Here is a 72,089-nt window from a genome sequence, read left to right on the forward strand (position 1 = left end):
CAGTCACTACCCAGATGGGAGATGTCATAGTTCAGAGGGGAGATTCTGGAGATGACTTTAAGAGAGACTTCATGGTCTTGACTGTTTCATGCATGATGAGGGGATTTCAGAACCGCTACTGCAACAACAGAATCCTCAACTCCTTGATTAATGTTGACGAGATAAAGGAGTACAACTGGTGTGGCTACACCTACAACTCTCTGATCAAGTCCATTGAGCAGTACAGGAAGAAAAGTAATAGCTTCTTTACTGGACCAATGACATTCATATTGGTAAGCTCTAGCTCCACTTATGAATCTTATGATATTCAGATTGTAGATTATATGTGTTAGATTATGAATTTTCCTCTATGTGATTATGAATTTTTCTCTATGTGATTATGAACTTTCCTCTATGTCTCAGATTATGAATCTTCCTTTATCTGATTATGAATTTTCCTTTATGTGATTATGAGTTTTCCTATATGTGATTATGAATTTAGAGTATGTGCTTATGTATTTTATGCTATTCAGATTTTATGAGAATTATGTGTCAGATTATGAATTTTCCTTTGCCAGATTATGAACTTTCATTTACCAGTTTATGAACTTTCCTCTATGTGATTATGAATTTTCCTCTATGTCTCAGATTATGAATCTTCCTTTATCTGATTATGAATCTTCCTTTATGTGATTATGAATTTTCCTATATGTGATTATGAATTTAGAGTATGTGCTTATGTATTTTATGCTATTCAGATTTTATGAGAATTATGTGTCAGATTATGAATTTTCCTTTGCCAGTTTATGAACTTTCATTTACCAGTTTATGAACTTTCCTTTACCAGTTTATGAATTTCCTCTATGTGATTATGAATTTTCCTCTATGTCTCAGATTATGAATCTTCCTTTATCTGATTATGAATTTTCCTTTATGTGATTATGAATTTTCCTATATGTGATTATGAATTTAGAGTATGTACTTATGACTCTTATGCTGTTTAGATTTTATGAGAATTATATGTGTCATATTATGAATTTTCCTTTATGTGATTATGAATTTACAGTATGTACTTATGAATTTTATGCTATTTACATTTTGTGAGAATTGTATTTGTCAGGTTATGAATTTTCCTTTATTTGATTATGAATGTTCCTTTATGTAATTATGAATTTTCCTTGTTATCATTATGAATGTTCTTATAGTATTATGCAATAATGAATCTCATAATAGAAAGTTCATAATTGCATAACATAAAATCCATAATATGATAGTTGAATATAATGTTCATATGGATTATGAATTTTCTATTATGATATTATGAATTTTCTGTAGTGTAATTATGAATTCTGTGATTATAACTTTTTTATTTTACCTTTTTGTTCAACATTGTAGCTATTCTACTTTGATCGGGTCCAATTCAAAGGAATGAGCATTCAAAGAACATATCCAAGCATTACTGCATGGACAAGTAAACTTGCACGGCAAAGGGTTTCCGCTGAGAAAAGGTCGGGCGGATATGGTAAAGGGAAAGTTATCCCTCGTATTGCAAAGCCTACTGCTGATTGTATCGCTTCTACTTCCGCCCAACCAGTCCCAACCATCTCTGTGCCGCCGTCTAGTGTTGATAGGGTCACGCGGGTTCTACAACGCCTTGCTGCTGATGTCTTGGAATTCGGTGAGGCTATGGCTGAAGTTGGCAGACAAAACGCACCGGTGGATGTTATGAAGGCCGCATTTTCTGGAATTTCCACCATGATTGGCGTTGCAAGCACAATAGAAAGACCACCAACTCCAACCTCCTCTCAACTAGACGACATCTTCTTTGGCCAAGAGTCTTTCACAAAGGCTGTTGATGCCTTGGTTGAAGCCTTCCATAAGACCAATCGGCAAATGGAGATTGACCCTCCCTCATTTGATTTAGGGATCTCTTATACCCCGGCACCATTGGTTGATGAACCACGTGAGCAAAGTGCAATGGATGAAGATGAATTGGATGCCCTTGTTGAGAACATTGTGAAAGACACTCCCGGTGCTGCTGATGCTGCTACACTCTCTACTACTCCTACCGCTATCCCTGCTACAACCCCTACTGATACGCTTGGTGCTACGGCTGTTTCTTCCCCTGCTGCTTTCCCTGCTCCTACGCATGTTCCTACCACTGCTGCTACCCTACTGCTTCATCTTCTGAAGCATATGCTGCTACCCCTGCTACATCAAGTTCTGAAAGACGAGAAATAACTCCATTGATCAAGGTTCCATTCGCCAGAGATGTCCCTGATGCTGCTAATACTTCTACGCCTGCTACCCTCGACGATATTGATAGGTAAACTAATTAGAATATGAAATTGTGTTATGAACTTTCTGATATTATATTATGACTTTTCTTCTGAAATATTATTAATTTTCACATATGAGATTATGAGTTTTCTATTATGAGTATTAAATTACATTTTTGATATTATTAACTTTCTGATATGCAGTTATGTATTTTCTGTTCTGTATTTATGAATTTTATGTACTGCAGTTATGAACTTTCTAACCTGAAATTGTGCAACTATGATGATATTAACTATCTTCGTGTGTTTACAGTGCATTTCTGGACAGTGAATCTGATGTCGAGGATGTCACCAGGCGAAAGAGACCAGTCCGGAAATACAAAAACATCCCGTTAAACTTGAGATCACCTTTTTGGACAAAGAATGTGCCATTTGTCCATAATGCCAGTGTGACCGAGAGGGCCGTATCAAACTACGCCTTCATGGATGTTTCTACAGATCATCCAGTGGAGTATGTTTGACTCTAACCATTTAGAAAACTTTTTATTTTCATTTATATTTCACATTTACAACCATATATTAATTTATTTACCTATTTATCAAAATTTTTTGTTCATGTAGTGAAACTCTGTTTATCTTTGATGATTTCTCAATGACAAGAGGAGATTTCCACACCCTCCGAAGCGGTGAAATTTTTAACACATTCATAGATGTATGGGCGTTGAGGCTTACACTCCTCAACACAAAACGGGCGTTGGGGAAGCCAAAGTGCATCTATTTTAGCACGTTGGTACATGTAAGTTAATAACAACAATTTTTACTCTGCTCACTTCTGAATCTCCTGTTAAACCATTCTGTATTTTATGTCATGTAAATATGTATTTTATATTTGTGATTATGAATTTTCTATTGTGAGTTTATAAAGATACATTTTTGATATTATGAACTTTCTGATGTGAGATTATGTATTTTCTGTGTGAAATTATGAATTTTCCCATATGGCATTATGAATTTTCTATTTGTGAGTTATGAAATTACAACTTTGATATTATGAATTTTCAGTTCTGTGGTTATGTATTTTCTTTGTAATATTATGGATTTTAAGTATTTTCTGTGTGTGATTATGAATTTTCTCATATCATATTATGAATTTTCTATTGTGAGTTTATGAAGTTACATTTTTGATATTATGAACTTTCTAATGTGAGATTATGAATTTTCCCATATGGCATTATGAATTTTCTATTGTGAGTTATGAAATTACAACTTTGATATTATGAATTTTCTGTTTTGTTGTTATGTATTTTCTTTGTAATATTATGGATTTTATGTTATGATATCATGAATTACGTATGACTGCCATTACATATTGCACAACTTATCATTGATACGTATTTTTTTCCCCTTAGCTTCAACTCGACCCATCTGAACAGTGGATGAAGAATCTTCCGCTTCAAAAGCGGAAGGATAATTTCAATGAGCGATTACAGTATGAGATTTCAAAATTTGAAAATCTTGATGTCAATGATGCTGATTTGGTAATTTATAATTACCCACCTTCAACATTTATTCATTAATTACATATTTCTTCTCTATTCTAACTACTTCTTTTGATGTTAGCTATTTTTCCCCGTGCTTCGACACGAACACTACTTTGTTGTCTGCATCAACACCATCTCAAAAAGTGTTGAAATCATTGACAACAAGATGTTGCCGAAAGGTGTTACTGAAGCTGACAAGTATGAAGATTGCCCAAATCTACTGGTAACTTAACCTTAAACTTGACCTTTCAAACGTTTGTTATACATTTCATGTGAATCATAATCACACTAGTTTCATTTTTGTCCAGATGAATGCTTTGAAAGAGTACTTGACTGGAGAAAAATCCCCCCTACTCCGTAAGATACAAAACCTTCCTGTATCATACTTGGCCATTCCTTGGAAGGAGCTTGACAATGTCATTGATTGTGCCATATATGTCATGCGACACATGGAGTCCTACAACGGGAATGTTCAAGATTGGGACAGTGGATTCAAGATAGGCACCCATGTAAACGTAAGAGTATAAGATATATTAATTTCAACTTAGATTTGCTTTTTTTTTTTTTTTTTTTTTTTTTTAGTTTTTTAACATCTTTTTATTTTTTTTTTTTGAAGGCTGACTTCATTTGGGAGCTTAGAGCTAAATACGCATCAAACATTATCACATGGGGTAGGAACACTGAAAGATTGCGAGTTATGAAGGCAGCCAAGGATCTCTCAAAGAAGAAGTGAAACTATACCGCTTTTTGGTGTTTGAATATGTTGTGAACATGAAGCAAATCTTGACTGTTGATATTTTGTAATGTGCACAGATATTTTGCACCTATGAATACACAATCTATTGCTGGTAAATGAAAGTTCATAAACTGGCAAAAGGAAAATTCATAATCTGACACATAATTCTCATAAAATCTGAATAGCATAAAATACATAAGCACATACTCTAAATTCATAATCAAATATAGGAAAATTCATAATCACATAAAGGAAGATTCATAATCAGATAAAGGAAGATTCATAATCTGAGACATAGAGGAAAATTCATAATCACATAGAGGAAAATTCATAAACTGGTAAGGGAAAGTTCATAAACTGGTAAATGAAAGTTCATAAACTGGCAACGGAAAATTCATAATCTGGCACATAATTCTCATAAAATCTGAATAGCATAAAATACATAAGCACATACTCTAAATTCATAATCACATATAGGAAAATTCATAATCACATAAAGGAAAATTCATAATCAGATAAAGGAAGATTCATAATCTGAGACAGAGGAAAATTTATAATCACATAGAGGAAAATTCATAAACTGGTAAAGGAAAGTTCATAAACTGGTAAATGAAAGTTCATAAACTGGCAAAGGAAAATTCATAATCTGACACATAATTCTCAACCTATATCTAAAAATCATAAAATTCATAAGTACATACTGTTAACATGATCTCAGTCTATAGCTACATCGTGGTCTACATTCTTATTAAAATGAACAAATTGTGAACCCCCGGTGCTTGGATGTACAAGATATCCATCACGAGCAATCTCTGAAATATTTTCCAAGACCAATGATTGGACAGAGCCCTTTGTAATTGAAGCAAGCTTGTTTGCAGCGCTCTTTCTTCCCCTTGCTGCATTGTACTTCTTCTCAATAACACTACTACTCCTTTTATTTCTCACACCTTTACCCCTCCGGCTTGAGGGGTCTTGGACAATACCACTTGACGAAGACACAGCACCCTCCTCAGTGTTCACATCCCCAATCTCAGCTTCAATGTTTTTCCTTGCATTCTCAACGGCTTCATCACATAATTGTCTAGCAACACTGTTATCTTGGCTAGAAACAATAAGCCTTTGAAATTTCCTACTAATCTCAACAGCCCAAATTGAAGAAGGGACACCACCATTATAAAACACAGATGCAATGTCCACGTTTGTACGCTCAACAGCCTTTTTAGTCCATCTTTTTAGAATGTATTTATCGGGAATACTGGAAACACAGTGCACATGAAGTATACGTAAGCAGTGGCAGCAAAGTATTCCCAATTCTGAAAACAACTTGCAACTACAACATATATCCAAATTGATTGCCTTAAAGGTTACTTCATGCCTTATGATATCTATGTCTGGTCGCCACACATGATACTTGCACATACAACCATCGTTCAACACCATTTCTTGATAACAAGAGCTACCTTTCATAAATTGTTCCTCGAACAAAAAATATATCTCAATTGTATAAACCTCTCTAGCATGTGAAAGGAGTTTCACATGATCCAACATCATGGCGGGTACTCCTTGAGAACACCGGAAATCCTCGCCATTTTCCTTACTTCTCCATTCAGATATAACACTCACAAATGATGAATAAAAATCACATAAACCAGCAGTCTTGGACAGCCTCCTAGAAATTGCATGATTTGTGCTTTCACTCCTTTGCGAAGATAAAATACCCCCGGAGAAATAATCCTTGTTGAACGCTGGACACCACTTCTCCCTACAGTCATAAAGCTTCTCTAGCCATGTATTCTTATGACAATTATATTTTGTAACCATCCTGAAAAGGTTAAAACACATGTTTATTACTCATATTCTGAAAATTCATAATCTCATATTACAAAGTTCATAATCATGTAACAGAAAATACATAATGACATAACAGAAAATACATAATTGAATACTGTGAATTCATAATCTCATATTACAAAGTTCATAAATCATATAACAGAAAATACATAATGACATAACAGAAAATACATAATGACATAACAGGAAATCCAGAATTGTATAACTGTGAATTCATAATCTCATATTAGAAAATTCATAAATCATATAACAGAAAATACATAATGACATAACAGAAAATCCATAATGACATGACAGAAAATTCAGAATTATATAATGTAAATTCATAATAACATACCTTGTCCAGTAAACCTCAAATTCAGCTTCAGTCTCGGTGTATTTCAACACACAATTAAACATATCCAGAAAATCCTTATGATTCCTCAATGCCTTAATATGCTTCTTCGAATTCTCACCAATATGCCATATGCAAAGACGGTGGCGTGATGTAGGAAACACCATGGAAATGCCAGCAGCCATAGCTGAACATTGATCCGTCATGATAGTCTGTGGACACTTGCCATCCATGGATCTTAAAAACGCTCTAAACAACCACGCAAATGACTCTATCCTCTCATTCATCAAAAAACCACAACCAAACATTACATTCATGCAATGATGGTTCATCCCTACAAAAGGACCACAAATCATATCATATTTGTTAGTGCGGTATGTTGTATCATGCACTAACAGATCACCAAACACCTCATAATCCCTTCTCATTTGACCATCCCTCCAAAAAAAACTACACAATCTTCCATCCAAATCAACTTCGAAATCAAAAAAGAAATCAGCCTCATTAGATTGCCTCCTCCTGAATATCTCAACCAAAGAATTTGAATCCGATCCATCCAAACACTTCAAACTCACAGAAACCATCGAATTGTAAGCATCGCGGTTGGTAAAGCCAACCAATGGAGAGCCCCCTGACTGATGTTTCAAAAACCTCATACCATCCGCCAATGCAACACCACTACTCTTCATGTCTTTTAAATATTCAAGCTGATTGTTTCCCACTCTTCTATGCGACCGAAGCAGATGACTCTTGCCAAATGAACATAACTCGTGATTGTGCTCTTTCAAGTGTTTTGTAACTGTCCACATCCCATCACCCCCCACATCAAACTGAACAAATGCACCACATCCAGTCCTCATATCAATCTTTGAGTAAAGCTTAACACCACTGTTTGGTTTCTGCTTATACCCAGCCTTAGCACAGAAGAACCTCTTCATCTGAATTGACTTAGTAGATGCCTTATAACGTTGTTGGCCTTTCCTCACACTAAAACCAACTCTGTATGCATATCCATTATATAACTCAAAAGCTTCGTCAACATTTCTTACTACAACACCCACCAAGTCTTCATCAACTGCAATTGCAACAAAAATATAACCACACCTATACCAACTACTAAACTATGAATGTGGATTTCACCTATAATGAATGTAATATGCTACACTATAGAATTCATAATCTCATGTGAGAACATTCATAATCACAAAGAATAAAATTCATAACATCATATAAGAAAGTTCATAACAAAAACCGGATATCAATAACATTTGTGACATTATGAGCATTCAAAGTTGCATAGATACTCATGGCATTAAATGCATAACCTCATAACATAAAATTCATAACCTCATATGGAAAATTCATAATAACATAACGGAAAATTCATAACCTCAAACTGTAAATTCATAACGTGAACAGATTATTAATACCAATCACAACATTCAATTTGCATATAATCACCATGAATCAGTACCTACACCTACAAGAAACAACATTCATGATACACCAACTAATAAAAAGAACCTGGACTTGAAGACGAGCCATCAATGTCAATGTTTAACTCTGCTTGATCATTGCTTATTGAATCACCAACACAATCTTCATTCACTGAGTATATGCAAGCAGTGTAACACACCAGTTAATATGTTATGGACATATTACTATTACATTATGAATATTCATATCACATGCATGAACAGAGTATCAAAATTCATAACTCTGTAACAGAAAATACATAATTGCATTTTGTAAAATTCATAACAGAAACATGGAACTAATACACATTTACGGCCATTATGAACATTCAAACTGCATAGATACTGAACAAATATCAATAAAAATAACTAAATCTTCAACAATCCATGATCTCATAAATCAAACGAAATCAAACGCATAAAATCAAACGCAACCTGGAATCGCAGAAATCATATCGGTTGAATCTTCTCCTCGAACCATCGTCTCCTCCATCACGAATAGGAAAGAATCGCGAATGTCGGATCACAATTGCCTTCAGCGATTTGCGAATAGGAAATAATCAAACGCAAAGAGTTGTCTGATCATAACTGCCTTCCTAACGCCGTTAATAGAACAGTGTTTTTTTTTTTTTTTTTTTAAACGACGCCAAAAACGACGTCGTTTGGAAGCGTGTTCACCAAGCATGGTGAGCACGTTTCCACGGCATAATTTGCGCCAGCATGCTTGCTGGACACGGGTAACAGTGCTGCACTGTTATCTCTTTCTTTTTTTTTTTTTTTTTTTTTTTTTTTAATTTCAGACCGCTTCGTTATAGGAGTATATGTTCATAATTTTATTACTATATTATTAATAATTGTACATTCATAACTCCATAACTGTACGTTTATAACTCTGTAACTGTACATTCATAACTCCATAACTGTACATTCATAACTGCATAACTGTACATTCATAACTCTATAATTGTACATTCATAATTTTCGAAGCTCTATGTTCACAATTTTATAGCTCTATGTTCATAATTTTATCACTATATGTTCATAATTGTAAGTTCATAATGTTAGAGCTCTTTGTTCATAATTTCATAATTGCATAACTGTACATTCATAACGACATAACTGTACATTCATAATCTAAAAAAAACAACGCTGTTAACGCCGTTAACGGCAAAACGCGCGCGATTTTTTTTTTTTTTTTTTAACTAAATAACGCGTTTTTTTTTTTTTTTTTTTTTGAAAAACGACGTCGTTTTGGGCCCGTGTCCACAATTCATTGTGGACACGGGTCCAGGGCATAATATGCCAGGATTTAATCAAGATTATGTTTCTTCTATTGAGTCAATTCAATTTTATTTTATTTTTATCATTTATAGATGTGATTTTACTTTTAGGCAATGTTTTTATAACGGTCTTTTTTAATCATAATATTATTGTGACATGATCATTTTTTTTATCTTTTACCAATAAATTTATTTAAATGACATTAAATACAATAGCATTTTAGCCAATTAAGTCCTAAGTGAATTCATTTTTTATCGTAGATTTATAAGTGTGATTCCACCGTTGCAGAGTCTCAGATTGTGGAAGCACTGCTAGAGACACGGATTGCAATTGAAAAAGACAGGGGACTCTAACCGTAAATTAATAATTTTTTCAAAAATAAAAATATGTCAGGTCAACCCACTATGTATAAAATGAGCGAAATACCTTCATATTTAACGTCACTTGAATTATTTGTTAATGGAAGATAAAAATGAGCATGCTACAATAATATTATAATCAACAAAAAATATTCTAAAAGAAAAAAAAAATTAAGGGTCTGTTTGGTTCGCACATGGGAACCAGAATTGAAATGGGAATCAAATACTTGGTAATGGTAATGAATTTTAGTAAAAGTATTTTGCATGTTTAGTAGTAGGGTGGAATTGGAATGATTACCAATATTGATGTTTGGTTGTGTATGAGCCTATAATGAGAATAATTGTTTTAAAAATATATTTAAAAAAATCAAGACAATTGATTATAATATAATGACATTCAAAGTATCAATATGAACAAAAAAAAAAAAAAAAACAAAACAAAACAAAAATCTAAAAATACTTACCTATAAGATGAAATTATACCCTTTTTAATTGAGAAATGAGATTTTTAATTAAAGGGGTAATCAAATCTCATAGTTGTGTTTTAAAAAGTTGTCAATCAAATAATAACTATGATTTTAATTCACATTCTTAGCGTATAGATTCATGAACCAAATGCGACCCTAAAAAGTAAAATGATATATATAAATATATAAAAGATAAAAATAAAATTAATGCATTTCTATTTATATTGGAAGTTAGGAACCGACACACCGCAGCATTAATTATTGGTAGAGATATAGTACGAGCACTTCACCAAAATCACAAATTACTCGCTTTATCTTAAACCAAACTTATAGTAAATGTATTCTCAATTTATTTCCTATTTTATATTTTTATTCGATTATTGGTATTAAGATTTTTGTTTCGTCTTTTTTTTTTTTTTTTTTTTTTTGACTTTTTGTTCAATCAGGGAAGGGTACATTATTTCCACCTTGCACGCTTCCCAAGTGTACGTACTATATGTCCATGCATCTAATATTTGAGAGGTTCAAATTTAACGAATTTCTTTTTATTATATTATTATCTTTAAGCTTAAATTAGGCCAAATTAATTCTAAACGTACCATTGAAGCTTCTGTCTAAAAATCACTAGATAAGGTAAATGGTGATTCATGAGTTGTCTTGTCAATTTGTACACTCTGCACACCAGAGTCTTCATCTTCTATGATTGATCAAAATCTCTCAAAGACTCCTCAAATTCTCAATGGGTTCAAACATTCACACTAGCTAGCTCCATAAGACAATTTTAGCCAATTTTTGTATGATGTGTTACATTTAAATTATGTATTTATTCAAGCACAACCATATATTAATAATATGTGATTAAACCAAGTATACTATACATGACTGTGTGTTGTGCTATTAGTATTCTGCAGACCAATACTATTGAAAAAAAAAATGTTATATGTACTCTCATTTTCTAATTTTAATTTGTGCTCTCATACACAAAATCATATAGATACACTTGTATTGGGACCCACACGAAAAAATAGATTATTTTGAGCCCACCAAATCAGGAAATAAAATTGAAATAGTAAGGGTTCATTTACTAACAGAAAACTGTTTTCTGTTTTATGTTTTCTAATTTTCAGTTTTCGTTCTCTGTTTTCCATTTTCTATTTTCTGTTTAGAAAACTTGTTTACTAATAAAAAACTGTTCTCTGTTTTCTGTTTTTAATTTTTCGGTTTTCACCTAAAATTTAGTTGAGATAATATTAATATTTTTGATCTAATATTTAAAATATTTTTTTTGGATGTATTCATTTGAATGACATGTATATGGATATATAACTTTTACTTTGAATTCTAATATATGTGAGATTTCAATATTCGATATCTAGACCGAACTTGTATTATAATGTAACATAATTAAAAATATTCAAACTAATAATCTACGGAGTTCAATCAAAATCTAAAACATTATATAGAGTTTAATTTTTAATTTCGATAATGTAAATAATGTCTAACTTTAAAATGTAAGCAAATAAATTAAGTTTAAATAAATAAAGTAAGTAGAAAAGATAAAAGATAGCGATAAGTAAAATAAGATGATAATGAAGGTAATCATTGTAATATGGTTATAGTGACATATAACTAAATAGATGATATATGATTCTGTTTTTCATTTCGAAAACAGTTTTTAAGAGTCTTTCAATTTTTCAGAAATTTCCAGAAATATTTTCAATTTTCAATTTTGAAAACTGTGTTAGTAAACATGTTTTCTGTTGAAAACTGTGTTAGTATCCGTTCAAAATAAATTTTACATATTTATTCTAAACTTAACATTATGAAAAATTAAGACGGTTAAAATGGGACAGAGTGAATAATGATTAACACTGTTAAAATGGAGCGTAAAGCTAAGCTTGGGGTTTAGACATTAGAAGTAGATTTTAGGCACTAAATTAACAATCAAAGACCGAGTGGTTACACCGAACACCGAAACCCACCAACTAACCAGTAACCACACAACCGGTTCAGTAACAATAACTGCTAGCAGTACAATGGTGGGTACGGTTCACTACATCCACCAGCCACGTACACAAAACAAAGAACAGACAACACACGAACGACGTTAAACTAAACTACTAAATTAAAATTAACGTTAAATCAAGGGCATTTGGGGCCTCCCTCCTTGGTCTTCCAGTTGTTATAGCAAGGGCAGACAGCCTTGTTGCCGTAGTAGCCAGGGGGAACGCACAGGCATTTCCGGCAACACTTCTGACAGAAGAACATGCATGGTTTGTGGTATTGGGTCTTCCCACACCTCCGGCTGCACTGTGATGGGCATTCTGCACACACACACTTATTATCACTTTTTTCTTTTTCACCTTTTTGACCATTAAGTCAAACTACTTAAAAAGAGGTAAATTATGAGTAAGGAGACAGTATCGAGTCCTGTCATAAGTTACGCCAATAGGCTACTTGTCAAGACTATATGCACTGGTCATTTCATCTATTGAGTCACACTAATTTACACTATATTATCCTTGTCAGGCCGTATTTTGGGGCTCATCATGAAGTATACACACATCAATTAACTCAAATTATCTGAACAGATAGCTCAGTCTTGTCGTAAGTTTCACTAGTTAACTACTTGTTGGTCGGTCATAGACTCATGACACTGATCCTCCTACCTAACCAGTCACTGAGTTACTATCATTTACTCTACACTATCTTGTCAGGCAGCATTGTGGGGCTCACGAAATTTCGCCTTTGTGAGCAAGGAATTAAGTCAAACTAATGACCATAGTAATAACTGTATTACCAAGATTAACTGAAATATTAAAATGGTGACAACTTACGGGAGCTCTTCAGGCTGCCAGGACCATAGTGGCCGTTGGGTTTCTGAAATTTGAAACAACAAACCAAAAACAAAACACTTATGTACTCTGGGTCTTAGGTAGAAACAAGATTACACAATGCACTGATGCAGATAATGTAGTATATATATATATATATATATATATATATAAAAGAGCGCTCATATGCGGTGGGGTTTTACGGTGCGGGGGTGCGGTCAAATTTCAGAATTCACCAACAGTGTTAACAATATGCACCAACAGTGTAATAAAAACACACCCCAATGAAATGTAATAAAACATCACAAAATACAGTGTATGGTGTTTTTACTCACACCTAATGGTGTGTGTTTGGTGATGCAGGACTCTGTTTACTCTGTTTTGTGTGGTGTATTTCCTAAGGTGCATATTTGATGAACTAATGGTGTTGCCGCACCGTAAGACACTGCCGCACCTAAACCCGCCTCTATATATATATATATATATATATATATATATATATGTATGTATGTACCTGGTTATTAGAGTGATGATGCCCTCCTTGAGAAGCATGCAGGAGCTGCAGGAGAAAAATGGAGTGAGCAGGGTTAGGCACAGACGCAAAACTACAAGAAATGTTGTGAAGATATCAGACAAAGGAAGAAGAGGCCGGAGAAAAGAAACTCACAGTGGGTTGGAGCATAATGGAGATGGCAAGGAGTGTGAAGAAAACGAAGAGAGCAAAGAATTTGGCCATGGCGGTCTGAGCTGAAGCTCTTTCTCAGATCTGCCGGGGATGGAGGAATCAGTAAAGTGGAGAGAAGATGAAATGGTTGATGGGTATTTATTGATGGTGGGGCACTGAGGAAACCTACCTTATTGAGTTCTTTTTTGTCATGTGGGTGGCCCCAAGACATTACTTTTTGGTCTAGTCAAATGGTCAAAATGCATGTCACGTCCTATAATAGAACTTGTAATTAACGAGAGTAATATTACATCTACTTTTTTTTTTTTTTTTCTTTTTTTTTTTTTGGCAGAAGTGTCAAATAAACTCATCTATTATTTGGAAATGTTCAATTCCTCCCACCATCTAAAATATATGCTAATTAGACACATCTACTTTCTAAATTTGTTCGATTAGATTTTTTCGCAGGTTACCACCGGGTTGCCTATCTAACTGGTTGACGTGGAAACTATATTTAAATGACATGTAATTACTTAGCAAACCCCAAAATACTAAAATAAATTTAATAATGCAAAGGCATATCATCCCAGCCTCCACCACCGCCTTCATCATCAACCGCATATCACCCCAATCAACCTCCACCACCGCCTTCATCATCAACACACCCACCAGAGCCAGAATCGTCGCACATCACCGCATCGCCTATTGGAATGCAAATCAAGCACTATAAGCTGCTGCAAAGTCACCGGCTAAAGTTTCTGAGCTACTTAAGCCCAGTGAGAGTGGAGAACCTCAAGTCACTGGCTAAGTCGAGGCGGTCGAGGGCACTGCCGTAGAATATGTCGGTGCACGAGGAGAGATCGGAGAGAAGGGTGAGGTTCCATGAGCCCAAGATTTTCCCCAATGGATTCAATTTTATCCCTTTCCTGAACTCCTAGAGTGAACGAACTTCCTCCTCGGCGGCAAATGCGTAGCAGAGACAGCAAAAGATGAGAAGAGAAACAGTAAGAGAATGCGGCATTGGCCAAACAGTAAGCTATAAATCTATAATCACGAATCCTACCACCGGCCCCATCCAGAACATCGGGCTTCTCCAACGAGCAGGTCGTCAATATCGTACGCTTCTCCATCGGGCATGTCGTATTGTCGTCCGCTTTTCCACTGTCGTCAATGGTGTCGAGGGCTAGGGTTTTCCGCATTTGGGAATAAATTTTAGGAAAAATCAGGTGTTAAATTCTTTATTCAGATTTCGCTCAAATGACATATGCGGATGCGGAGTTGCAGAATTGCAGAAGAAAGTGGGTTGCGATAGACGAGTTGCAGAAGAAATTGAAGATGTAGGATGAGGATGCAGAGGTATCGAGGATGATCGCTGCAGAAAAGCCTGCGAATTTAAGTTGGGTTGTGATTAACGGAGGCGCCGAAGAAATTGAACCTGTCGCCCAATTGTTTCTTATTTTTATTATTTTAAATGCCATGTAATCTCCTTTAAAAAAAAATGTCATGTAATCAATGACATGTAATGGTAACCGGGCCACATCATAAAAAAGGGGTGGTAACCTGCAAAAAAGCCTAATCAAATAAATTCAGAAAGTAGATGGGTCTGATTAGCATATATTTTAGATGGTGGAGAGAATTGAACACTTCGAAATAGTAGATGGGCCTATTTGACACTTCTACCTTCTTTTTTTTTTTTTTTTTTTTTTTTGACAATAACGGGGTGTTTCGTTGGAATGAATGAATTAGGGTGAAAATGAATTGTAATTCGGTGGAAAAGAATAACGTGGAAATAAAGTAGCAATTCAAATTACAGTGTTTGGTATGCAAGTGAGAATAAAGTAATAATTCAAATTACAGTGTTTGGTATGCAGGAATAAGGCAGTGAATTGAAAGGGAATAAATGATACAATGACTGAAATGTCCTTATGTAATAATAATAATAATAATAATAATAATAATAATAATAATAATAATAATAATAATAATCTTAACTATAATAAAGCTATATGGTTTGGGAAGTAATTAATGTTACAATTAAACCCACAACATCCTTTATTAAAAAATAATAAAATAAAAAAAAGCACAACATTTGAAAAATAAAATAACTAGATATTATATAATCATATAAAAAATGTACTTTTGAAAAATAAAATAGCTATATATTATATAATCATATAAAAAATGTGTTCAATTAGAGTTTAAATTTACTCATACAAAATTTGAAATTTGCTTTCCAAATGTAATTATCTTAGTTATTATTCGTATTGTGAAAATTATAATATAGATGAAATACAATTAAGAATAAATCAATGTAATTATGTAAATTCTCTCAATAAGTTTATTTGAATATGCACATAATTAGAGATTATATTAACCATACAAAATTTTAATTTTAATTTTAATTTTAATTTTAATTGTAATTGTAATTGTGTATTCTATAAAAATAATAAATACTTGACCAATGGAAGTTCAAAATATTATTATATTAAACAATTTAAAATATTTTAATTTTTCTATTTTTATTTATATTTGTAATAACAAAATTTTTTCCTGTGCATCGCGCGGGTGAATTACTAATAATAATAATAATAATAATAATAATAATAATAATAATAATAATAATAATAATAATAATAATAATAATACGTAGAAAGGTAACAGGACGAAATAAGAAAAAAGAATGGGGAAGAAACAAGGACAGGCCGAAAGAAGAAAAAGAAGAAGTGTAAGAAGACAGATGGTAAAATGGTCATTAAACTATCTTTTCTTTTCCCTTCAATTCGTCGAATTGTAATTCATATGGGGTGGGGGTGGGGGTGGGGGTGGGGGTGGGTGGGGGTCTGAATTAGAATTCAACATTTTGAGGGAATTGTAATTCCCTACAACCAAACGACGTAATTGGACATTCCACAGAATTGTAATTCAATTACACCCAAATTACATCGAATCAAACACCCCCTAAGGGAGGAAGTCAGATAACGGCCCAAAGAGATCTCACCTTGTCACATTGATCTAACGATAGTTGGAAATTCTAAGAAAGTCCTCTTCGAACGTGCTTTGGACATCAGAAGGAGGGCATCGAATAACATGTAAGGAGAGTAATATTAGATCTACTTTGGCGTTTTGTAAGTAAAAATATTTTCAAACACAATATATCGTAATTCACTAATTATACAATTAAAGAATTGTCATATTTCACGATGAACTAGCCCCTATACATTTGAGTTAAAAGAATATTTTTAATTGGAACAATTCTAATCGAGTTAATGTAACAATTGATTTGATAATCACAATATTTCAAGTTTAACTCTCTCTAAATTGGTTTATTTTCGAGTGATCTTTTATCGACTAAGATCACAAAACCAAATGACAACCAAAATTGATGTATCTTATGTCATCTAGGGTCATAAAGCAAATTTCATATAAACACATACTCCAAGTTTGGCTGACACGCTCTCTACCCAATAAAGTAACATTTATTTTTTATGTAATTGTTCAATATAATTATGAGAATTATAAAGCAGCATTGTACTCCATAGAATTTTTTGAATGGCATACGTTTAGTAAAATTATATTTATTAATGATATATATAAATGAAAGAAATTATTTTTAATTACTCCGTATCAAATTAGTCCCTTAAAATGATTGAAAATGCAGCAAATTAATAAGGTATTTTTTGATTAGTTTATGGGATATGTCATTTTCTTCGTCAAATCGTGAATAAAGCGGATCATCTTTTTCACATATATCAAGAGTGTCTTATCCAAAAGAAAGACCACCAAGAATCGAGAACAACGTTACGGGGGACCGTGAGTAATGACAAGGGAATGTGAGGGACATATTAAACTAAGGTTACAACATTGAGAAAAGGATATATGCCTCAAAATGGTGGAATGAATAAAGCATACTTTTTATTATTATAAATTTATGATTTTTTTTTATTATTCGTAACGGATTGAACCTATTATGTATGATCTTATATTTTTTCTAAGAGCATCCCTACTAAGAGATAATATCGGGAAAATGTCAGATAAAATAATTCAGGAATGGTTCAGGTGCCGACATAGTTTCGCGTGCGGTTGTACTGTTAACTCAAAAAGATTCACCTTAAGCATTAAATGGTACACCTTAAGTACCCAAATTATACAGCTCAAGCAAACAAACAAAATACCTTAAGAACACAAATCACGCACCTAAAGTTTTAAAATGGTGCACATTAAATACACAAACTACGCACATTAAGCACACAAATAAAGGACATTAAGAACACAAATCACACACCTAAAGTTTTAAACTGGGCACACCTTAAGCATACAAATCATGCACCTTAACCATACAAATCATGCACCTTAAGAAGGAAAACCACGCACCTAAAGCTTTAGGCCGACGCACCTTAACTTTCAACAACTAATTCACCTTAAGCGCGCGCGCACACACACACACACACACACACACACACACACACACACACACACACACACACACATATATATATATATATATATATATATATATATACATATAATTAAGTTCCAGTGCGGTTAAGTGTCTCCCGTGCGGTTGTGCGTGAGTTTTGTACTTAAATGCGTGAGTCTTGTATTTAAGGTGCGTGAGTTTTGTGCTTAAGGTGTGTGAGTGTGTACTTAATGTGAGTAGTTAAAACTTAAGGTGCATGAGTTTGTGCTTAAGTTACGTGAGTTTTGTACTTAAGGTGCGTGAGTCTTGTGCTTAAAGTGCGTGAGTCTTGTGCTTCAGGTGTGTGAGTTTTGTGCTTAATGTGAGTAGTGGTTGAAACTTAAGGTGCGTGAGTTTGTGCTTAAGGTGCGTGAGTTTTGTGCTTAAGGTGCGTGAGTTTGTGCTTAAGGTGCGTGGGTTTGTGTTCATAAGATGTTTTATTTGTGTGATTAATGTGCGTGTGTTGTGTACTTAAAGTGCGTCAGTTTAATGCTTAATGTGCGTCCACCGCACAACTGCACGGGAAGTCCTCCATGCACCTAATCCCTTCCCTCTATATATATATATATATATATATATATATATATATATATATATATATATATAAAAGAGCTCATATGTGGTCATGTCATTAGGTATGACGGTGTGGTCGTATCTGTGTCGTTGAATCAATTTAATCTAATGGCAGTGACTAATTATGAGGATTTTAGCGCGTTTTGGTAAGTGAGGGTGTTATGGTAATTACAGTGGCCATTTATAGCGGCCGGATTCCAGAAATACACCAACAGTGTTGACAACATGCACCAATAGTGTAATAAAATACACCACAGTGAAACACACCAATAGTGTACTCCCGAACACTGTACGGTGTATTTATTCATATCTATTGGCGCGTTTTTGGTGATGCGTACCTAATTTGTGTATGTTTTTTGCTGTGCATTTCATAATATGGATGGTGTATATTTGTATAACAATTAGTGCGGTCGCACTGATCACACGGGAAGGCGTTGTCGCACCTGAACTTGGCACCAATGAGAATCTACAAATACACCAGAGTAAGGCTAATAATGCACCAATTACACAAATAAAACACACAACAATGTGATTTTCCCTATTCCGATGCCATATGACGAGTTTACCCTCGCAGTTCACTGAGTAGGAGAACGTGCGCGAAAATACTGGAAGAATCTTGATTAATGTGATTCATTGAATTTATCTAATCTAATGATCTATAATTGACCATATGACCAAATCTAATAACATGGCTGCACTTGATCTCTCCTGTGAATTGATTACTCAGTTCTTTGACTCTTCTTGTAGCCATTTTTTTACATTTTAATTGTTTTCTACTGGCGCTTTTCATCTAATCTTCATGAACCCCTCACTAAATAAATAGAAAACTTATTAAAGCTAAAATTATACAATTAAACTTGTAATAATTTCTCATGTCCTAATTCTATTTTTCTCCCTAAAATCAATTAGATATCTTTTTTCTCAAGCATAAGTAAGTTTTTAATTGTCTTAAATTAATTGAAAAAGTTTAATTGCAATATCAAAGCAGACAAAAATCAAACAAATATTCGAACTCAATATAGGAGTAATTGACCTTCTTTACCAGGCTATTGGTGATATGACCACATCACATTTTTGTTCATACCAACTTTTTGTGAGAAAATATGAATATTTACCATTTAGGGTGCATTTACTAACTACAAAAACTTTTCATTTTTCATAAGAAATGAAAAATTAGATAAATGGAAAAAGAAAACGTGTCTAGTTATGCATTCTAAAACATAAATCAGATAATAATAAAAATTGAAGAAAAAATAGAGAACTAAAATAAGCACAATCATTTTTTTTTTTTTTTAAAGTTCTACTGACTCTGTTCCGCCTCCACTGAGGCTCGAATCCACAACTTTCATATAGAAGAGCAACTTGGTGCTACTAGACCACAAAGTTCTTAGAAAATAAACACCGTCTTAATATTTCAAATTTTATAATTTGCAATTTACCGGGTTTAAATGTTAAAATTATTCTGGGCCGCTACTAATAACTTCTCCACTTCTGCAGCCCAATAGATTAGGTTAAAGTCAGCAGAAGACAGGAATTGAGCAATCGTTATATCCTACACCACGGCGCACATAGCACTGTGCGCCGCACGCCTCCCAAAACGACGTCGTTTTGGGGTAGTGTTGGGAGGCGCGGTAGGAAGTTGCTGAGATTATGTGTATTTGTTCACAACGTTATGTGTATTTGTTCACAACGTTATGTGTATTGGTTCATACAGTTATGTGTATTTTTTATACAATTATGTACATTCTTTTTATACAATTATGTACATTCGAATCAGAAAATTTGTGTGTATTATGTTAAGAGTTGATGTGTATTATGTTAAAAGTTTATGTTTATTATGTATTATGTTAGATTATGTGTATTATCTTTTAAAAAGAGTATGTATATTTTGTTATATAATTATGTACATTCATGTATAACATTATGTGTATTCTAGTATAACATTATGTATATTCTTGAACAGCGGGTTTTTTTTTTAAAGAAAAAACTACTGCCATTCACTGGGACGGGAAATTTCAAAAAAAAAAATAATTAAAACGACGTCGTTTTGCATCTAGGCGCATAGTGCAACGCGCGCCGTGGTGTAGGATATAAATTGCCGGAATTGAGGTACATACAATGAAAATGGGTTGGGTTGAGCCCAAATTTCTGACTTATTTATTGTGGCCCAAAAGTTTAATTTGAAAACGAAAATAAAAATAAAAACAAGTACAAAAAAAAAAAAAAGTGAAGTGATTTTAAGCAAAAGAAATTAATAACAATAATAATAATAATAATAATAATAATATTATTATTATTATTATTATTATTATTATTATTTTGGATGACGAGCGAAACCATATCCATCGCAGGAGTGTTGGTGTAAACTAGATAAACCTTGTTTTTGTATAATACTCCGTTGAATCCCGCTCTTGTACAATAGCCTACAACCCACACAAAAGAGGTAACATCTCGACTGAGGGAGTATTAATAAGAATTAAACTTATGACATTATAGTACGAGAATAATGTTTTACTCATTTAATCACCCATTGTGGGTATAATAATAATAATAATAATAATAATAATAATAATAATAATAATTAACAAGAAGGATTGGAGTGAGATTGTGATGGGTAATTTGAATGATTAGAGGTAGATGAGCTTTCCACATTGCACCATTGATGGAAGACCTTAATTCCACTACTTATCACCTTTTTAATCATTGATATGCTGCCAAACTTACTGTTAATCTGTTCGCCAAACTATTATTTTATTAATTAAACCCACCCTAAACTCGACTGTCATTCGACTCATTCCCACAATTATTTGGTAATAACATTCGCTAAATTTGTCAAACAATTATCTTGGTAATTACAAGTTAAATTTCAAATTTAAAGAATTATCTTTTAACTGTATCAATTTGAGCCAGTTAGTCCATAATAATTTATCACATTGTAATCTTTTAATAATTAAGGTCATAATATGAATTTCGCTTATCTATAGAGTCGCAACACGAACTTCACCTACCCAGAACGCGCAAGGCTTTGGATCAAATTCTCTCCACTGTGTGTATTTTATTTTTTCAAGTACCATAAAGTTGTTGTTGTTGTTGTTTTTTTTTTTTTTTTTTTTGAATATTTAATTAAAAATATAGTGTCATGATTTTCAGAAATTTAATTAAAAGAGGGAGTAGTTGGGAGTGAAGGGTTATCTCAGTTTTTGGATTCTAATACCTACTGGTATGGCCCTAAGGCCCTACTATTCCGCAATCTCCAACCCATATATACACTTATATAATACTGCCTTTATTCTTTCTCTTCCTTCTTTAAATTATATTTTTTCCTGGATAAGAAAAACAGCTAAAAACGTTACTGATGGAACAATATATACGGAATAGCTCAAATAAATTACCACAACTACTTTAGACCTAAAGATAATGAAATTTGTCCAAAAATATGTTCGAATAAGTGAATTAACTGATAGCTGTTAGATAATTGAATTAGTGGATTTGACTAGTTGATAACGTTAAATAATTATAAAAAAATATTTAATAAATTGATTGAATAAAGTTATTTTTAAAATTGGGCAGGACAGGGCAGTAGCACATCCTTCGAAAATAAAAGCTGAGCTTAAGTAACTTCCATGATTGGTCTGCTGCTGATCTCACCAAATCATCTTCTTGATTTTGCTTTGCCTTAAGCTTGGCGATTGGCGAACCCTATCTAACACCTAAACCGCGACTTTGACCTGCCGGACTGCTTTTGCATTGTATATGCACTCTATTCAGTGCATCTCTAACCTCTTTTAGCTCACCCATGTTCAACCTTCAAATTTTGTCTCAACATAGATTCACCATATCCTAGTACATGCACACTTTACTTACCAATATATATAACTATATATATAGATATATGGTATGCTCGGGACATAGCTCGTTAGTGAAAGTCTGAGTGTGACTGTGCTGGTCAGCAAATGTCCGGCTTTGAATCCTACAAATAGGTAAGATCTTGAAAATAAGTAATCGAGTCGTTAAAATATATCTCGTGTTTTACTTTAATTAGGTTAATGAGTGAAAAAGGTCGAATCTATATTGGTTGGATTTATATTTATTTAGAGGTTTAAGATAGATTTATTAGAAATCTTGACGGTACAAACATACACCAACTACCTCCACGTGTCACCTCTAACCACGATTTAAGTACACGTGGCAGGGATGATCACGTTTTAAGCGGGATTAATGATGCTTATTTGGTGGCTAAAGACTCGGGTTTTCTGCACAAAACCGTACGCTCTTCTTACGTTAACTCATCGTCCTGCCCGTGCTGTCTTGTCCGGTCCACTCATACTACGGTGAAATTTGAAACGGAAAAAGCGGTGACCCTAAACGGCGTCGTATCCGTCAGTCAGAGACTCAGAGTCTCTGCAAGATTTTTTTTTTTTTTTTGCTTTGTATTCAGAGATAATGCAGGAAAAGACGACTTTGCTAGTGGTGTTTGACCCATCGTTGTGGCGTGGGCGAGGGTAGATTTGGGTTTTCCACCATTTGACAGTTTGTTAATTAAGGGAAAGTTAGCGGGTACCAAAGCAAAAAGAAAAAAAAAGTTATGAACCTTGCAGAGGTTGCAGTACTCTGGGGGGCGGGGGGAGGGGGGGGGGGGGGGTGGGGAATGGTGGTGCCACTTTAAGAAGACAAGATGAATATGGATTATTAACATGATGAAGATTCAAATGATAAAAGAGTGATATTCACAAAATTTACACAAAACTCAATAAACCTGATTTATAACATCAACTAACTAAATCTCTATAACAATATTTGTTTTTGTGAGTGTTATTATTATATACACATAGATTCAAACTTTTTTTTTTTCAATAGTATTGACTCTGTTACAATATTGTATATGTCCATACATACTTTCTCAATTTATTGAAATATGAAAAGTCAATACCCTATTGAGGTTGAAATTCAAACATTTTTATTGCATAATAAAATTATAATATGCTAAATAAAAGTATAAAGTGTGAGCAAATACCCCACAAATTGGATCCATGGGAGGGTGGGATTGGATGCAAACTAATTAGTTTGTTAGGAAACATAAGGGATTCGATAGTCAAATTCCCCTTCATCCCCTAAGTCTTCATGGGGTCATGTGACAGCTGAGACTATTACAAATATTGTCTACACTATTAATTCTTGACCTCAAATCCTTGAGATTAACTTATTCCACATTTAATTCACAAAATAGGTATGTAATACAATTATAGATTGTGAGAAAGAACAGATAATTGAGCCTTCACATCGGTAATATAAATATTTCATCCAATATGATGTGTTTCTAGTAAACACCAGCCATTTATTCTCTTACTTAATGAATCAGAAGCGACATCGTGATTTAACATTCGTCTTTTATGGGTAAGATTTATATTTTTGGGAATAAAGTGAAACAATAATTTGCAATATTAATTGTGAATAAAACAAAATATTAACATTACCAATACTTATACTAAATTATTATGTGTAATAAAAATTGACATTTATTACACACATGGTACAAGCACTACACAGGCTAAGTGAGTGGGCCACCACCGCAGTAGCTGCGTATGGGATAACCATAGGATTAAATTAGGAATTGGACCAACCAAGGTCAAAAAAATTACAAATTAATTAAAGGAGAGAGAGAGAGAGTTTTAATTAAGAAGGACGACCACAAAAAACCAAGATTTTTATTATCTCAGATCCTCTCTATTCATCTCTACCCATCCATCATCTTCATCAGCAACCTTTCCCCCAGAGCCATAATATTCCAACACAAAATTCATTTCTCCTTAACTTCAAAAGCTCTCATCTTTACTGTCTTTAATGGAGAAAGATGGGTGTTTCTGGGCGTGAAAGGTTAACCCTAATCTAAGGTTACAGGAGAGTAGAGTGAGAAGAAGGAAGAGGGAAGTTTAGAGGGCCACTACTGCTTGATGTTTAGAGCATGGATTTAGGCAGTAATCCTCCGGCAGCCACCAACGCGAGCTCCGCCGCGGCCGCGGCGGTTAAAGGCGGTGATGTTCAGGAGAGTGAGACGCCGGCGGCGAGGATCTCGGCGGTGAAGCCGTTGTCTTTTAGCAGTAACGGGGTGCTGAAGCGCCACAATTCGCTCCACCACCACCACCACCACCACCACGCGGTGGTGGTTGTTTACAAGGAGTGCCTGAAGAACCACGCCGCCAGTATCGGCGGCCACGCCGTGGACGGTTGCGGGGAGTTCATGCCGTCGCCAACGGCGAATCCTGCGGACCCAACCTCGCTGAAATGTGCCGCGTGTGGGTGTCACCGGAATTTCCACCGCCGTGAGCCGGAGGAGCCGCTTGGGCTGCCAAGCGCGGCGCCAGCTCTAGAGTACCAGCCCCACCACCGCCACCACCCGCCTCCACCGCCGCCGCCGCCGCCTCACGACCACAGCAGCCCGAATTCCCCATCTCCGCCGCCGATCTCTTCCTCGTACTACCCCTCAGCGCCGCAAATGCTCCTCGCGCTTAGCACCGGCTTATCCGGTCACCCGGCGGCGGACATCACCACCCCAATTTCCGCCGCCGCAAACCCCTCATCCATCCACCCATCACCACACATGAAAGGGAGAAAGCGGTTCCGAACAAAATTCACCCAAGATCAGAAAGGTAAAATGCTGGATTTCGCGGAGAGGATCGGGTGGAAGATTCAGAAGAGAGACGAAGAACTGATCAACGATTTCTGCCGTGAAATTGGAGTCGAGAGAGGAGTTTTAAAGGTCTGGATGCATAACAACAAGAACACTGTCGGCAAGAGAGATAACATCACCACCACCCCCGCAGCCGCCGCCGCCGCCGATAACGGAAATGCTCACAGTCTCGGTTTCGACATCGGCCGCGTAAACTCCGCCCCACTCACCTCCGACTTCAACCTCCGTCCAGAAAGCAACAACAACGGCAGCCATAGCCAAAACCACTACGCCCTCCACAGCGGCGACGTTCTCGCCGCCAATGGGTCGTCGTCTTCTTCCTGATCCGGCACGTGGAAGGGGAGAATAAAAAAGATTTTAGAATCTGCGGCAAAATTTGCAGGAAACACAACCAACTATGGTGAGGCCAGTACTGTTCTATCTTAGCTACTGCTTATTCACAAAGAGCCTATTTTAGATCTTCTGTTTCGACTGTTCTTAATGATTAGTGCTCTGATCTGAGGAAAAATCTGCAGAACATCGTTCTGATGAGCAATTTAATTTGTTTATTTTTCATTCTCATCATCCTGACCTGTAAATTATAACCTTAATTAGGATCTCCAAAAAAAAAATTGAGTCTTTTCCCATTTTCCTTTGTTTCTTGAATCTTGAATCCTCCCTCCCCTTCCACCATTCTTTCTCCATTGATGGGTTTCCCAGATCACTTCAGTCTAGCTTTGGTTGGTTTTCTTGATTCTGAATTCTCTAATACTGTGCATTCTTGGCTAATCTAATCAATCTTGAAAAACACATATTTACTTGGGTTTAAAGGCTAAATTAATGGAGCAGTGATGTTGTTCAGATGACACACTTTTCACTTTTCAGTTCTCAGTTTTCCCAGTAAGTATTGCACTACAGACTAGCATAGTATAATAATCATTCTTTATCTGCCACTATGGCCTATTCCAAATGGATAATGATAAAGAGGGTTGATTAAGGTTTGTTTTTGTTCACCTTTTCTGGTTTTAATAATCGTGTTAATTGTCATTATTAAGGTAGGTTAAGGATGCTTCCCCATTCCGTAAAGTGTAAACACTGCCAAATATAGAAAGCTTACTACCAAGATTTGTTAATTAATAAAATACTATGTTAATCATAGGTTTGCCTAAAGTTAGACCAGATTGATGGTGTACTGAAATCAGAAATTACCCTTTTTTAAATCATTCTAAGGTTGTGTGGGGAATGTTGTTTTGGTGGGTGGGCTCTGATTAAGTAAATTATTAGCAATAATATGTTGTCTTGATTACTAGAGTACTATTACTTTTCTCCTAAACATTTGGAGTCCAGTCACTAATTCACCTTGAGTTAACACTTTTTTTTTGGTTGGATTGTGTAGTGTTTTGCAAATGGGTGTTAGCTGATTGGGTTAATGAGTTTGACTAGTTGATAACATTAGCGAGTGTTTGGTAAATTAGATTGGGTTAGTGAGTTTGACTAGTTGATAACATTAGCTGATTGTAGAAAAGTGTTTGGTAAATTAGCGGTTAGTTGTTAGCTAATTACATACAAAATGACTTTCTCAAAAGATTTATTGAAAAAGTTACTTTGAATAACTTTTTGAATTTTAGCAAGCTAGTTAATCAAACATTCATATTAATCGTGAATAACTTTTTGAATTTTAGCAAGCTAGTTAATCAAACATTCATATTAATCGTGAATAACTTTTTGAATTTTAGCAAGCTAGTTAATCAAACATTCATATTAATCGTGTTTACTCTGAGAGGTTGCTCATACAGAGCCGCTATGAGCTGTTGGTGAGACTCAATCTCAGGTCATTATTCTCAAATTTCACCCATGTGACCAACTGAACTACTGCGAACCTCAAATTAGATTTATACTCCTGGAACAAATGGGTATTACGTACTATTCGAGACCATACATATATACTCACGAATGGGATTTGTCAGGAAAAACGTGTAGTATTATTCAATGGATCATATGTGCATTCACAAATGGGATTTGTCTCACTAATTATAAAATGTTCACTTTTACTATCCAGATAAAACGTGAGTTCTCAAACTAGATTTATACTGCTAGAAAAATGGCTATTATTGTTCGATGGACCATACATATACTCTCAAATCTAAGAAAATGTATATTAGTATTATTCCATGAATCATAAGAGTATTCTCAAACGAAATTTGTCCCCTATCAAAAAGAAAATGTGTAATACTATCCAATGGACCATATGGATCTATAGGTTGAATCATTGGGATTGAGCATGCATTGCGTCGGTAGAAAAATAGGGGGAAATTAAAAAAAAATTCTAATATTGCTATGAAAGGCAATTAGGAGAGGGTAGTGTATTGCAGTATGACTTTCCTTTTAAGGGAAGTAGCCCTATAAACTTTCATAATAATTATTTGAAGGTGACGATAATAGAGCACATGTCTTGTCCATCGCTGGCTAACTAAGGTGTGGGTTTGGTTTCTGGTCCGCTCACTTTGTGAAGTCATTAGTACTCTTATATATAAGTTATAATGTTCTGTTAGAGGGATGCAACCTCACTTGTGCCCTAAAGCTTAGTCTTGCGAGAGATGCAACTAACAACCCAATCATTTGTCTGGAACGCGTCATATCAAATAAAATTTCGTGTTCAGAAAATACTCGTAAAGTTACGTTATTCTGACTATATCATATTGTTTTTCCCTGATCCTGAGAGTTTGCTTTCTCCGTCTGGCGTTTCATTTTGAAAAGATCGTGTCTTAATAGACTGTTTGGTTGGATGTAGTTGTAATTCTTGTCGTTGTTCGTTTTAAAAGAATTGCACCGTACTCAAACTGTTGAATGATGGGAATGAAGTGTATGTCACGATCTTGGAACATTTCTGGTGTTTGAGCCACTTTACTCAACATTATTATTTAGGTTTGCAATCTTATCATTGTCAAAAGTTTGATTACAGATGAACAGTTGTTTCTTTTACCTACCTCTGTTCATAATTCATTATGAACTCCATTAAAAAAAAAAAAAAAAAAAAAAAGAGCCTCAAATTGGACTGTCAATCCAAGATCAGAATGGAATGAAGTAGGTGATATTGGGCCTCTGTGTATTACTGCAGCTACCCAGGGCTTTAATTTGTTCAGATGCATGCAGCCATTAATTTGAAATTTTGAATAGGGTTTCACAATATGGGGATAGATTGGGAGTGAAGAGCATTCAATGAGGCTTTATTAGAGGTGTCAAAGGAATTGATTATGGAATGCTACATTTTCTCTTCTCCCTAAACCTTGAATCCCCAATTCCAAGTGTCTCCACACTCCGATCCGACACAGAACATTTGGGACGAGGATGTAAATCACTGTTACTCAATGACTCAGCAGATAGTACTAAATGCTGATGCGTACAAGGGATCTGCCCACTATATTTTGAAAATATCATGCCATTGCACCATAAATTCATAGACAATGATCGAAAAGAATTCTATGGTGGGTTCAAAAGCAAAAATCCCCCTCCCCACTCCCCTTCTCCTCGATCTTCCTCTCTTCCAAAGCACTTTCAATCGTTGTCTTGCTCATGCCGTGTTGTCTCTCTTAACTCTCCAACCATTGACTATGATAATTGTGTTTTAAAGTCATATATATTATAGATCATTTTAAGAACACAAATCCTGTTCAACGGTCGTACTTTGATTAGTTATCTATTAAATTATAATTCTAGTCATGTAATTAATAAGCATCCACGTTACAAATTACAAATTGAATCGCAAATAACATTTTGGTTACGCAACTAATTGTTGTTATATTCCACAATGATTTACATCTTTTAATTTCATCCACAATTTGACCTAAAAATGGTTTTCTAGGAGATTAGGGTAGCTATATATGGGCCCTTGGGAAAATAGAAAGTTGAGGCTGGACCACCCAATCTTTATGAGGTATGAAGCATTTAAAAAGCATATTACACTTTGTTGCGCTTTCATGGTGGTCCAACGTAACATTTATTTTTTGTTTTTTCAAAAATTTAAATTCCTTCTGACAATATAATTAAATGTATTTTACGAAATTATTGACTTTGTTAATATAGTTTGTTGTTTAGGTTTTCACTAGAAACATCTTTCAGTTAATTGTCATTATTTTAGCATCTGTTTGCTTGGCGAAAGATTCCTCACGATTAAATGGTATCTAATCCGTTTAAAGTTTAACCGAGTAGGTGTACGTAACATCTATAGGCCAAAAAATGTTACATGAAAAAGCCAGTTTGGAGGTGATGAGTGATGAATTCCTGCACGTTGATAACGAGGTGTGTTTGAAGTTTAAGGAAAGTGGGGATGTGTTAGATGTAAAGATGAGAGACTAAAACACGTTTGCTTACACAAATTAGGAAACTAGGAGGCAGATAAGACTTTACGTCTTTATCCCATTTTTATTTTGATGTCCATAAGGTTGCGATGTATAATTTGTAGTGAAACGTATTGATGTTTGCTGGGGTAGCTTAGTTGGTTAGAGCATGTGGCCCTTAACCACAAGATAGGTCGAAGGTTCAAGCCTTTCTTTTAGCGAAATCTTATAAGAATAATAAGACTTTATGTCTTTATCCCATTTTTATTTTGACCTTAATAAGGTTGTGATGTATAATTTGTAGTGAAACATTTTGATGCTTGTTGGAGTAGCTCAGACATTTTGATATTTGTTGGGGTACTTCAGTTGGTTAGAGCATGTGACTATTAACCACAAATTCAAGGGTCAAATCCTTCTTTTAGCAAAATGTTATATACGAAGATCACAAACCCATAATATATAGTATGGAATGAAGCCAGAAATTAGCGCTTATTTTTGGTCAATCGTTATACCCTACACCACGGCGCGCGTAGCACTGTACGCCGCGCGCCTCCCAAAACGACGTCGTTTTGGGTGGCGCGGTAGGAAGTTGCTGTGATTATGTATATTTGTTCACACAATTATGTATATTTGTTCATACAATTATGTATATTTGTTCATATAGTTATGTACATTTTTTATACAATTATGTACATTCTTTTTATACAATTATGTACATCTGAATCAGAAAATTTGTGTGTATTATGTTAAGAGTTGATGTGTATTATGTTAAAAGTTTATGTTTATTATGTATTATGTTAGATTATGTGTATTATATTTTAAAAAGAGTATGTATATTTTGTTATATAATTATGTACATTCATGTATACAATTATGTGTATTCTAGTATAACATTATGTACATTTTTGAACAGGGGTTTTTTTTTAAAGAAAAATTAACTGCCATACACTGGGGCGGAAAATTTCAAAAAAAAAAAATTAAAACGTAGTTGTTTTGCATCTGGGCGCACAGTGCAACGCACGCCGTGGTGTAGGATATAAGTTGCCATTTTTGGTTGGGGAAGTAGTGTATACAGACCCAGTTTTTGAATTCCCTACGTCCAGTTTATACAATGCTACAAGTCCATGAAAGTGTGGAATGATCCAAAAATAAGAAATTTGAGCCTATTTTGGTTTCTGTAGAAGTGTATTCAGGCCCAATTTTTAAATTTCGGCAATTTATACCATGGACCAGGGTCCATATAACATTATGGATTTTGGATTGAAACGACGAGGTACATAATTCGTACTCGGAAGATACATAATTTTATGACACAAGACACAAAAATCACAACACAAGACACATACACATGTTATATATTTAATTATTTTTTAATCTAATTTAGGTACATAATTTGTATTCATAGGTACAGAATTTCATAACACAAGACACATAAATTCATAACATAAGACACAATTACTAATTTGTTTCAAGTACATAATTTATATTCTTAAAATACAAAATTTTATAACACAAAACACAAAATGCACAATATAAGACACATATGCACCAGGGTCCACATTGCACTTTGAACCCTAGTCAATGGTAAAAGGATTGTTAAATTTCCTACCTCCCAAGTTATATATCGAGTTTGTTGGATATCCGTTGGTGAAAAACAAATAATAATCAAATAAATAAGATTATTATTTTTCTGAAAAAAATAAGGGAAGGAAAGATGGAGAATTTGGCTAGTGTTTGATGCTGGATTTTTGCAAGAGTCAAGCGACCACCACTCTTTCCTTAAAACCTTATTTGCCAACTCCCAAAAGTGCTAGGAGCTTCGTAGCCTAGGCTTCTCAGGATAAAACTTGCTTGTGATTCAATGTTTGAGCACCCAAACAAGAAATCCAGCGAACAAGGCAAGATTGTGACCACAGTAGGCAAAGAAAGAGTAGAAGCAGAGAGTTTTGAGGCTGGAAATTATACTTTCTTCTTGTCTAAAATTTCTGCTGCCCAACTCTTTCTTATATAGGGGTTGAGGAGTTGAATAGCTTTTAATATAGGCATTTAAGGGCACCCCTACAACTCTTGTAACAGCAACCATTAACATGGATTTTAATTCAAAATTCAAAGAATTAATCCCGTAACAGCTGAAATAAATCCCAACAGTCACATTAGGAGCTTCAGATCGTGCGTGCTTCTGGGTAGCCAACCATAGCCGAGAGTTTCAGGTCATGATAGGCCGAAACACTAAGTTTCGGCCATGGCTACCAAGCCAAAACATTCCAGTTTCGGCCATGGTGGCCGAGACCTCTCGGCCTAAGCACTACCTTCACCTCCTCAGGCCGAAACTTCCAGTGACTGGATTGGAAAATGATACCGAAGTCTGGCATAACTTAGCCTGAAAGGCCTGTCAATTTCCGGACGACATTCGTGTGCGCAGGTGTCGGTGCACACGGTGTCGGGCTTGAATCAAGCTTTCTGATCTCGTTTTTAGCTGGAATTTGATTTGGGAAAGAGCACATATAAAACTTCAAACTACTTTCATTTTTCTTTAGTGAAGGTAGTAGTGTTAGTTTCTTGGGTATAAGGTAAATAATGCTAATTAATAATCATTATAAAGTTTTTAAATTATTATTATTATTATTATTTTTGTGGTCCACTTTAGTGTTGGTGGTAGACCGAGTATTTCTAGTTCGTTCGAGAAGAAATACTACTCCGTATTAAACACTGCTAGACTAGCATTGGGTCGAACCCTTTTTATGATTCAAAAATCATATTAGGTAATGTAATTTTTTATAATCATTTATCATAATATTAAAATGTGTTGTTTAAGGAATACTTTAGGAGTATTCACAATAAACGTATAGGTACTTATAATTACTACCTTTGACCTTAATGGATTTGGGTGATCAAGAAGTAACAATATCTTGAATCTATGATATAGGTAATACGTCTAATTGTCATTAAAGTTTGGGTCACATTCTAAGCCAAAAAAAAAAAAAAATTGGGTCACATTTTATCTATTGGACAAGAAACCCAATATTTCCAATAACTATTATAAAAAAAATGCATTCAATAACATATTATCATTTATTTATAATAATAGAGTTGTAGTCACAAGCCCACATGAACAGCTTAAATTGGTTTTATAGGTGAAAGTGCAGGAGCCACCCTCCTCAAACTGTCAGACCAGAGTGTGAAGGCGTTTGGAGTGGGTGATTCCACCTTTAATTTTTGTCACAAGAATTGTAGTCACCAAAAAAAAAAACTAAAAAACTCATAATTGCTATTTAAATGTGGTTCCTGGAAGACAACCTTGTAACCTTAGTTGAAAATAGATTAATCTCCTTACGTGTGTGCGAGCATATTACTTTTGAAGGAGGTCAAGCAACAGGTAGGTCATAGTTTTTTTTTTTTTTTTTTTTTATTTGATGACTCAAAAAATTAGCTTAGATCCGATATTAAATTAAAGTATGTGTTTTATCTCAATTAAAATTAGATTACAAATTTATGTTTATGCATGGATTTAGTAATATGCCATGGATATGAACGTGGAATGGACCAAAAGGGAAGCTTCAGCGTCGGCTTTCTTGTGTGTTTTGGGAGCTGCCGTCGGCAAAATTCCAGACCCAAAAATCTCACCAACTTCAATAATACATTATACAGTACATGGGACTCACTCTCTGTGTCGATGGTACCAGAAATGGTCGGTTACATGTAACTATCTTTCCTTAACTCTCCACAACTCTGCAGTCTGGTCGGATTTCAACATCCTCCATCACCCACACACCACCACGCACCTCCGTTTTTGGTTTGCAGTTCTTCTGTCTATTCCCATCTTTTGACTTTTCACATATCCAAATTAATTTCCCTGAACCCCTCTGCCTCTGATCTGTTGTTTTTCCCCGCGTCTCTCTTCTCTGAATCCATGGCTGATTGAATCCATGGCGCCCCATTTTGAGCTCTCCAACCATGGCCTATGTTTCTCGCTTTACGTTTCTCCTGGGGACTTTCTCGCTCTCTGTTTTCTCCTACTTGCTCCCACTCTTCTGTCACTTCACCTCATTCCTCTTCAGGTATCACCCCATTCTATTTTATTGTTTCTTGAATGTTAACTAAGATCTGTCTGAGATTTTTATTTGGTTTTGCAGATTAAGAAAGGGCGATGGTTCTTTGGAGAAAAGTTTTGATTTTTCGGAGGTTGATGGTGCAGAAAGCAAGAGAGAATCAGGTAAAGCAGAGAACAAATCCCACAAGGATTTCGGTTTCTCCGAAGAAAAAGAGAGGTTGGTTACAGATTCTGATTCTGCGTCAACTGGTTTTGAGCATATGAGCAGATTAGGAGATTCCTTGAGCGATGGATTCTTGTCAGATGAAGATTTCGAGATCGATTCCTTTAAGGATTTGGACGTGGTTATATTCCACCACCCAGAAATCCCAGACGATTATTCTGGGCAGTTTGCTGGCAGTGAAGAAAGTGATGTAATAATGGAAGAAGAGCTCAGGGAGCTGGAACAAGATCATCTCTGCAGATTTTTATCAGAGAGTGATTTTCATGAAGATTTGGATTCTGGGGATAATGCAAACAGACGATGGGAACATCAAGAGTTGATCCAACAATTGCAGTCAGAACTTAGAAAGGTTAGAACCAATAGCCTGCCCACAATTCTTGAAGAATCTGATGAGTCTCCAGAAATAATAATGGAAGAAGACTACTTGGAAGAAGACTACTGGAAGCCATGGAAGAATGTTGACCAAAGCTTCCAGCCTCAAAATTTCATGGCTGATGAGCTCCACCAATTCTACCATGCTTACAGAGAGAGGATGAGAAGATTTGACATATTGACCTATCAGAACATGTATGCTATAGGTATGTATGTAAGTTTTTTCATTTATGACTTTTTCATAAACACCACATTCCACATTTTCATGCATGCATGCATTAATTTTCTAATGTTGTTTATTCTACACAGATAAAAATCAAGAAAATATAACTAGTATCTATATGGTAAATGCACAATCCAACTATCAGCTTAGACTTTTAAGTGGGATTGAGCACATGCTATAATTTGGTTTCAGAGTCATGCAAAAAAATGAGACTACGGTCCACGTGTAAAAAGTAATCGGCCTTCACAAGAAAACATCTGTGTTTTTCTCCATTTATAATGCAAAATATATATTTACAGGTTTTCTGCAGAAAGAACCTCTAAAAGATCCACTGCAACTACTCTCAACCCAGAAATCTTCATCATCACTCAAGTCCCTACTTTCACAAAACATTTGGCTATTCAAACACAAAAACCGTGGGGTTGATCCACTGACAAGCTTCATCAAAGAAGTGCGCAGAGATCTGGAAGCTGTATATGTTGGGCAGATGTGTCTCTCCTGGGAATTTCTGCACTGGCAATACGTAAAAGCCTTGGATCTCCGGGGCTCTGATCCGCGCCGGATCCATCGATACGATGAAGTCTCTGAGGAGTTTCAGCAGTTTATGGCGCTCATGCTGAGATTCATGGATGATGAACCATTTCAAGGGACAAGAGTTCAGCATTACATCAAGTGCAGATGTGATTTTCCCAGTCTTCTACAAGTTCCTCTGATAAAGGGTAAGAATGAAGTGAAAAAAAAGGTTTTCTGTCAAAGAAGAGGATATTAAGATACTGAAATTAGCTAGGGTTTTGCATGAGCAGAGGATAGCTGGATGGAGAAGACGAAGGCCAACCCAATTACAAGTGACATGCTTGTGGAGATCCTGGAAGAATGCATAAGAACATTCTGGCGGTTTGTCAAAGCTGATAAGGAATCCTCTGCAGGCGCGGTGGGGAAGGGGCAGAAGAGAGTGCATCCAGAAGTTCGAAATGCAGAAGATATTGGGCTGTTAAGGGAGGTCACAAAAAGTCTTCACAAGGTATGTATATACGGACTACGGAGTATATATATAGGCTAATGATCCTATGATAACATAAAAAGAAAAATAAGAATCAATTTCAGTTTTACATTTGTAAAAATTTGAGGAATATGATAATTTTTTTTTTTTTTTAAAAAGACATTTTCGTAATTATCATCACTTCACTATGCAAATTTGAACACTTAAATATGCAAACCTAGTAAAATTTATAAAATCAATGAACCACTAAATCAAATAAGACCAAAAATACAGTCATAAACTCTAAAATAAAAATCCTAAGGGTAAGATATTGGTGTGCATGTTTTCATAGTAAAATTGGTGATAATTATAAAAATACCACGATATTTAAAAAAAAAAAAAAAAACCCAACAACTGCAAATAGCAACATTTGGGTTTGACATTTTAGGTAAAGAAAGGTGTAAAGGTCTTTTCCCAAAATGCCTTTCTTAATAATTTATTTATTTATATTTTAAAAAAAATTCAATTATATTTTAGCTCAAGTCTCCTCAATAATATTGAGAAGACTTGAGGCTAGTTTCTTCTTCCCATTCGATGTGGGACAACATCAAACAGGAAGAATAAATTAAGGGGCCTTGAGGCTCCTCTCAAGGCCCCTTAGTGTTATCCCACGAATGTGGGATCCCACTGAAATACAAAGGGGAGCCAAAATGTATTGTATTTTTTTTTTTTCAACAACAAAACTAAAACTAATAATTGAAGCAAGTTTCGCTTACGAGTGGCGTTGAGATTCGAACCCAACTTAAGCTGATAGTTGGATACACAATAATGGATATATGCTCACACGTCCCCTCACGTGTACGATTGTGGTAAACCGTAGTCACTTATGAGTGGCGTTGAGATTCGAACCCATGACCTTTAGTCTGGCTCTAATACCAAATTGAAGCATGTGCTCCATCTCAACTAAAAACCTAAGCTTATAGTTGGATTGCACGTTAATGGCTATATGCTCACAATAATAATTATAACAATAATAATAATAATAATATATTATAATTATAATTATAATTATAATTTCGTATTATTATTATAGTTTTTGTAGCAATGTCTTTATATGATTTTTTACACCTCAATCACTAATCTAAACAGCTAATTTTACCAAATATTTTTTTACAAACCATTGGTCAAACCCGCTATCTAACACAATTCGCTGATAACCAAACAAACCCTATAATCTGAAAATTATTATGTAGATTAACAAACTTTGGATGTATGTAGACATTTTTTTTGAACTCATGTAATGAAAATAATATATCATTGTTTGCCACGTCAGATAATAAAAGTGAAGCAGTAAAATTTGAGAGTACATGTAGTAGAACTCATATAGTCTGCATATCATGTCTAGTTGTACAAGTGCAACAGACCTAATGAGAATTGTCAATTCTTGTTTTCACAATATTTAGTGCAATAATTAACTTTTAGTGGGAATAAACAATTGACCTTCTTGGTCTGAACATGTCAGTTATGGACAATTTAGATTGGTTAATTTATTTCACAACAATATTTGCCGGCTAGAATTGCAAGGCAGTTGGTGTCTTTTGTCGATTAGGCCGGGTCATAATGTACACCTTTGATAGTAATGATTGTGAATTTTATAGTCATTTAAAATTCGTCAAAAATAAATATATCATATTTAATTTTATCTAGTGCAATTAATTATATGGCTGATTGAGGTTTTCAAAAAAAAAAAAAAAAAAAGTCAATTGTACTCGACACAGTTGCTTACCCTATTCCTTATTTATTGCAGAAGGAGAGGAAGCTGAAAGACATATTGAGAAGTGAAAACAGCACGTTGAGGGGTTTCAGTAGGTGGAAGGAAGAGGATACAGATCATCATCATCATCATCATCATCATCATGTTCTTTACTTCTTTTCTCAAGTGGATATGAAGTTGGTTTCAAGGGTGCTTAACATGTCTGCAATAACAAGAGACCAACTGCAATGGTGCCATAACAAATTAAGCACCATTAGCTTCCAACAAACAAAAATTCAAGTACAACCTTCTTTTTTGCTCTTCCCATCTTCATATTGAAGTTAATACTTGTGTTTATATATACATAAAATTATATAAAAATCAAAACAATGAATTTTTCCGGCTGTAATAACCTAGGCTAGTTTAACTTCTTGCGGCCTTTTATCCACTAAAATTACAAGATAAACTTCATTTAGAGCGTACTTTCGTATAGCATTGCAAGCTTTCGTGTAACGCTATCTCGTAAATCAAAGCAATAAACTTTTCCAATTGCTTCAATTATGTAATTGATGCAGCCTTCTCTGGTCAACACTTTGATTGAATAGTATATAGAATTGATCATATTTTGATTTCAATTTAATTAATCAATCTGATAAAAATAACTCGAGTAATCCGTCGTCGATGATTAAATTAATTAGAAATTTAGAATTCACTAAAATATAAGCCTTACTAATACTATATACAAACTCGTTTCATTTTACACAAAGTTCATTAATTCATTATTTTTATGAAAAAGTTTTAAGGTATCAATTTTTATTAATGTCGTGTTATATATATTTGGTACAAATAGTGTAGCAAATTGCACTTATATCCGATATCATTCACATTGAATACTATTATTATCACTGCCAATAGTTCACAATATAACCCACTCCACATGCGATGCACAATACAATACCCGTGCAAAAACTCGCCTTATGATTCTATTATATTCTCTATCAGTCTTAGTGAATTGGCGTTATTTTATAATTTCTCAAACATTGGGGGACCTATTTTGTAATATATTCTATAATAGGGTTTCGAAAGGCTATTTTGTGGATATTTTTTATAGTCAACTTTTAGGTTTACCGTCAGCGACGAGTAGAAGATACAGTGAGCACTGAAAGAGAAGAAGTGAAGAAGATGGTTCAGAGATTGACGTATCGGAAGCGGCATAGCTATGCCACCAAATCAAACCAACACAGGGTCATCAAAACTCCCGGTAATGATCATCAAGAACCGTTTTGCCTAAAAAGTTTCTAACTTTTTAACTTATTAATGTATTTTTGTCTTCTTTATCGTTGATCTCTGCTATACATTGGCTCAATCTTCGGTTTTTGATCGTATAATGTGATTGATTATGCTCTGGGTTCTGTTATTAGAAGTAATGAAGTGGTAAAGAGACGGATTAACTTGATAATTTTGGGAAAACTAGGTGGAAAGCTGATTTACCAGAGTACCAAGAAGAGAGCTAGTGGTCCTAAATGTCCTGTTTCTGGGAAAAGAATTCAAGGGGTATGTGAGTCTGTCTCTTGATTACTTTACATTCTTGTGTTTCAAATGTGATATTCATATTCTGCAACTCTGATCTTCTATTGGAACTATGCAATGCTTCATTTCTGGTTATCCATGGTGACTTTGAAGTGATGAATGCTCACCATCTGAGCAAACCCCCATATTTGTATTCATCTTGTTTCGTAGCCTATAGGATTTATTCGAAACCATGACCCTTTGCTTTTCATATCTTTCTGTTTGGAATATGAGCCTTGGTTGATGAGTTGTTCAAATGGTGTGATGTTTGTGAGTTGATCTTTGTTTTTTCCGGGTCACCAAAAACATCATGGCATGTACGAATGAATACCTAGGTTAATTAGAGGTACCAGGATGTTAGAAGGTAGCTATTTTCGTTTCGTGATACATATTCTTCATTCTTGCACTTCTGAATATCATTTTGTGGAAGTTGGAAGCATATTTGTATACCGTTTCTTTAGTGCTTAAAAGTAAGTGGTGAAGTTTCTTAATGCTGTGTAGATCCCGCACCTAAGGCCTGCTGAATACAAGAGATCCAGATTGCCTAGGAAGAGGAGGACTGTGAATCGTCCCTACGGTGGTGTCCTTTCTGGCAGTGCCGTTAGGGAGAGGTATGTGTCCTCTCCCCCGCCTTTCCATTTTCGTTACACCATTAGCTATGAGTGCATTAATCCAATTATTACTCTTTTGTGTAGAATCATCCGCGCTTTCTTGGTTGAAGAACAAAAAATTGTGAAGAAGGTTTTGAAGATTCAGAAAGCTAAGGAAAAGCAAGCCTCGAAGAACTGAAAATCATAAGGGATTAATAAAAGTGTCATGAAGCATGATGTTTAGTGTGTTCAGAATTCGGTGTGAACATTTAGTTGAACGTTTACTTTCTAGACTCGACCTTCGAGTATGATTACCACTCATAATCCGAAAGTATTCCCGTGAAAAACAACCTTATTTCATACAGTCATTCTTGTTATAACAATTTTTCGTTTTATAGCATTGGCTTTGTCGATATTAGCTGAAATCAGGCTGGCCAGTGGAAGTCAGACAGCGGTGCCACATTCTGCTGTTTGGATCGACATGCCTCGAGGCAGCAATCACTTCTGGAATCGGCAGGTAAATGTAATGCGTGTTGCATATGCCCACCGTTATTCCACTGAATCCCGCAAATGCACCATGCACCTGCATATATATAACACGAAAAATCTCATCTTTAACCATCTTGAAACCGCAATCTAGTAGAGTAATGAGTGGCTGCGAGAGTTATCTTACAGCGTTTTGTCCTAGAACAGTGCACATTATTGCATCTGAGGCGCTTGCCCGACAGCCCCGGAGAATGTATGTAGGGTCAATGTACTTGACATCCACTAGTTGCTCGATCTTCTTGAAGTGCTTCTTGATCTGATGCTGGATATGGACACCAACATCTGAAAGAATTGGATTCCCAGATGCATCTTTTAAGTTCGACTTTTCCATCAAATCCTGTACGTATTCATGTTTATATATTATATGCTCGGCCTGCATTGAACAACGCGGTGTAGTTTATAAAGATTCACAAGATTACTTACTTGTCCAGCTCCTTCAGCTACACATACCACAGCTGATCCTTTGGTCTCTATAAGGTGTTCTAAATGCTTTAGCACTCCATTTTCTCCATCCAGCTTGAAAGGCACCTGAACCAGACAAAAAACAAAAAACAAAAAAAAAAAAAACAAAAAAAAAAAAAAAAAGAAGCTGAAAGCTCTCCCAAATGAAGGAATTTGACAGACAAGATTGAAAACAGATTGCATCCTAATTTCGAGGGCCACCCGCTCTGGTGGGAGAGGTAATCCATGAGATGTGCTTTCATTTGAGCCGATCAGCTATGGGCAACCTAGACTAGTTACCTCCTTGTGGTCCTTGGTTAGGATCATAAGGCGAGGTTTACTTAATGCACGCCCTTAGAGTAGCTACAAGTTTTCTTCATCACCAAAAAAAAAGTTGAAAGCTCTTTCCTAATTAAAGGAATTTGAAAGGCAGATTAAGAAATAAATTGTGCCCCAATCTCGAGAGCCCATTGCCCTTGGAGCTCTGGTGGGAGAGGTAAACCATGAGATGTGCTATGAACTAGACAAAAAAAAACTTATTTTGAGCTGATCAGCTATGGGCAACTTTGGCTGGTTACCTCCTTGTGGTCCTTAGTTAGTTAGGATTATAAGGCGGGGTTTACTTAATGTACACCCTCAGAGAGTCAAAGTAGCTACAGGTTTTCTTCGTCACCAATAAAAAAAAGTTGAAAGCTCTTTCCCAATTGAAGGAATTTGACATGTCCCAATCTCGAGAACCCATTGCCTCTGGAGCTCTGGTGGGAGAGGTAAACTGTGAGATGTGTTTGGAAAACGCGAAGTACCTCGGGGATGAGGCAGACATCAATTTGTCCACTTGCTAGAGATGCATGCATTGCTATGAATCCACTGCTTCTTCCCATCAACTTGACCACTCCAATGCCATGATATGCACTGTGAGCCTAAAGATTAAGGACACAATAATGTTTCACCACAGCAAACTCAGTAGTGTTGGCAAACAGACAATGCTATATATATATCCTACTAACCTCAATGTATGCTGAGTTAACAACTCTGAGAGCCTCTTCAACAGCAGTATCAAACCCAAAGGTCTTATCTATGAGCAGTATATCATTGTCTATTGTCTTTGGTACACACACAACAGACACCTTCATCTTCCTCCTACGACACTGCACCACACAACAAACAATTTAAGGTTCCAAGAAACCACAAAAATGGGATTTCAGTACTGTTTCTGTAACATATGCTAAGCTAAGCTAAGCAAAGCAAAGCAAAGAAAAAGATAGATAATACTTCTTCATGTATGGCATTTGCTCCTGCATGAGTGCCGTTACCGCCAAGCACAAACACCATGTTAATTCCACTTGCCTGCAGATTCAATTCTTAGCCACTTACAGTACAAGGAAGAACAAAAACCTAAACCAAAACATATACAAGTAACCTTAATTAATCAACCTGTATGCTGTCTACAATCCTATTGTTCTGAGCCCCTCCACGAGAAACTCCCAGCAAACTCCCTCCAGAAAGGTTTATATTCTGGACTACCTTTCGGGAAAGCTGCAAAATTGGAAGAGGAATCATCATCTCCTAAAAGAAGACTAAAGTGCAATGCTGCTTGGTAGCCACAAGGTTTCAAATTCGACTTGCAGCGTTTTGAGCCGGTTAACAACATAGGCTAATCTATTTCTTTATGATTCTTTACTAGTTAGGGTCACAAATTCTCACCTGTACTTCAGGAATACCATCTTGGAAGAACCCTCTATAGCCGTATTGTATCCCAACAATTTTCTTGGCTCCATAGGTCTCAAGAGTGAAAACAATCTGAAACAAAACTGGGAATCTTAGTGAACACATGCATGCATGCAGAAGGAAACAAAATTTTCCTGCAAATGTAAAAGCTAATTAATTAATTAAACCTGTCTGATAACATCATTGAGACCAGGGCAGAGACCCCCACAAGAAACAATTGCAGCTTTCACTTCATCAGGTTCAAAGTATATGTGCCTACGCGGCCCCGCACGAGGCACCCTGAGACATTCAGGACAAAACTGAACGATCTGTTTCGTCTCAACTATATATATATATATATATATATATATATATATATATATATTATTTTGAAGGAGAAATATATTATATATACCATAGCTCCAACCAACTACAGTTTGGATCAACCCCTTCAGCCCCAGCAGAAGTGGGGGAAGCATACTTAATCACCTTCAACAGCGCTCTATCTGCATCATCCACGTAACTATGCTTCTGTTCATCAAACACATCGATGCCATTTCGGGTGGGATGAACACCTCTATCCGACAGAAAACATGGGATTTCATTTAATTTTGAGAAACAAACTAAAACACCAAGAATATGGGGATGATTATTATCGTATCGGACCCAGATGAGAGGCACCTGTTGCTTAAGGAGAATGTGGTAGGCCTTGGCTTTGCATCAAACGTGTCTTTCAAATGCGGCAAACTGAATCTGGCTTCAAACTCCTCCTGGTACTTCTTCTTCCATTCCGGGTCGTTGAAATCTACTCCTTTCTTTTCACATGAAACTCTGCAATAATTAAATTTGGGTTTCACGACGCACCTTCCTCCTCGTCCATACCCGTTCCTGGTCGGCGAGTGGGTGAGAAAACAAGAACTGAAGGAAGAAGAAACAATAATGGCGGCCATTAATATTATATTATATTTCTCCGATCCACTGGTACGGTACGGTGATGAGTGATCAATGGAATGAGAGATAGATTATTTAGATCCCATCATTTGTTTGTTGTTATTGGTTTTCTGTTAGGGAGTAAGCATTATATTGTTGAAGATGAATTGAAGAAAATTGTAACAGCATCCGAGGTGAGAACTTGCATGTATGTAGGCTGCGCCATAGCCGCCCAATTCGGTTTTGTTGTTTTCCTGTCGTGGCTGCTTTCCATTTGAATGTTTCTTCCACAGCCGTATGGGCCAAGTCAGATTCTTACTTTGGGCTAATTGCTTCAATTTGGTCACTTCCTACCAAACATTTTGCCCCAATACAATGGGCTTAAACTACTACACCTAAATCCGCAAATTATGCCATGGAATCGTGTTCACCGAGAATGGTGAACACAAGGCAAAACGACGTCGTTTTTAGGCAAAAAAAAAAAAAAATTCGCGGATGTGGAGTTAACGGCGCGCGTTTGATCAAATTATGAATTTTCTGTTATGAAATTATGAATTTTATGAAAATTCATAATCTCATAACAGAAAATTCATAATCGCATAACAGAAAATTCATAATCTCACAACTGAAAATTCATAATCTCATAACAGAAAATTCATAATCTTATAACAGAAAATTCATAATCTCATGGTTCCAAAGTGAATGTGTAGGCATGGTTCCAAAGTGAATGTGCAGGCATGGATTCATAATTTATGAATGTCCGTGATTTCGGACGGGAATATGTAGGCATGGTTTCAAAGTGAATGTGCAGGCATGAATTCATAATTTATGAATGTCCGAAATTATGAATGTAATGAAAATTCATAATCTCATAACAGAAAATTCATAATCGCATAACAGAAAATTCATAATCTCATAACTGAAAATTCATAATCTCATAACAGAAAATTCATAATCTTATAACAGAAAATTCATAATCTCATGGTTCCAAAGTGAATGTGTAGGCATGGTTCCAAAGTGAATGTGCAGGCATGGATTCATAATTTATGAATGTCTGTGATTTCGGACGGGAATGTGTAGGCATGGTTCCAAAGTGAATGTGCAGGCATGAATTCATAATTTATGAATGTCCGAAATTTTTGTTCACCTCAAATTAAAGTGAAACCGCAAAATATGAAAATAAAGAAGAAAAGTCACGCAATTAATTAAAAAAAAAAAAAAAAAGATAACGGTGTACTAACACCGTTGGAACCGTGTTCACCATGAATGGTGAACACGGTTCCATGGCATAACGTCCCACCTAAATCCCTACCAAACTAATATCATTTTACTTCACTTTTTTTTTTTTTTAACAAACTTATTGTTTCAAGACGTTAAAATTTTAAAAACTGTTCAAAATAATTTTTTCCATAAACTTTTTGAGAAAATAAATTATACCTTTAAAGGTCATTTTGAATGTAATCATAAGCTGACAACTTTACCAAACATCTTTCTATAACCAGCTAATTGTCACGAACGATGTCTCGTGCGGTCTTAGCTATTTTTTCCCTCGCAATAGCTAAGTCAATTTCGCTCAACCGTTGGAAGTAGTGCTAAGTAAATGATGTGAAGGCTAAGAAAATGAGTAAGACACGAATCTCAAAGAAACCTAAGAAAGCACTCGGAAGCTTCGTAAGGAACTTGAATTGCTTAAAGTCTTAATGTTACAAATGAGGTTATTGAGTGGTATTTATACCCATTCCACCTTTTCAATGATGGTGCAAATCTACTTAATCCTACGACTAGGATTTGCTCTATAGAAATCTCTCAAAATCTCTATACAAGCTTGATGATTCCTCTAAGCTAAGGTTCTAGAATGTTCTAAGCATCTCTACAAGCTCTAGTTGCTATGTACATGCCTCTAAACTATTCTACAAACTATGAAATGCAATGTACAATAATGCTATCAACTAGTCAAACCCGCTAATAGCTATTTGCCAAACACCATCTTTACAAGAGTTAAACATATGACTTTATAATTGCATTAGTAGTTCGTTTACCAACTGTAACAAGTTGCTAAAGTTAATTTTTGAAGCAGCTTATGAAGCATTAGAGCATCTCTATTATCAATAAACTTTTGATGAATTTTGAAAAGATTATGAGACGATTTTTAACTAATAGAGATAGTGATTTTTTGTTGATTTTTATTCATACAAAAATAAGATTTTTTGTAGGTTAAAAAAAACGCGTTGTGAAACGCACAATTGCGTCTAATGGTGTAACCCAGCGGCACGCGCCTATATGGACGATTGAGAGTGGCCGCTAGCTAGCAACCGCTCTCAATCTTCTTCTTTTTATTGTAATTTTGTTTTCATGCGTAGTATGTATTACAAAATCTTTGTTTGTTTTGTCTTATTATTTTCACAAAATTCAAATTTGTAATACATTTTTTAATTAAATTTTGAATGATTTAATTATAATTAAAATAAATAGAGTAACAACGAAAATAATTTAAATGTTTGTAATTATCATTTTAATTGGACGTATGTATGTTTATTTTAATTAATTTTCATTACAATTATAAATTTATAATTAAAATAAATAAATAAATAATAGTATAGTAAATTGGTGGATTCACAACAAATTGAGAAAAATTTAAAACTAATGGGGAGATATGTTTTTGTGATTGAATGAGATACTAGATGATGTGGATGCTAAGAGCATCTCCAACGGACTGCAATTTTCATCCCCAAAACGCCATCGCATCAAATTTCTCTCTCCAAGGTGGGATGCCATCGCGCTAAAACGCCAAAGAGAATGGCGTTAAAGAAAGCGCAACGCTATATTTGGCGCTGCACTGTTAATCCGCGCTATAATGCCAAAATACCCTTTTGCCCTTGCTATTTTTTATAATTCTAAATATATCCTTTAATTGTTTTATATGTAATTTTTTATTTTGTTAAATACTTATATTTAAACTTTGTATTATTAAATAAAAATTATACCATTTTAAAGATCTCATTGAGACGATCGAAACAAGACTAATATTGAATATATATTAATTAAAATTCCAAATACATTAAACATAACTTGAACATAATAAAAGTTAAAATACATACCGACATACATCAAACATTACTAGAACATAATAAAAATTAAAATACATACGACATAATAATAATATTTGAAAATACAACACAATTTTGAACAAATATAATAAAATTAATAATTTCCTAGTCCACCCCCACTTCCTCCCAAATTATCAAAGAATTGATCAAATTCACGATTTGATTCAACTCCTCCACCATGCTCTTGATTTCTCTCTGCAACAATTTGTAGTTGTTGGCGTCTAATCGACACACGCACAGCTGGATCTTCTATCAAATTTAAATTCATCCTTAAGATTTTGTTATCTTCTTTTCGTTTTGCTAATGCCATTTTTTTCTTTTCCCAATTGATGTAGCAAAAATAAGATGTGAGCTCGGGTGTGTAATGTCGTCCTCAGGGGATTGGGGGTTATGACACGCAATATGCAATCACAATAAACTAGGCACTAGTATAAGGAAATCAACAAGAAGCTAAGCAAACTACAAGTTTAAGGAAATGGTAAGACTAACACATATACACAAAGATAAATACAAAATAAAGAAATATGACTCAAGCTAGGGAGCATTATCATCTAGATGCTTTAACAACCTAAGGGATTAGGGAGAACAAGTAACCAAGGAATCAAGCGGGAACGCACGTAGGTATCCTAGTTTACGAACCATTCTCATGATTAATAAACAAGGATTAGAACAAGGAATTACCCCACTTTCGTGGTGAATCAATTCCAAGTCCATCAAGCACACAAAGCATCTAAAGCCCCCAATTCCTCCAATTTTCATAGGAAGAAATCGGGTCTATGCAAGGGGTGGCTTGGATTCATCACCCAACTCTCGTTGAGGCAAGGAATCCTCCAAAAACAAGCTAATGAATGTGTACATCAAACATTAACAAGATATAAAAACAAAACCTTCACAAACACATGAACCCTAGGTTGGAGTTCTTCCCCTTTTTTGCAATAATCACAAATCAAGCATCAAGATAGATAATACAACCCTAACTCAAGTCCATAAACTAACTACTCATAATTAAATAGGATAAAGAACATAAAAGCATAAGTAATAAACATAAATCTTGCAAAAGAAAGAGATAAAAGGAATGAAAGCTTCTCTATTGAAAATGGATGGTGGAATCTTGAAATGTTGGAATCCAAGCTTCAAATCCAAGATTACAAGCTTCAAAAGTGTTAAGAAACATAAATCTAAGCCAATTCTAACCTAAAAATATGAAAGGAAGTGAAAGGAAATGTCTTGGGTTCTAACAAGAGTCAAAACCGTGGAAATAGAGCTCAATTCGAGCTTAAAAAGGGGCAGAGCAGGTAGGGACGCCCTCAAGGACGGGCGTACGCTAGGGGGTACGCCACCTGCTTCATTCTTGAGCTGATGGATGGGCTGATGGATGGGCGTACGCAAGGCAGTACGAGGCTCCTGGAAACAGAATTCTGTGCACTTGTCTTGACTTCTAGGCTATTTTCCTCCTCTAAAACCATTTTATTGGCACTTATGGTCTTCAACAAAGTTGTATCTCTTTAAGTTGGATTTAGAATGGTGCAAGAATCACCCCATTTGGACATTCCTAGGCCTAGATATGGTCAAAACACCGAACAGTGTCCGAAATGAGCGAAAATTACAATGTATTGATCTTTTGCTCCTCTTTTGTTTTGGTTTGCCCAAATGACTAAGACCATTGAATACACCACTCCTAGGCTCCCTTGGAAGTATTTTTTCCATCCTCTTAACTTCTCATTGGCTCCCATGGACTCCTAATGCATCCATAATGCGGCGCCACATCCATAATGCTCCACTTGACTCCAATATCCACCAAAATGCATGATATTACTCATCTTTGCTTCCAATGCTTTCCAAACCAAACTCCTTGCAAAATAACACAATTTAGTCCCAATCTCATGAAATTTGGAATGATCTATATGCAAAATGTCTTAGAGAAAGGGGGGAAAATATAGACAAATAAGCACTTATCACCAATGTTATTTTGTTCGCTACATTTTGAGCTGTAAGCAAATCAAGCTCATATTGTTTTTGGAGTAGCTTATGATTGTTTTCGAACATTCCTTTGAATTGTGCAGTTTGTTGTTCTATTGCGGCAATAAATTGATTGCGCTCATCCGAGAGTTTATGCTTCATCTTTTCTTTCTTCCTTCCCGTAGGACGTTCACCTACATTGTTCATTTCATTACAATGTTCATCAGTTTCAAAATCATCATTCAATTCAACAGCAAATGAGGAAGAGCCTATTGATTTCTCGGTTCCGAAAGATTGTGATTGTGATCCTTCGGAAGTTCTTTTTCGACCTCCAACATTTAGCAAGCTCCCAGTTCTGCAAAATTTTTGCATGCCTTTGACAATCGACCATACATGATCAAACTTAAATCCGCCTTTGAATTTGGGATCTTGCTTTACTAACTCCTTTGCTCTATCAAGCTGTTATAAATAAAATATAATTCTAATTAAACAACGCAATTAAAACAAAAAATAAGAGAAAACTAAATAACACAAATTTACAAGATACTCACAATATCTTGTTCAGATGCACCACTTGGGTTCATGTTCTCTATTTGTTGAATGCACCCTCTTAGGTTGCTAACCGCTGTTGATATATTTGCCCAACGACTATGCAACGATCTTGAAGTTCGATCGGTACAAATGTGTGCCGGTAGCATTTGTTTATATTTTTGTGCAATGTGTTCCCATAAATCTGGTGCAGAGCGATCATTGCCCTTTTCAGGATCTTGGGCAATATCCATGAATATAGTACAAAGGAGTTTATCTTCTTCATTAGAGTATGAGGAAGTTCGGATTGAACGTGAGGGTTTTGACATATTTCAATGACTGTTAAACTAGAAAGAGATATTGATATTCAAAAGATAGGTGGTATTACTTCTAAAATTGAATTGTAGTATTTATAGAGATACAAGCATACCAATAACAGATGTGATCTTCGCGATTAATCTAACGGTTCTAAACAATTCAGATAAAAGTTGATTCTTCAAAGATGCATGTGATATCTTTTATTGGAGTATGTGTGGAAAAAGGACAAGCATACCAATGAACGAATGTGATCTTCACGATCTAATCTAACGGTTCTAAACAATTCAGATAAAAGCTGATTCAAAGATGCATGCGATATCTTTTATTGGAGTATGTGCGGAAAAGGACAAGCATACCAATGAACAGATGTGATCTTCACGATCTAATCTAACGGTTCTAAACAATTCAGATAAAAGCTGATTCTTCAAAGATGCATGTGATATCTTTTATTGGAGTATGTGTGGAAAAGGACAAACATACCAATGAACGGATGTGATCTGTTTTATATACTCTCCTGTATCTCTGTTCGGTTGAAACTGAATAACAATCGTTTCTCTAATCATCTTCACGATCTAATCTAACGGTTCTAAACAATTCAGATAAAAGCTGATTCAAAGATGCATGTGATATCTTTTATTGGAGTATGTGTGGAAAAGGACAAGCATACCAATGAACGGATGTGATCTTTACGATCTAATCTAACGGTTCTAAACAATTATGATCATGCCTATAAAAATGTTCTTCATCACCAACAAATTGAGCATTCAACCCATTATCATCTATCTCTAAACATACGAATTCAAATATGAATTCCAACACTTGAAAACGTCATATGCCATTTTCTTCATCATCATCCTCATCTTCATCATCATCATCACCAGATTCTAAGTACAATCTCACAAGTGCAATACGAGCACAAACACAGTTTTTAACCCATGCATATACTAGCCACAACCTTGTCATAGCTTCCTACATGAAAAATATGGATAATCAACCCCCAAGGCATGAAGGTTCGACTTTTGGTCATAGAGTGATTCATTGTGATCGTGAAGAAGCAGATCGAAGATTATGGAATGATTATTTTTCAGAGTATCCAAAATATTCTGAAGCAATGTTTCGTAGACGATTTCGAATGAGTCGAAATTTGTTCATACGAATTGCCAATGTTGTTAAAGGCCATGACAACTATTTTGTGCAACGGAATGATAGAATCGGTAGACTGGGCTTATCTACTTTACAAAAAGTTACAGCGGCGTTTCGAGTTTTGGCGTATGGAATACCAGCAGATGAATATATCCAGATTGGAGAATCAACTACAATTGAAAGTTTGAAGAGATTCTGTCGAGCAATTGTAGATGTCTTTGGGGAACGATATCTAAGAGCACCTGATGCTAATGATGTTGCACGGTTGCTTCAAATTGGCGAAAAACGTGGTTTTCTAGGGATGCTTGGGAGTTTAGATTGCATGCACTGGACATGGAAAAATTGTCCAACTGCTTGGGCTGGACAATATGCTGGGAGGAGTAGAGAACCAACTATTATTCTTGAAGTTGTAGCCGATTATGATTTTTGGATTTGGCATGCACACTTTGGTATGCCGGGGTCGAATACCGGCATTAATGTGTTGGAAGGATCTTATTTGTTTTCCAATCTTGCAAACGGTATAGCACCTCCTTGTCATTATGTTATTCAAGGACAACAGTACCACACTGGATATTATTTAGCAGATGGTATATATCCAAAATGGTCCACATTGGTACAAACAATTCATGAACCTCGAGGACCCAAAAAGAAGTTATTTGCGATGATGCAGGAAGCGTGTAGAAAAGACGTAGAACGTGCATTTGGAGTTCTCCAATCACGATTTGCAATAGTCAAGGGACCGACACGTTTTTGGGATAAATGTGTATTGCATGATATGATGTCATCTTGCATTATAATGCACACTATGATCATTGAGGACGAACGTGATGAGCAAGCAGATATACAAGGTTGGAAGGAAGCACCGACTCCTGAAGTTGATATAGCTAGAGATGAGAATATTATATTTCAAGAATTTCTTGCTCGGCATAGACAAATTAAAGATAAAGAAGCTCATTATGCACTCTGTAATGCATTGATTGAGCATTTGTGGGAATGATTTAGTAATTTTGATAATTAAATGTACTAGATGTTGTATGTTGTATTATTATTGTGGAATAAATTAAATTTTCAAAAATATTGTTAAATTCGATTTTTTAAAATAATTAATGTTATAAAAAAATTAATGTTAATTTATTTACATTACAAATTATATTTTATATTAAACTAATTAAGTTCGAACTAAATTATATTAAACTAACTAAATTCGAACTAATAATTAAAAAATAAAATTATTTTAGTGTAAAAGTTTGGTGTTTTGATGTAAATGGATTGGGGATGAATAAAATTTCGTGTGAGAATACGTTGAGAATATTCCTTCTGATGTGATATTTGTTGAAAAAATTTGGTGTTTTGGAGATGGAGGGGTTGGAGATGTTCTTATAATCTTTAGCCTTGATTATTATTGATTTATAATATTTTCATTATTTTAAATTTTTAATGTTTAGAACTTTGTGAAATTAGAAGTTGAGAACCCAAAGTGTTATTTATCTTGCACAAAGTACTAAAGATTATATGTTCCTTGATATTTGGTTACTTATCACGTCAGTTCATGAGTTCGACTCTCTATGAAAACTACCAATAGTTATGCTGTGCATCCGTATGCACCATGGTGCATACGGATGCAAAAACGACGTCGTTTTATTACAAACGCGCATCTCCTCTTTAAAAAAAAATTCAAGTTCGATTCCTAGCAACAACATTATGTTGTTCATTCATTATGGAATTTTAGTTCATAGATTATGGAATTATAGTTCATTGATTATGGAATTATAGTTCATCGATTATGGAATTGTAGTTCATCGATTCTGAAATTTTAGTTCATAGATTTTGGAATTTTAGTTCATTCATTCTGAAATTTTTAGTTCATAGATTAGATTCTGGAATTATAGTTCATCGATTCTGAAATTTTAGTTCATATGTTGTTGCTGGGAATCGAACTTGATTTTTTTTTTTAAGGGGAGACACGCGTTTTATTAAAACGACGTCGTTTTTGCATCCGTATGCACCATGCATGGTACATACGGATGCACAGCATAATTTGCCGAAAACTACCTATGAAAACCTAGACTGGTTTATAGCGTATCTTCGGATAAGTGTTACGAATTTTCACATAAATTAAAGAATTGATCCACAAACTTCATTTATTATTAGTCAGGTTTAAAAATTTGCCATAAAGTAATTCAAGTTGCATGATACAATATCTAAACATATGGTCAAGTATGTAGTTGTCCACAAACCCTGCATTCTGTATCACACATTTTGGTTCTGTATTCCAACATAAAACTTGTTGATTTCTCATTGAAAACACTATATATATGCCTTCCCTACATCTGGAAGTCTCAGGATCTATAAACCACTCTCCCTATCCATGACAGTATAGGATGCTCCATCTTTGAGTTGAAAATGAGAATTGGAGGAAGCCAAATGGTTCTTGGCTAGAGTGAAATCAATTATCCATTTGGTTTCCTCCAATATCTCATCTTCACCTCCCAGACAATCAAACTGACAAGGAAACACAAGTTTTCAGAGGTAAGCAATGCCATAATGTGTAAGACATGAAATTGATACAGATTCAGAAACTATTTTCATAACTGATATTTCAGGAATTGTCTTAGTTTTATGCATTGAACAAACAAACATGTCACTAAAAGCCCATCTGAGCTAGCAGTGATTAATGAAAATACATTCCAACTTACATTTGATCAGTTCGCCGCTGAAATTACGCGGTTGCACAGAGTAAGAATTTCTTGTATATTTTGCTTTTCAAGCCAGGTAATGATACAACTTCCTATCTGTTTTATCTCTTTCCAAAAATTCCCGCTCAATCAAAGACTCGATACGTTTCTTTATAACGACTGGATTTGGCAGGAACCGGGACTGCAGCTGCTTCGTGACTTCTGCAACAATGTTATTATGATCAAGCACCCTTCGTGACTTCATAATTCTCACTATTGCTGCCTCTATCTGAGGTTTCCTGTCCTCCTCAACTCTTTGTCGGGTCTCTTGTTTCTCTGGTTCAGATTCCTTCTGTGCAACAACGGTGCCTATTTTAACCTTGAAGAATTTGCTAGTGAATTTTTCATTAAAGAAAAAGGAATCATCTTCAGCAATATCCTTGCTCATGGGCTCCTTCCGCAAAACATTCTTCCCCTTGACACAAGCTAGAGATTGCAAACACCTCTTTAAATCTGAGACATGAATCTCTGTAGCTTGTTCTATGTCTTTATAACTCAACCTATCAGCATTATTGAAGAGCATAAGGATGCACATCTGATATGTGGACACATTAAGCTCATGCTTCTGCCCTTTCCCAAATGTTGCTTTCAAGTCAGCTGTGCCCATATTTGTCTGCCATGTCAACCTCCTCCCAGTATGAGTCCCTAGGTAGTACGTCCTAAACTTTTCACACACCCCAAGAATTTCAGTAGGAAGATTGCATGGTGTAATAGATTGAGTAGGCCAGGACCCTGTAGTAAGGACCTGGACTGCAAGTGTAGGACCATCAGCTATTTCACCACCCATAGCTGCATTAAAGCCCTGCATAGTATCCTGTGAAGTCTTCATGTCAGTAAACATGCCTTCCAGTTTTGATGTAAATTGATACCCACACTCTGTTTTCAGCTTAACTATCAAACTTCTCTCAGCATCATCAGAGATGGTCTTCCCTGAAAGAAGCCTCTTGGCAAGGTGCTGCTTGTAGTACTTCTCAAATACATCTTTCTCCTGAAGGTAACGGAAAAGCATCATCACTTTGTCCAATAAAATCTCTACATCCTCCTCGCTAACCCCTTTCAACCCTTTCCTGAGATTGTCATCCACAAACAAAGAGATAAACTCAGGAGATCGAGGATTCAAATTGATAAAATACTCAAATGATGAATTTAAGGCATTCTGAAACAATTTGTCATTGTTAAATGCCTTGTTGATAATCCTATCATGTTTATCCTTCTCGTCCAAAAGCCTTTGAACAAAGTCTACAGGATCCTTTAACTTTTCTGGATCAGTGACAAGCTGCTTACCAACTTCTCGAATGTGAGAAGTCATGACATCTCTAAGTAGTGAGAGTCCATTCGGTACTCTTCGAAACAAATTGTACATCCTTCCCAAATCATCATACTTATCATCTAGAATTAAATTCACTAGACCTGAGTTTTCCATGTGAACTAATCTGTACATATGGCTTTCAATCATCTCCTTCTCCACAACAGCAGTAATTTTTGCCTCACTTCTTACATCCAAGTAATGAGATACCCTTTCAATCTCTTCATTGAGGCGTTTCTCAGCTTTCTTTAGATAATCTCCACAATCACAGGACTCAATGAACTGCTGAGACTCAACACGATAAAAATCAGCTGAGACATCAAGGAAAGGCTTCTCAAAGTTTTCTTCATAAACCGAGCAACCTAAATCCATCAGCATTTTAGTTATATTCCTCATTAAACTCCTATTTATCACTTCACCTGTCCTCTCATGTTCCACAAGTTCAAGAAGTGTATCCTGAAGCCTCGTCTGGATTTTGTTAGAGTGGATAACATTGTCTCTCCACAAATTCATTCCAAGCTCATAAACTGGTGTTTTGTGTGTACTAGGAATGAAAGTCCTGTCCATGTACATTAGTATGTCACGGATCATTTGCAATGCCTTGTTATGATCTGCCCATTTCCTGTTCAGCTCTTCCAAAAATAAACCGCCCTGAGCAACCTCTATTGACTTTGAAATTTCTTTCAAATGTTCAGTCATAGTGAACACAAGGCCAGAGTAGAGCTTCTCTCCAAATTTATGTAGGACCATGTTGTATGCATTCCTGAAAATACCATACATTTAGAAAACCAAAATGTAGCAGGAAAACTGTAAGCCAATAACTTAATATTCAAGTACAATAAAAATTCACTATTGGAAACCACCAAACTTCCTTCATCTAAAACACAGAAGATTGGAAGGCCAATGACTATAAACACACTAACTCCTACCACCCAATCACCCCACAACAATCATAAGCAACATAAAACTTTACCTATTTTAAAGTGTAAGTTCACTACTGAAAGGAAAAAAGAATCATGCAGTCAAAGGAGAAAGGATATCATTGGGCACACAAACTGTCAATGGCACTAAAACTTTGGAGCTTCAGTTAGACATGGACTGAAGTACTGAACATGATAATTGACTACGATGTCAGGTGAACACCCAATCAATAATTACAAGTTCCTCAACATTAAGATGTAAATGAGAAAATTTTGCAAAATTTCTAAATAATCAAATGATATCATCCACATACAGAGATGCTTACTTTATGTAACTTACGACACAAGACATATGAATGAAGCAAAACCATTGAAAACATTGATAATAATTGTTTATTCTTCATCATTCTACCAAAGCTAGCTCGTGGTGTAGCTTTTGAATTTATGGTTTTGTTCTCCTTATCATTTAGGAACACCAACAAGGGACCAGGGTTCTTTTAGAGGATTCTACAGTAAAACACAAACACCTTGTCTTCCAACTAGAAAGGTCAAGAAACCCTACTAGGGAATACCAAAACTGCAGTGTGAGGGCATCATACTTTCCTATAATAGCTCATGCTTCTAAAAATAACATCAAACACAGCATAAGGTAACATGGGTTGGAAAGAGAGAATTAACCTTGCAAGAAGCAGAAAGCACTCAAATTCTAGTTAAAACCACATCCATCTTACTAAGTGAAATTAAGCTCTCTCTTCTTTTTTTTTTTTTCAAAAGCACATGATTGTTATCCAAATAAAAAGGGGGACCTCATTTCTTCAAATCCATCGTTCAGAATTCCAAGTTGTAGCAGCATCAAATTTCATGTGTTTACCATTCTTGGATATCAAAATCAGATACAGAACAAGTATAAAGTGTATAGGCAAATGAGTTAAACGAAAAAGCACTCCAAACCTATAGAGCTCTTCAAAACTAAGGCCACTGGCGTTATGATTGTAAATCTCGTGAATCGCATGTTCAATGATATTCCAGGTCTTCTCTGCATATTTCGGATCAACCACGACCCGATGCTTAAACGCCTCTATCTGAAAATTCCTCTTCTTCGGCGCACTCATTTCTCGCTTAAACTGTCCACCGCTTCGGAACCCGACTCCTCGGCCGTGCCCGCACCCGTGACTCCAGAACTCAAATCTCACCGACGGGTAACTATCGATCTGATATATACAAGCTAGGGTTTTTCTGCAAAATGAAATTAGGGTTTGAAATATTATGCAAGAAGAAAAAATCTTCGGACTTCCAAATTACAATTGTTTATTCATTCACCTTTGTGAAAAGCAAATCAGAAGCTCCCAAATCGACTAATCGGTTAGGGTTGAGAGTTTCGTTTACGCAGCAATCACCTATACTGTGTTGAAGGACTTGATCCTCATTTCTGATCCTCATTTCTTTTTCCTTTTCTTTTTTTGGTTTTCTTTTTTGTTTTTTGTGAACCGCCATTTTTTAATCATTATTTTTAGCTACCATCCTAGACCTAACTCCTAAGTAAATCATGAATGTCATGGAACAACTTGATTAATTTATAAATATAAGGTTGCAATATGATGTACTCCGTAAAAGATAATTAGTGAATTCCATTTTTATTATAAATTTATAGGTGATGGGTAATTTTTAGTCTATTTTTTATTAAAATAATTTTTTTGGTCTTAATATTATTAGAGTTTTTTTCATTTTGGTCCTTTGACTATGGTTCATTCTCAATTTTGCATTTCAACTTTTAATTGCACCTAATGTGGTCCCTTGACTTTTAAAAATGATCCCAATTTGGTCCTCCGTTACCTTTTCCATCAATTAGGCGTTAAGTTGGGGGGTATTTTGGTCCATTCATCTGTTGCGCGCCTAATATACCTGTTGGTCGTCTCTTTCTTTGCTTTTTTCTTCATAGAGAAGTTCTTCTGCAAACAAACACCAAGAACCCTAGATTTCTTTGCTTTCTTTTTCCTCTATTGCTTACAATGTCAACAACAAAGGCTAAAGCTGCGAGTTATTCGCCTCGGCCAGAATCATTTCCATGGAAATCGGTTTCTTTCGGCATCACCAATTGCTCGGTCTTGGAAGAGCTCAACATGACGGGTACATATGTGACCGGAGTTTTGCCGGACTTGACGCCTTTGCAGGCTTTAAGGTCGCTTGATTTATCTTTCAACCTCTTAACAGGTGAGTTCCCTTTGTCGGTCACTAACCTCAGCAATCCGGAAGTTCTCAACTTCAATGAGAATGGCGGTTTCACCCGGGGCGGCTACCGGTGAACATCTCTATTGGAGAACAGTGAGCCAAGATTTGAAGAAGACAACGAAGCAGCAGCCAACTAAAGCTACTGAGTCTGCTAACACAAATCAATAGCAAGAAAGGGCATTAGAGTCTTTAATGATCATCAGTTTGTTATAGCTTGTTATAACCGTTTTTCCTCATGTATTTTAGCAGACTACATTCTCTGTTTCCATTATGTAATCTTTCACTCAGATAATCGCTGCACTTCTTTCTTCACCACTTGACGCGTTACTCTTGAGCCATTCCATCAATCTCTGCAGGGCTGAGAAAGCTCAAGAATCTGGTGTTAACGGCGTGCAAACTCTCAGGGAGAATCCGGGTGGGAATTGGGAGCATGGCCTCACTGGTGGACCTTGAACTGAGTGAAAATGGCATTGTGGGAAAGATCCCGGGAGAGCTAGGGATGTTACCCAACTTGCAACTTCTTGAGCTTTATTACAACCAACTCGACGGAGAAATCCCAGAGGAGCTTGGGAACTTGAGTAACTTTGTGGACTTGGATTTGTCCGGGAACAGATTAATCGGCAAAATTCCGGACTCAATTTCCTGTCTTCCCAATCTACAAGTCCTGCAAGTTTACAACAATACTCTCTTCGGCCAATTCCCAGCCGGCCTGGCTAACTCCACCACCTTGAGAATCTTGTCCCTTTACGCCAATTCCCTGTCCGGGTAAATCCCATAAAACTTTGGGATGTCATCTTCTCTAGTCACTTAAGATTTGTCGGAAAATCAATTCTCTAGAAAGCTACCACCAAAGTTGTGTAACGGAGGTAAGTTGACGTGGATCCTTCTACTCCAAGATATGTTCTCAAGGGAATTGCCAGCAAGTTATCGGAATTGTCGAAGTGTTGTGCGGTTTAGAGTGAACTATAATTTTTTAGAGGGTAAGATCCCAGAACCCATATTTAGTCTCCCCTACGCTTCAATAATTGACGTGAGTAATAACAGGTTTAACGACTCATTCCCCAGAACCATTGAGAATGCTAAGAACTTATCAAAACTGTTCATCTAGGGCAACATGATTTCCGGCACGCTCCCTTGTGTAATCTCTAGAGTTACCAATCTTGTGAAGCTTGATGCCAGCAACTTCTCTGTGAAGAAGAAAGCAAAGAAAGAGCGCGCAGCAGATGAATGGACCAAAATACCCCTCAACTTAACGCCTAATTGATGGAAAAGGTAACGGAAGTCCATATTGGGTGCAATTAAAAGTCGGAATGCAAAATTGAGAATGAGCCATAGTCAAGGGACCAAAATGGGAAAAAACTCATATTATTATGACATGACCAATTTTGGTCCTCTATCAACAAAATTATTAAAATTTTGTTAAATAGAAAGACATTTTGATCTTTTAAATACAAAGTGCGTTGACCCGTTATATATTTTATGTTTACTTTTTGAAAAAAAAAATAATTGAATAGCGAAATACTCTTGTATTTAAAGCAATTTCAATGATTTTTTTTGATAGAGGACCAAAATTAGTCATGTCACAATAATACTAAGACCAAAAATGAATATTCTGATTAAAAAAGACTAAAAGTAAACTGACACCTATAAATTTAGGACCAAAAATTGAATTAACTCGACTTACCAATCTACAATGAAAATCAAACTCTATCTATAACCCATATACTTCCAACTAGTTGTGCTCGGGTCAATTATTGACTTGACAAATTAGACTACATATTGCATTATTAGACTACATATTGACAAACTAGTATTGCACCCGTGCGATACACGTTTAGTAACATATATTCAATAATTATATTATTTATCATATTTAAATAGTGTAAATAAATAAATAAATAAATATTCAAAATATTATTTATATATAATATTCTAATAATATCTTATTATAATTTATAATAAAGTATGTATCGTATTTAATATCAATTTTTTTTTACTTTATAATGACTTAGTGTTTAGATTAAATATTATAAAGTAATTTCATAATAAAGTATGTATCGTAACGTTTGATATTTAAATATTAACAGATTTTGTAATTTTCCGTTTCTCATGTTTAAAAATAAATTTTAATTTATTCTATGTACAGAATCTTTATGTCTAAGGTACAAAATTTTGTAACATGATGTACATAAACGCATAACACGAAATACATACACATGTTTTCTATTTTACTTATTCTATGTGTATTATTTAAGGTTTCCAAGATAAAACTCCCTTGATCCCATTTTATGTGTTTGGTTCGATTAACGAGGAAAGTTATTTTTAATTATATTTTTCATACTATTAAGTTTAGTATTAGTATACAAAATTTATATATTTAAAAACTACATTAAAAGTACTATTAAATAAAAAAAATTAAATTTAAAATAGTAAAAAATACTGAAAAAAAAGGAGTTGGTTTAACCAATGAATAGTAAGTAAGACAGATAAAATAGGATAGAGAGAGTATATTTCTTTAGTAAATACGGGTCATGCGTGTTGCTTCCATGGTGGATCATGGTCCAAAACGACATCGTTTTATATCAAATGTCAATTAGTACACCATATTTAATAACATTATCATAAACCATGTTCATAATATTTGTTCTGTATGTCCATAAATCAAATCTTAGTGTCCATAAACACTAAACTAAGTGTACATTATATGCATTTCATTCACTCTATAGTATGTTCATACTATTCATTCGATATGTTCATAAAAATAAAGTTTAATGTACATAGACAATATACTATTAACACATCATGTTTAGTAATATTCATCGTGCACTATACTCATAGTATATGTTCTATATGCTCATAAATAAAATATAAACATTAATGTTCATAAATACTAAATAAATTAATTAAATATAAATCATAAGCATTTACATTCACTTTTGGTTCATAATATTTAGAGAAAATTTCACTTTTGATCCCTTGACTATTATACATGAATCACATTTGGTTCTTAACTATTAAAATTTTATAATTGGATGCATGACTATGTAATTTGTATCACATTTGGTCATGTAGTCCAATTTCCTAGCCAACTATTGTCGAAAGTGCTGCATTTGCTTCTTCCAGAAGGAGCACTGCATGCATTTACTTATTCTGGAAGGAACACTTCCGACAATAGTTTGTCAAAAAATTAGATGACAGATTGACAGGACCAAATGTGATACAAATTACATAACCATGCACATAATTAGAAAATTTTAATAGTCAATGACCAAATGTACGTGATTCATATAATTATAATAGTCAATGGACCAAAAAGTGAAATTTATTCTACTATTTATTTTATATGTCTATAAACATAAGTTTTAATGTCCAAAAATCCTAAACTAAATGTATACCATATGTATTTCCATTCATTTTATAGTAGGTTCATAATGTTATTTTTATATGTTAGTAAAAGCAAAGCTTAATGTATATAAATATTACACTAAAGTAATGACTTTATGTACCTATAGATTTATTTTAAAATAAAAAAATATATATTAATATTGATGTCATTTAAAAGATCTTAATTAGAGTTTTTTAATGATATATTTTTTATACATACATTAGGTTTATTTATACAAAAAGAAAAAAGAGAAAAATAAACTCAAGTTAGAAAAAAAAAAAAAAAGGTATAAGAAGAAAAATATATGAATTATTAGGTGCATGTATCAATTTCATTGGTCAAATCTCATATTAAATTTTTATATTTTTATATTTAAAAGGTAATTTTGGAGGAAAATTGAACCAATATTATTGACCAAATCCCATAACTTTATTAGTATAAGAGATTAGGCTACCTTAAAACTCTATACAAAATTAAATAGGAATTGAGGTTGTATATGCCTTAATTTGATTTGTTTAATTGTTACACTGCATTTCATAACACATATTGCGATCCAAAAATTGTACTCGTTTAACCATAACCAGGCCATAACTTGTAAAAATATATTGGGATTATTTTTATCCTTAATCATTCGAGTATTTTTAAATACATAAACTAATTTATTAAAAAAATGAATTCAAGTACATTATACAAATGTCTACAACTTTCTAAAAAAAAAAAAATTAAAAAAAATTCTAGTTTGAAGAACACATAGAAAAACTTTACACCATCCAAGTGTTGAAGTTATAAAAAATAATTTTTTTAATATAATGGTGAAACTATAATAAAAGTATATATATATATATATATATATATATATATATATATATATGGCCACTCCTGTAAACCCGACACAAATCAAAATGTTAAACAAGTATATCATATATTCGTAGAACTTTATACTTCAATATTAATATTATATTAATATTTTAATATAATATTAATATATACTTTTCAAAAAATGGATCTAGTACATTATAAAACTGTCTGTAACTTTGTGAATAAAAACTATTTTGAAAATTATATAGAAAAATATACAACACCAAGTGTTGAAGTTATAAAAATAATTTCAATATAACAGTGAACCATAAAAGTATATATAATATATTAATATTATATTAAATATTAATATATTGTTATTACCTCAGCTCCCATCAATAATTTATTTCCATTAATATAATTAAAGGAGTATTCAGTTTACATTATATATATATATAGATCCAAAAAAAAAAAAAAAAAAACACATAATAAAGTGCGATCAATAATGGTATTTATCAACAAATTAAATTCAAAATAGATGATAAAAAATAAAATTGTGTGTTCCCAACTAATAAAAATTAGTTAAGACATTGAAGTATTCAAAGCCTAGAAACATGGTACACCAAGAAAATGAAAACCACCCAATGTACATATTGATGGAGTTGGCAGGATGAAAAAGAACAACCAAGAACATTCCCTTCAAGCATTAATCCTTTTCTCTGATCTCTGTCTGCACGTATTGGGCAGGAGGATCAGAGAAGAGAAAGAGGAATAATGTATAAGCCAACCCCATTTTTATCTGTAATTTTCTTCCTTTCCCTCATCTTCGTTAATGGCCATTGCCGGAGCGTGGGCACAAATGCAAAGGTATTGAAAGAGAACGGCAAAAAGATTTACATCGTGTATCTCGGCGGGAAGCCTCACGATGATCACAGGCGGATCAAAGAGTCGCATTACGACTTGCTCGCCGGGGTGGTCGGGAGTCATGAAGAAGCTAGGAAGGCGATGGTGTATAGTTATAGATATGGGTTTTCTGGATTTGCGGCGGTGCTGACGGCGTCTCAGGCGAAGAAGGTCGCCGGGGTAGCTGGGGTGGTTAGCGTGGTGGAGGATAAACACCACAAGGTTCAAACTTCCCGGAGCTGGGATTTCCTGGGGCTATCGGAGGGTGCAAATGTTCCCGGAGAGCTCCTGCGTAAAACCAACAAGGGAGATGGGATGATCGTGGGGGTTGTAGATTCTGGTATTTCCACCGAGTTGCCGTCGTTTGGAGATGCGGGGATGGGGCCGGTGCCGCAGCGGTGGAAGGGGAGTTGCAGAGCTATACCTGGGCTTAGGTTTAATGAGTCGGAGCTTTGTAACCGGAAAGTGATCGGAGCTCGGTGGTTTTTCAAAGGAGCGTTGCTCTCCCAGGATGTAGATTTGAATAAATTTCTTGTATCGGATAGTTACTCGGGATATGACGTGGCGGGTCACGGTTCACAAGTGGCGAGCATCGTGGCCGGTTCGTTCGTGCCTAACGCCACCACCTTGGGGATCGATGTGGGCATGGTGAGAGGCGGCGCGACGGCGGCGCGAGTGGCGTCGTACAAGGCGTGTTGGAATCTAGACCCCGAAAGATTCGTGTGCGCCGGCGCGGATCTTCTCGCCGCAATTGATTACGCAATCCACGATAGGGTTGATGTCATATCCGTCTCCGTCGGGAGCCCCGTGCCTCTCGCCTCCGACATGGAAGCCGAGAACGGCATCGGGATCGGCTCCTTCCACGCCATCACCAGAGGCATCCCCGTCATCGTCGCCGCCGGCAACGCCGGCCCTTCCGCCTTCACAATCACCAACGTCGAGCCCTGGGTCATCACCGTCGCCGCTTCCACCATCGACAGAATCTTCGCCTACACCATAACTCTGGGCAACGGCGAGAAATACGCAGTGGATTGGCAATTGCCCAACGGAACAGCTCTTAGTCATCCCTTGCATTTTGCCGGTAAATACATGGGCGAGGCCGATTTGATGCCGAGAAAGCTTGATCCCGCCGAAGTTAAAGGCAAAATCGTCTTCATGTTCGGCGATGACCTCGATAGAAACCTCGTATTAGTAGACAAAGCAACCGATGCCGGCGCCGTCGGAGTCATCTACTCAAATCCCTCCAACGTAGATTCTTTACCTATATTGAACGCGCGCATCCCGTATGTTCAGGTAAATTTCAATTCAAATAGCTATTATAGCTGATTGGGTTAATTAACATTAGAAATATGTTAACTAAATTAGCTGTTTAGTAAATGGCATGGTTGCAGTAGGCGCAAGGCGGGTGCCGGGCGGTCGGTTGTCAGCGCCTAGTTAGGCGTTCGGCGGACGCCCTAGACCTAGGCGAGTTGCCTAAACCCATTTTTACAATAGTGATAAATGGTTGTTGTTCTTCTTCTTTAGGTTGATTATGATGCCGGGACAAGAATAAAGGACTACATATTCCAGTCAACGATGACGCCCACTGCTCAACTATCGTCTCCCAAGATTCAAGTGGGAAGGGCATTGACTCCCAAAGTCCCAGATTTTTCATCCAGAGGACCGAGCTCCTTCGCGCCGGGGATCATGAAGCCCGACATTGCAGCGCCCGGGGATAAAATCATGTGCGCCGATCCAACTTCAGATGGGGGATTCAGGATCTCGTCAGGAACATCACACGCCGCGCCTCACGTTTCCGCCATCGTCGCGCTCCTGAAAATATCTCATCCCGAGTGGTCGCCGGCAGCCATCAAATCCGCGCTGGTCACCACCGCCTGGAACTCCGACACCTATTTTTCCCCCATCTTCGCCAAAGGATCCTCGCTGCGGGCGGCGGACGCCTTCGACTACGGCGGCGGCATCGTCAATCCCAACGCCGCCGACGATCCCGGCCTGGTTTACGACATGAGAGGAATAGATTACGCACAATACCTCTGTGCACTCGGCTACAACAATTCACTCATCTACAAGACCATATCAGGAAACCGAAACCGCAGTGATACAGAAGAACACACAATCTGTCCCAAGACCAGACCTTCAATGCTGGATCTCAACCTCCCTTCAATGGTGGTACCCGATCTCTTCAAACCAGTAACCCTGAGGAGAACCGTGACGAACGTGGGACCTGTGAATTCAGTTTACAAAGCCATCGTCAAGTCTCCCGTGGGGGCCGTCGTCACCGTGAAGCCTAAGGTGTTGAGGTTTGATGGTAATAGAAAGAAGAGAAGCTTCACAATGAGGGTTTCTGCAGACAAACTGGTGAACTCTGCATTCACATTTGGGAGCTTGACCTGGAGTGATGGAGTTCATAATGTTAGAACCCCAATTGCTGTCAGGAAGATGATTGTTCCCCTTTACCTTTAATTGTAAAAATGGGGTACGCTGGGATTGTTCTTCACACACACACACACACAAAAAAATAATCATGCATGTAAATAAAGGTGAGCCGTTTGGTTTTATCCGAAGAATTCATAAACTGTACTTATATAATTTCTTAATTAAAGCATGCAAATCAAAATTTATATAATGTTGATTGGTTGAGTATCCTATAATATAATTTTTCATATCAATTGTATTTCTCTTATCAACTCAAGAAAAACGGAAGAGAAAGAAACAAATCAGAAAAGAAAGGAAGAGGTCGGAGAATGATGGGCAGAAAATCAGAGAAAAACAAAAAAGAAGGAAAAGGGAAAAACGAGAGAGCTGAGCTGAGGGAGGAGATTTTTGGATCTCTATATTAGTTCCCGCTGCCGATTTGCCGTTCGCTGCTGCTCTGATGTAATGCCGTCTAAAAATTCTATCAGTCTTGCTATTATATTGTCGTGAAGAATCTGGAACATTGTAGCTGCTGGTTTGAGCGGATACTATACTGCAACAATGGATTCATTTCAATTAAGTTTCCTAAAGAAGGATGCTGATTTTCTACTAGTTTTATTATTTTTATCAGGAGTCATCAACTAATTAAGATATGCAAACTAACTAGCTTAGTCCGAATCGTACTCGCTTACTGGGGTGCATTATCTCACGCTTTGCACTTATTAATTGGTGCCTTAAATTTTGTAAGATGTTAAAATGCTAGGTGGTCAGCTGGCATCCTGACACACTAGGTGAATGATAAAGTACTCAATATAATGATCGTCTTAGTAGTGGTCGAAATTCTCGCACTAGCTAATATTGCGCTCATGGTTATATTCTTTTTCGTTAACTAAATTTTATTTATTTTTTCATTAGGATTTCTTAGTCTAAGGATTTTAAAGAAGCAACCAGCGTAATCTGAGACCCTTATATTCAGCTCTAACTTAGGGGCTCACCATGGGCCGCTCGATTTGACAGCTGCGTCCAAAAGGACCGCCAATCGAACATTGACTCCTATTCAAAAGATGCATTGGCAAAGGAAGACTTGGCTTTTAGAAGCGGAGAACTGGTCGGAGAATATTCTTGACTGGATGATGGATGATATACTGGACCTAAGCCATATAGACCTGCCCAAGAAAGTAACTGGATCAAGGAAGCCCAAGAAGGATACACAATACGGAGCAACTTATGAGTTTATTAAGGATTGGGCTTATTATTCATAATGTAATAAGCTAGGATTGAGCTCATTATTCCTAATGTAGTAGGACTATGGTTTATTATTCCCAATGTAACAATAACTCCCAATTTAATGCAGTCTAGGATTCTTATTTCTTGTAAGACTCTACGCCCAAAATATGTATAAATATACCCTCATACATGGGAAAAGAAAATTAATTGCCATTATTCACAAGCAATATTCAATACTAGAGTTAATTCCACTAGAAGTCCATTGTCTTTGGTGGCAATTCTAATTTTTTCCAAATTATTGTTTTTTGCCATTTAACATCCACATTATTATTTTTGGACACTTTTACTCTTTTAGTCCTTCTCATGCTTTTTCTATTTTTAGTAAGGGCATTTTTGTCTTTTAATATTTTTTCTTTTGTAATTTTTCCGGTTTGAACCGATTTAATTGGTTTAGAACTTTAGGTAACATCTGATTTTTAGTAATCATAATTTTCAATCGGTCTTTATTAGTAAAGTCCTAAACCAATTAAACCAGTTGAAATTAGAAAAATTACAAAAGAAAAATATGAAGAGACAAAAATGTCCTTACTAAAAATAAGAAAAGTTATGAGAATGACTAAAAGTGTTCAAAAAATAATAGTATTTAGATGTTAAATGGCAAAAACTATAGTCTGAGACTAAATTTAGAATTGTCACAAAAAATTAAGGACCTCTGATAAAATTAACTCTTCAATACTACAATACATATTTATTCTCTCCATATATTTTCTCTATATATTTTTTTCTCTAGTTTAATAATAATGTTGGCTAACCATTAACTACCAAAAGTCATAAAAGTAACCATACTAATTGTTTTCAAATGTTAACTCAAAAGGGTAATGTGAGCACATGGATAGCAAGTGGAAGCTTAAGCTACTGCCTCTAAATTATTATACCAAAATGGATCTTTGTGTCTCAAAAAGTGGCAACACCACAACCAAAACCCACTTGATGCAGTTGAGAAAATCTCATTGGCTTAATAACACAAGGTTTATAATTGCTCTAAAAAAAAAAAAAAAAAAAAAACTTTTATGGGCCATACTCATCTCTCAAACCCCAAATATTTATTTGAAATGTGCGTGGCCCAGAAGAACAAAAATGATTTGATTTGAAAGGCAATGGGATTAGTGAGATCGAATTGACATTTGTAAAGATGGTTGGAAGATGCTGGACTAATGGACAGACCATATGATGATTGTTGTAATCAATTTGGGATTTGAGATATATAGCAAATTTATGTCAGGTTGTCACACTTTTTTATTCTTTATTTTCCTTCGTATAACATTCAGAGTCAATTTAAGTTGTGTTTATGTACACTTTCAAGAGTTGATTATCTGATTTTATAATTATATTATTAGCATTTTATTATTATTATTATTATTATTATGACATAATTTAATTTGTCAATCGATTTCAAAATAATTTTATTCGCTTTGTTTTGCTAGTAATCACATATAATCAAAAAATGATATGAATTTGGTTTTAGTGTATATGGCACTGGTGTATAAGCATTATAGAGTTTGTAGACTAGTTGATGCACGTCATGATTTACTTCCTCCACTAGTCTTCAATGTAAGAGCGGAGAGAGCTCTTGAGTTTGAAGTTCAAATTATATTAGCATCTTGCTTACCAACAATTTTAAGCTCCTAAATTAAGTTGTCACACTATTTATTTTAAGAAAAGCGTCAATTATATTTCCACCATTGTGATATTGATATCAATTAAATTTATCAATTATATGTGATATATATTCTTTACGGACTAAACCAGTTATTTCATTAAGTAGCACATTGGTGTCGGATTTAGCCAAGGACGGAGCCAGAAATTTGGTTGAGGCGGGGGCGAAGAAATAGGGACAAATTCAGAAAATTTTTTCAAAGGCGAAACATTAAAACAAAAGAGATAATTTAAAAAATAAAAAATAAATTACCTAAGAAATATAGTTGTAGATATTATTGGATATGGACGAAAAATAAAACACATCGAAATTTTATAAAAATATTCATAACAAAATATGAAACATAATTAATTTGAATTAAAGACACTATAAAATATTTTGATGCTAAGAGTTGAACTCTTGACCTTTTGAATTGTCAAACATGTGCTTAACCAACTAATCTAACTCATTCTTGTTGACATTTAATAGTATTTTTGTACTAATACTAAAACCTGTAGTATATATACATATATACATACAAAGATTATATATGGGGTGGGAGTGGGGGTGGGGGTGAGGGTGGGGCGAGGGGGGCAGCCGCCCCTGCCCTTTGGCTCCGTCCCTGGATTTAGCCCATAATTTAATAATAACTAAGAAGTTAACTTTACACCATAATCACAACAGGTAATTAAACTAAAAGTATAAGTTTTGAATTCGGATTTTGTTAATGATGCAATTAAAATAATACATTTTTATTTAAAAATTTAAATACACAGTGCATGTATCATTAGTACATGTTATTACACACTGATAGCACCTTTTAGACAAAAGTGCTGTGCTAATCAAGCTAAAGGTGACAGCATGTTTAGTGGGCTTAGCTAGGTTGTTAAAGTTCTAAAACAGCAATGAACACAATTACCTTTTAAAATGATGTATCTGTTTTTTTTTTTTGTTTTTTTTTTTTTCCCCTTCAAATTCTTAGTGCGTGTTTGGTTTAAAAAAAGCTCAAATAAACTTCAAAATTATCAAGTAAATTTTAATTTTTTTTTGAAAGTTACTGGCTCTATTACATTGTAGTATCTGTTCATATACTTTCTTAACCTACTGAAACACAAAGAACCAATAACGCCTCCACTGAGGCTCAAACTTATAATCTTCCAAATGGAAGTCCAACCCGGATACCATTGGACCACATAGTCCTGGTAAAACTTAACAAAAAATATCAAAAGGTGGGTTTCTCCCACTTGGCAGCCCACCTGTCTATGTCGAGGAATGCCCATAAGGTATGTCGAAGTAATCTCACATTTGCAATCCTATTATGCTTTCTAAACTTTATAATTTTGTGACATATATAAGACAGGATGATAAGCTAGTCAATGCTCGTTTCAAAATTTAAATTGATCTGACAATTGACTTAGTAATTATAAGGTTTCAAATTTAACTTATTATGGGAATTGTATATTGACTTTTTTGTTTGAGTCGGTTGATAATTTAAGATAGTTTACTTCATTATGATCTTTTACCAACTAAAATCACAAGACAAACTTCTCAGATCTCACAATATGCACTTTCATATAGCGATTGTAGACTTTTCCGTAAGTCAAAGTGTTGATTTTAAAACATAAAACAAAAAAAAAAAAAATGCAGGTGTTGGTTTGGGCTTATAGGAGCTGTCTTTGGGCCATGGAAGCCCTGGTATTATCGTTATGCGTTGGATCCGTGTCCAGCATGCTTGCTGGACACGGGTAACAGTGCCGTTAGGGCACTGTTATCTCCTTTTTTTTTTTTTTTTTTTTTTTTAATTTTTAAATTTCAGACCGCTTCATTGTAAGAGTATATGTTCATAATTTTATTACTATATGTTAATAACTATACATTCATAACTCCATAACTGTACGTTCATAACTCTATAACTGTACATTCATAACTCCATAACTGTACATTCATAACTCCATAATTGTACATTCATAATTTTCGAAGCTCTATGTTCACAATTTTAGAGCTCTATGTTCATAATTTTATCACTATATGTTCATAATTGTAAGTTCATAATGTTAGAGCTCTTTGTTCATAATTTGATCAATAACTGTACATTCATAATCTCATAACTGTAGATTCATAACTCCATAACTGTAGATTCATAACTCTATAACTGTACATTCATAACTCCATAACTGTACATTCATAATATTCGAAGCTCTATATTCACAATTTTAAAGCTCCATGGTCATAATTTTATCACTATATATGTTCATAATTGTAAGTTCATAATGTTAGAGCTCTGTGTTCATAATTTCATAATTGCATAACTGTATATTCATAACGGAATAACTGTACATTCATAACGGCATAACTGTACATTCATAATCCAAAAAAAAAAATAACGCCGTTAACGGCAAAACGCGCGCGATTTTTTTTTTTTTTTAACTAAATGACTCGTTTTTTTTAAAAAAACGACGTCGTTTTGGGCCCGTGTCCACAATTCAATGTGGACACGGGTCCAGGGCATAATTTGCCTTAGATGATTAGGTAATTAATTGGGAATACTTAGGCGAAGGGAAAGTGCAGTTGTTACACCACGGACTAGTCCACTTGATCCGGGTCTAAATACACAATTTATATATCGAATGTTCATAATTTATATATTAAATGTTTACAATTTATCTTTTATAAAATTTTGAACATTTAAGATGTAAATTGTGTATTTTGAATTCGGGTTCACCTTGCAAGGTGGACTAGGTCCACAAAATAACTTACCAAAAAAGTGAGACCGGGTTAGGTGAAGAAAGAGAGATAGAAACGTAAACAGTAATTAAAAGCTTCTCAAATATGCCTTGTTTGGTAGGCATCATTTTTGCATGGAATGGCATGTCTGACCCGTATCATTTGATTGACTCGAAATTGACGTTATTCATATCCCTTTAAAAAAAAAACTATAATCACTTTAGATTTAAAAAAAAAAAAAAAATTCCAAGTGATAATAACATTAATGTTAGGATTTGACAGGCTCCAATCTATACAAACCATCATTCAATAAAAAGTATAGTTTAATACTGAACCAACAGATCATATGGACATTTTAATACTACTAAACTAAGTATAATAAAAATTGAATTGGAAATAATTTCACTTAAGTTTTGTTAATTAAATTATATTGAGTACATATAGAATGGGACAATGGTAACAATACTGTAAAATATTTTTTGGTATGACAGCATTGATAGGGAATACTCATCCGGTATAACTCTCCATTATGAGCTACGTATTTGCTCGATATCTGATCGAACCAATGAGAGGGACCATTTCCGAGCATTACCAACTTCAGGGCCCACCGAACCGACCTAAATAATAGTAATGAGCAGAGTGAGGTCGACACCAGTATCTAACCGTATTTCAGATTCGCCCCGATGACCAACTTAGGTCAGGAAGTGGCACCCGACTCTCCCTACTTGAGGCCTTTGGCGCCATTCCTTTGTTCGGACCTCATGGCCGCAAGAACGAGGAAATCAAGAATCTCAGTAAACGCGGAGGAATCAGCACCAGCTCCGATCAACCCATGTGCATGCATGGACACCACGTGTCGCGCATGCCGGAAGACTGATATGTGTTCCCTTCAATCTCCTATAAATACCACATTAAATGCTTGTGAGATAGATTTTTTTAAAATCTCTACCTAACATTATTCAATTCGGAAACCTCTTGCTTTACATTATAACCTAAGCCTCCAACTTAAATGAATACGCAACGCACTAAAGGATACATTAACAATTCAACCTTGCAAATTGTACACATATGTGGACCTAATCGTATTTACCACATTAGGAATCACTAACAATAGACTTAATAGAGTTGGATTGTAGTAATAATAATAATAATAATAATAATAATAATAATAATAATAATAATAATAATAATAATAAAAGTTTATACCATAGTTGGTGCACTTCCCATTGCTTTTTGCATGTTTGACTGTACAGACAATGACTAGACATATGCCTACGAATAACCTACAGTAAATCTTGTCATTTTCACCATTTAAGGCTTTAACAAATTTTACCAGAGTAATAGTACAATTATTCTTAATTTCTATATATTTTTTTTTACTATTGTTATTTTTGTTTGTTTCCCTATGTTCAATTTAACAAAGTAATTCTCCATTACATTAGTAAAGGGTTGGTGGTGTTAAATTTTGTTACAAATTTA

At 35.2% G+C, this 72,089-nt stretch overlaps 7 protein-coding genes across 9 annotated transcripts; 4 read left to right on the top strand and 3 right to left on the bottom strand.

The window, feature by feature from the left end:
- Positions 1 to 12,191: 12,191 nt before the first annotated feature.
- Positions 12,192 to 13,956, bottom strand: LOC109151113 (gibberellin-regulated protein 4-like). The gene is made up of 4 exons (XM_019299027.1): positions 13,804 to 13,956; positions 13,651 to 13,695; positions 13,140 to 13,182; positions 12,192 to 12,626 (listed from the first exon to the last, which is right to left on the bottom strand). Exons 1-4 carry the CDS (start codon positions 13,870 to 13,872, stop codon positions 12,445 to 12,447), a joined length of 339 nt encoding a protein of 112 aa, XP_019154572.1. The 5' UTR covers positions 13,873 to 13,956; the 3' UTR covers positions 12,192 to 12,444.
- Positions 13,957 to 24,478: 10,522 nt separating this feature from the next.
- LOC109151337 (zinc-finger homeodomain protein 9-like) lies at positions 24,479 to 26,143 on the top strand. The gene has a single exon (XM_019299311.1). It carries the CDS (start codon positions 24,792 to 24,794, stop codon positions 25,839 to 25,841), a length of 1,050 nt encoding a protein of 349 aa, XP_019154856.1. The 5' UTR covers positions 24,479 to 24,791; the 3' UTR covers positions 25,842 to 26,143.
- Positions 26,144 to 33,625: 7,482 nt separating this feature from the next.
- On the top strand, positions 33,626 to 39,953 carry LOC109151335. Of its 2 annotated transcripts, XM_019299309.1 has the most exons (9): positions 33,698 to 33,891; positions 33,967 to 34,685; positions 35,002 to 35,421; positions 35,506 to 35,723; positions 37,489 to 37,734; positions 38,510 to 38,695; positions 38,909 to 38,988; positions 39,505 to 39,614; positions 39,699 to 39,953. In XM_019299309.1, the coding sequence occupies exons 1-6, from the start codon at positions 33,788 to 33,790 to the stop codon at positions 38,543 to 38,545; spliced, it is 1,743 nt and encodes a 580-aa protein (XP_019154854.1). In that variant the 5' UTR covers positions 33,698 to 33,787; the 3' UTR covers positions 38,546 to 38,695; positions 38,909 to 38,988; positions 39,505 to 39,614; positions 39,699 to 39,953. The 2 variants fall into 2 exon arrangements, with proteins under 2 accessions (XP_019154853.1, XP_019154854.1); XM_019299308.1 differs by lacking the exons at positions 38,510 to 38,695; positions 38,909 to 38,988; positions 39,505 to 39,614; positions 39,699 to 39,953 and having other exon boundaries at positions 33,626 to 33,891; positions 37,489 to 37,905.
- Positions 39,806 to 43,376, bottom strand: LOC109151336 (ATP-dependent 6-phosphofructokinase 5, chloroplastic-like). The gene is made up of 11 exons (XM_019299310.1): positions 42,969 to 43,376; positions 42,703 to 42,864; positions 42,476 to 42,587; positions 42,285 to 42,380; positions 42,015 to 42,116; positions 41,853 to 41,927; positions 41,588 to 41,728; positions 41,384 to 41,500; positions 40,563 to 40,667; positions 40,267 to 40,476; positions 39,806 to 40,176 (listed from the first exon to the last, which is right to left on the bottom strand). The coding sequence occupies exons 1-11, from the start codon at positions 43,235 to 43,237 to the stop codon at positions 40,009 to 40,011; spliced, it is 1,557 nt and encodes a 518-aa protein (XP_019154855.1). The 5' UTR covers positions 43,238 to 43,376; the 3' UTR covers positions 39,806 to 40,008.
- A 6,585-nt stretch (positions 43,377 to 49,961) lies between these two features.
- Positions 49,962 to 51,269, top strand: LOC109151123. Its single transcript, XM_019299044.1, has one exon. It carries the CDS (start codon positions 49,962 to 49,964, stop codon positions 51,267 to 51,269), a length of 1,308 nt encoding a protein of 435 aa, XP_019154589.1.
- Positions 51,270 to 52,833: 1,564 nt separating this feature from the next.
- LOC109151334 (cullin-3A-like) lies at positions 52,834 to 56,697 on the bottom strand. Of its 2 annotated transcripts, XM_019299305.1 has the most exons (3): positions 56,554 to 56,697; positions 56,185 to 56,469; positions 52,834 to 55,076 (listed from the first exon to the last, which is right to left on the bottom strand). In XM_019299305.1, the coding sequence occupies exons 2-3, from the start codon at positions 56,343 to 56,345 to the stop codon at positions 53,036 to 53,038; spliced, it is 2,202 nt and encodes a 733-aa protein (XP_019154850.1). In that variant the 5' UTR covers positions 56,346 to 56,469; positions 56,554 to 56,697; the 3' UTR covers positions 52,834 to 53,035. The 2 variants fall into 2 exon arrangements, with proteins under 2 accessions (XP_019154850.1, XP_019154851.1); XM_019299306.1 differs by lacking the exons at positions 56,185 to 56,469; positions 56,554 to 56,697 and adding an exon at positions 55,912 to 56,178.
- Positions 56,698 to 62,305: 5,608 nt separating this feature from the next.
- LOC109151112 (subtilisin-like protease SBT3.9) lies at positions 62,306 to 65,051 on the top strand. The gene is made up of 2 exons (XM_019299026.1): positions 62,306 to 63,841; positions 64,073 to 65,051. Exons 1-2 carry the CDS (start codon positions 62,420 to 62,422, stop codon positions 65,009 to 65,011), a joined length of 2,361 nt encoding a protein of 786 aa, XP_019154571.1. The 5' UTR covers positions 62,306 to 62,419; the 3' UTR covers positions 65,012 to 65,051.
- The last annotated feature ends 7,038 nt before the right edge of the window (positions 65,052 to 72,089 follow it).

This window comes from Ipomoea nil, unplaced genomic scaffold (genome assembly GCF_001879475.1).
Source record: "Ipomoea nil cultivar Tokyo-kokei standard unplaced genomic scaffold, Asagao_1.1 scaffold2283, whole genome shotgun sequence".
Lineage (NCBI taxonomy): Eukaryota > Viridiplantae > Streptophyta > Magnoliopsida > Solanales > Convolvulaceae > Ipomoea > Ipomoea nil.

Coding starts and splice junctions, on each gene's coding strand:
- LOC109151113 (XM_019299027.1), bottom strand. CDS start 13,872: ATGGCCAAATTCTTTGCTCTCTTCGTTTTCTTCACACTCCTTGCCATC. Junction 13,183..13,650: donor ATCATCACTCTAATAACCAG/GTACATACATAC, acceptor TTCAAATTTCAG/AAACCCAACGGCCACTATGG. Junction 12,627..13,139: donor TGGCAGCCTGAAGAGCTCCC/GTAAGTTGTCAC, acceptor GTGTGTGTGCAG/AATGCCCATCACAGTGCAGC.
- LOC109151336 (XM_019299310.1), bottom strand. CDS start 43,237: ATGGCCGCCATTATTGTTTCTTCTTCCTTCAGTTCTTGTTTTCTCACC. Junction 42,381..42,475: donor TCAATGATGTTATCAGACAG/GTTTAATTAATT, acceptor GTTTTGTTTCAG/ATTGTTTTCACTCTTGAGAC. Junction 41,729..41,852: donor CAAATGCCATACATGAAGAA/GTATTATCTATC, acceptor TGTGTGGTGCAG/TGTCGTAGGAGGAAGATGAA.
- LOC109151112 (XM_019299026.1), top strand. CDS start 62,420: ATGTATAAGCCAACCCCATTTTTATCTGTAATTTTCTTCCTTTCCCTC. Junction 63,842..64,072: donor CGCGCATCCCGTATGTTCAG/GTAAATTTCAAT, acceptor CTTCTTCTTTAG/GTTGATTATGATGCCGGGAC.
- LOC109151334 (XM_019299305.1), bottom strand. CDS start 56,345: ATGAGTGCGCCGAAGAAGAGGAATTTTCAGATAGAGGCGTTTAAGCAT. Junction 55,077..56,184: donor AGTTTTGAAGAGCTCTATAG/GTTTGGAGTGCT, acceptor TGGTATTTTCAG/GAATGCATACAACATGGTCC.
- LOC109151337 (XM_019299311.1), top strand. CDS start 24,792: ATGGATTTAGGCAGTAATCCTCCGGCAGCCACCAACGCGAGCTCCGCC.
- LOC109151335 (XM_019299308.1), top strand. CDS start 33,788: ATGGCCTATGTTTCTCGCTTTACGTTTCTCCTGGGGACTTTCTCGCTC. Junction 33,892..33,966: donor TTCACCTCATTCCTCTTCAG/GTATCACCCCAT, acceptor TTGGTTTTGCAG/ATTAAGAAAGGGCGATGGTT. Junction 35,422..35,505: donor ACAAGTTCCTCTGATAAAGG/GTAAGAATGAAG, acceptor TTGCATGAGCAG/AGGATAGCTGGATGGAGAAG.
- LOC109151123 (XM_019299044.1), top strand. CDS start 49,962: ATGCCATTTTCTTCATCATCATCCTCATCTTCATCATCATCATCACCA.